At 39.6% G+C, this 72089-nt stretch overlaps 3 protein-coding genes across 13 annotated transcripts in view; 1 reads left to right on the plus strand and 2 right to left on the minus strand.

Annotated features, from left to right (window-relative positions):
* Nucleotides 1-234: 234 nt before the first annotated feature.
* On the minus strand, nucleotides 235-13847 carry agxt2 (alanine--glyoxylate aminotransferase 2). Its single transcript, XM_035392149.1, has 14 exons — nucleotides 13598-13847; nucleotides 10403-10491; nucleotides 10119-10309; nucleotides 8897-9020; nucleotides 8410-8504; nucleotides 8057-8150; nucleotides 6991-7084; nucleotides 5873-5973; nucleotides 4766-4858; nucleotides 4442-4574; nucleotides 3274-3362; nucleotides 2898-3047; nucleotides 2122-2220; nucleotides 235-1004 (listed from the first exon to the last, which is right to left on the minus strand). Exons 1-14 carry the CDS (start codon nucleotides 13695-13697, stop codon nucleotides 903-905), a joined length of 1554 nt encoding a protein of 517 aa, XP_035248040.1. The 5' UTR covers nucleotides 13698-13847; the 3' UTR covers nucleotides 235-902.
* A 1465-nt stretch (nucleotides 13848-15312) lies between these two features.
* Nucleotides 15313-33388, minus strand: prlra (prolactin receptor a). Its single transcript, XM_035392148.1, has 9 exons — nucleotides 33140-33388; nucleotides 22081-22169; nucleotides 21308-21440; nucleotides 20633-20802; nucleotides 18662-18831; nucleotides 18120-18261; nucleotides 17462-17558; nucleotides 17040-17109; nucleotides 15313-16817 (listed from the first exon to the last, which is right to left on the minus strand). Exons 2-9 carry the CDS (start codon nucleotides 22139-22141, stop codon nucleotides 15876-15878), a joined length of 1785 nt encoding a protein of 594 aa, XP_035248039.1. The 5' UTR covers nucleotides 22142-22169; nucleotides 33140-33388; the 3' UTR covers nucleotides 15313-15875.
* Nucleotides 33389-39494: 6106 nt separating this feature from the next.
* The window catches only part of nedd4l (NEDD4 like E3 ubiquitin protein ligase), a 64708-nt gene continuing 32113 nt past the window's right edge, over nucleotides 39495-72089 (plus strand). For 5 of the 11 annotated variants that reach the window (XM_035390295.1, XM_035390296.1, XM_035390298.1 and 2 more), the window contains exon 1: nucleotides 64302-67447. In XM_035390295.1, coding sequence (XP_035246186.1) covers nucleotides 66386-67447 — 1062 coding nt within the window. In that variant the 5' untranslated portion in view covers nucleotides 64302-66385. Of the gene's footprint in view, nucleotides 39998-49834; nucleotides 49909-58197; nucleotides 58280-61429; nucleotides 61469-62964; nucleotides 63019-64301; nucleotides 67448-72089 lie in introns of those variants that run through there. The other 6 variants (XM_035390301.1, XM_035390304.1, XM_035390303.1 and 3 more) reach the window with 3 other exon arrangements.

Here is a 72089-nt window from a genome sequence, read left to right on the forward strand (position 1 = left end):
GATATTTAAAATGGCAATTGAGCTGGATTGAGGTAAGTGAGGTTGTTTATCTTTGTCTTTACTGGACAAGAATCGGCACACTTGCCAGCTATTGAGTATACAAGTTGTATGCAACTTGTACACTCAGTAGTAGGCACGTGTGCTGATTTGGACAGGGCCATTGATACTGTGCTGGTTGCAAGATTTTAGGGTGATGGTCGAAGACATTAAAAATAAATGCCACTGATATCGATATAGCCAGAAACAATATTTAAGTATTGTTTATTTTAGGTTGTCAGTTCTAATACTTTTGTGTTCTGGTCTGATCTAAACCTATATCAAGTAAACATTTGCTTTTAAATAGCTTACTCATTTGACTATATAGCACATTCTTTTACAATATTGGTGCAAAATAGAACATTATATTTTCTTTACATTAGTTACATATTAGGGATACTATTCTATAGTAACCTTAATGTTTCTTCATTATGTCACTTGCATTATGTGAACAGTGCAGTTAAGCATAATTACATTATTGATTACATTTGTTTGTTAACACAATCGGTTATCATAAATGTCAGTGCACACAGAGCTCTGTCCATTATAGTACACCAGTGCGATGAGAACTTTTTCTCTCATAATGTTCAACATTATTTCCCATTTAAGTCATTTTTTAATGAAAAGCACTCTGCCAGTGTGCAGCTGTGGGACCCACAGCTACAGTGATGTGGCTTTTCAGTGCTTCATGTCTCAGATTAAATCATTCAGAATCATAGGTAATGGCAGTAACACCAGAAGTGTTAAATCTGACGCTCCTGGGTATATACACCAGGCTGCTGGAGTATAGTGATTCTTCAGCAAAAGCTGATTGGCAGGTCTGTTACAAGGCAGCGACAGTGACGTCAATCTTGGAATGATCCCCATTATCTCTGCTCCATATAACTTTCCAACGCATGGCGGAACACGGCCAGGAAGAAGTCTGCATCCTCTTTAGTGATGCACATGGGGGGTTTGATCCGGAATGTCTGCAAGATCAAGAGGGACAGGGTCATTTTCCCAAGGGAACAAGCTCCAAACCGTGAACAGCCTGGGAACAGTCTGGGACTCATTAGGCCGTGGATAGCTGTCTTTGGCCATGGCTGGCCAACCCTGTTTCTGAAGATCTACCCTCCGTCCTGAAGGTTCTCATTTCAGGAACAGGGTTGGCCAGCCCTGTCTTAGGCAACCTACCTACAAGCCAGTAGAACGAGTGGAAAAGAGGACTACAAAGACAAGTATAGTAGCCATTTGCTACTTGGGGTATGTTGTACACAATGGAAGACCAAATACCTGACTAGATTATTTGGGAAATTTACAGTATTCACTTTTTAAATAGTATCTACTATTTAAGATGACCGTGTAACTAATAAGAAAAAAATCCTACAACAATCAAGTGGTGATGAGAGATGGCTCCAATTAGAGCATTAACGTGAGTGCACAACACGATGTGGGACTTCAGTAATCCCTGGTGTAGACTAAAAGTTACCTGTCTGCACAAAGTTTCACAATGTACATGGGCCTGAATGTGATTTGATATCTGGCATTGAGAAATCATGACCAAGATTCAATAATCATTTGATCTTAATAAGTAAATGGATGTTTTTTTTATACTTAAACATCTGGTGATCAAAATGTTTTAAAACAAACTAATTTGCATTCAGTGTGACAGACATTCTTTTAAGTCTAGTTATTTTTCTATCTTGTCTCTAGTAATCTGCAATTCCAATCTTGTATAGCAGGATTATTCTTGCTGGTCTTGAGGTTGGAGAAATTGGATCCGCTCATTGACGACACACAATGAACAGGTGATTACACCTCTATTCATTTGTAATGGTACCGGAGTAGCAGAGGTTTGCTAGCTCAACCTCGAGCACAATGAAGCACAGCTTCTGGACAGCAGAATGACAAGTGAGCCCTAACTATAAGCATTTTGGAGGATGCGTTTGCCAATGATTATTACTCTGAATGATAGGTGTATAACAGAACTCATTCTAAACTGGGAGAAACAATACTTTAGGGCATGAAAAAAGACAATTACTTGTATAAGCCGAAACAAATATGTTAGTTATTAGGAGTGTCTTTGGTAACAGGATAGGATTTTACCTGGCCATACACTCCTCCCATTCCAATGAGGACACCCATGTCTTTGGTGCATTCGAATATTTGTCTCATGGCATCAGCAGGTAAGGGTTGACGGCTCGCCTGCAGGAGGACAGAGCGTGAGTGAGTCGGGCATGCTCAAACATGCACGGTTACAGATCCACTCCTGAGATATTCATGAGAACAGCCCCGGGCATTGCACAAGGTATGAGAGGTATGTGCCTGAACAAATATAGCGAGCCACATGTGGAAGACTGGGCATAGAACTATGTACAGGTGAAGGAAAAATTAGTCTGTGCCTCTTTTATACGTTTCTCATTGTATGCTCAGTGGTATGATTCAAGTTATCACTGAGAAACACACCCACTGCTTGATTTTCAGGTCATTCTTAAATAAAGATAAACCTAAAAAAAATCAGAAAAGATTAGAACCTTCTAGATCCACGCAGTAAAACATTATTGGTAAGAGTACACTACAGATATTTGGCACTGTTTCTTTAAAATCCAAAACTACAATGACAGATGTACACTGCTGATAAATGATTTCAGACACCAGATGTCTCTCCATTTCACTGCTTATGATGTTAATGCAGGTGAATGGGCCATGAAAAAAATGATAACAGTTTACTTCATGATTTCCTATTAGGTTTATTCAATATAGTTTTCAACAGTTTTCTCAAGCAAAACTACTGGAAATACCTCCTATATGCATCACAACTGTGCATATATTCCTGTGCATAAATTCCTGCTTATCTTGCTTTTCAACTGTATCAACTGTACCTTGTCCCTGACCATCTCCACGCCGATTTGCAGTCCCTTCCCACGAACGTCACCGATGATCTCATACTTATCCCGCAGTTTGGCCAGCTCTTTCAACAAATATGTCCCAACATCAGCACTGTTTTGCTGTGTACCATCTTCTCTTATTGTCTAAATGAGTGAAACATTGCAAGCACAGCGGTTACCACAATAATTCCTAACAGAAATGGAAAAATTTGAAATAAAATGGGTGACTCCTTGCACAGGACCACATGAGTACATATATAAATTCACAAAATTTGATGTTTAAGTACTTTGATACTTAAACATAATCAGATACTATTACAAATATGTGAAGCAACTTCAAATATAGACTAATAATTATATTTACACGTACATCAAGCACAGAGGATGCTATGGCACAAGCTACAGGATTGCCACCAAAGGTGTTGAAATGGACTCCCTTAGCAAATGATGCAGCAATCTCTGAAATATGAAAGAAAAAGTCAAAACCAGGAATTTAACTCCCCACTACTGAAATTAATTAGCTCAAACCTGTGTGAAAAAGCAAGACCTTCCATTGAGCTACGCATTAGTCTCACGACTTACTGCCTTACGTAAAGTCATACAATTGTGTACACCATTAAAAATATTAAACATTGCTAGACAACCAGAAGATCATTAAAATGTTTGTTATTCCAAATATAAACTTAAGTCTGCTGTATCAAACATATTTTCTCTACAGCATTTTATTCTCTGGTGTCAGATTCCTTCTCAATCAGATTTATATACTTTATATTTCTTATAAGCCTAGGTAAAATGAAAGATAGACTTTCAAGGATCATTTTTACAATCTTCAGTTGTCAAAATAATCATGAATCTATTTTTAAAGCAAGTAAAATGTAAGACTGCACTTTGATGCCCACACTATAGAAATGACAACCTTTAAAATACATTTGCTTTCTTTAAAACACATTTACGCTCACTGCCTGTTGTTCTGCACCTATGTTCTTTTTCTTGTTGATCCTGTGACTGCACGTAAATTATATTGCCATAATGGCTAGTTAAGTTGCTAGGTAAGAGCATCTGTCAAATTAATAACACTATTCTGCTAATAGTTCACTAAGGCTAGTTAATAAATTACTTTCTCCTCTGTAACAGTGGAGTGGTGATCAGAAACCTATTATTTCAGTGAAGGAAAAATGACCTGGCTGGCTGGTACATCTTTCTAGAACATGCTCTACAAAATCCAACTTAAAAGATGCCAGACAGTGAAATCAGAATTAATACAAATTAGCCAGGTTTGTAAATTAAATGGATCGTACTAAAATGCTGGACATTTCTTCATTTAGCTGCATGCCTCCCTCATCATGAAGATAATTAGCAATCTCAAACAATGGCACGTAAACAAGTAAATATAACTTAAAGTATCTGTTGTTTACTTTAATCTGTAAAAAAATATCAGACTGCTTATTGAAAAAAGGCTAGGTGCAGTGCCTACAGTCAACAATCTTACAGTAACTTCAGTAATCTAAACGCTGATCTGTATCAAAGCCCTAGCTTACCTGGAGTGGTAACAAGAGCCCCCATAGGGTACCCATTAGCAATGCCTTTTGCCATAGTAACTATATCTGGCATAACATCATGACCTTGGAATCCCCAGAAATGGCTTCCTGTGCGCCCAAATCCAGTTTGAACCTGAGGCAGTAAATTCAGAAATCAGACATTTTGTATGTGCTACGTCAGTCACTGTGGATACATATAAATGTAATGTGATCTCCCTCTTCATCAAACAAATCACCAGCAATTGTACCAAATAAGGTGCCTGGTGAAGAAATATAAATGAATACATGCATATGACTATTATAGGACATGTAAGGGTTCTTGACCTCATCTGCGATGCAGACCCCGCCTCTCTCCCTTACAAGTTTGTAGGTCTCCTTGAGGTAGTTTTTAGGGTACTGCACAGCTCCTCCTACCCCCTGTTGGAAAGCCACAAAACTCAAGTCAATCTGCATATTGGTTAAACACGTATAGCATTCCATCTGAAGTGCAGCTGCAATTATGAGAGAAATACAATAATAATTGGATACATGCGGTAACCTTAGCACAATGAACTTTTGAACAGTATGACACAATGAAGATCACAATTGGTTAAATCACAATTGTAAACACAAACTGTAAAAAGGTTGTTTTTATTTTGGCAAACCTATTATGCTCCCTCTACTCTGGGTGAAAGGGTTCCTACCATCTTAGTTCCTAGCATGGATACAGTAATGAAGAACTGGTGCATATTACATCAATATTTTATTGAATCTTAATATCCTCCTACATAGATTTGGACAGAAACTGGACTGCAAATTATTTGCAGCTAACAACAAGAATCATGGCTTTGCTCTTGGCAGCCCATACTGTGAATACTTTTTTTACTATCTTGTGTGGTGGAAAGCCACTATACATCTAGCCCAGAAATCCCAGAGCATTCCAGGCACTTCTGATCAAGCGAAGAATGCTTTTCATTGAACATTGTAAAAAAAAAAAAAAAAAAAAAAAAAAGAAGAAGTGCAACACTCACCCCAAACAAAATGGATCATCTTGTGTTTTTGGTTAATAATCACTTAAAGGATCGTGCTAAAACAGACTATTTTCCACAATTTTTCCATCACAACATAGCGCAATTTGTTCCCCAGATCATTCTTACAGAATGAGAATGTTGTGTTCAGGATAAAATAATGGTTAATTGTTAGGTTAACACTTGATCTTGACAGCTTTACGGTGTGACGTGACAGTCTACCATCATCCATCAATCCATCCATCCATCTACCTAACACTGTCCTATATTGCAATGCAATAATTATGGCAATTCTGCAAGACATTTTTTACTATTATCAAATCTCTTATTTTTTGGAATACAATATTTGAATTATTATTAATATTATTGTGTCGAGTAAACAGCCCTAATGTACAGTAAATGGATTTCTGAATGTACTACATACCTGAATAGGCTCTCCGAAGAACGCAGCAATTCGACTTGGAACACATGTTGCAAAAACCTCCTTCAGCTGCCCAATATACATGTCGTTGGCTTGGCAGCAGCCTGTAATTAAGAAAATTATATTGTTTATGTAGATGTCATGACAAATGTGATCTAAAAATATGGCTGTAAATTACAAATTAAAAATCGAAAGAGAAAAAAAACAGTAATAGTTAAGCAAGTAACATTTTCCATTGGTACATGTGATTTATAAAGGTGAATTGGTAAAGGAATTTCACAGAAAGCAGTAAATGTTTTACACAGCAAATGAATTTGCCCTTGCCCTTTAGACAGTGACTACGTTTCCTCTTCTAAAATAAAACTGTCAGATTTACGTAGTTCAATCTGTATATTGTTGCTTTAGTTCATTGTAATAACATTTCAGGTTAAGTACCTTGCACAAGGGCAAAATAACAGTGTCTGACTTGGGAATCAAATCAAATGTTTCAGCCCCAGTGCTGAAAGTCTAGTTCTGTAATCATTATGCTACACTGCCACCCATCAAGCCTCTCACAGGCACGTCATAGACTTTGTTATAAACTATGGGAGCTTGAGGCAAGGGAAACACTGAAATGACTATGTGCACGCTCTTTTAAGATAGAATTGAAAAAGTCGGAACATGCCTGATTTACCAAATTGCTTGACTGACAGAGGACACGTGCCCTCACATACTGTATATGACTGAATTTGGAATTCCAATGACAACGAATAAAACAGCCAAGAGCATGAATGGTGCTGCTGGTATAACAGGGGTTCTTAATGCCTAAATCAACGCTGTCACACCTACAAGTATTTGTATTATCATCTGCACAAAGTAAAAGTACATTTTTAGGTACATTGTTCAGCAGTTGTCAGCGGTAATGTCCTTATAAGTTATAATCATAAAGCGAAATGAATAAAATGCATACAGCAAATGAAAAGAGTCTCATTCGCAAATAAAACAAAAGCAGTTGGCTAAAAAAGGAAATACACAGATGATAAAATTGAAAAGACTGGTGCTATGTTGACTGATTGCAGGCAGTTCTCAATATAAGTCAATCATAAGTAACAATAAGTAAATTTTGGGTCATCTCTGTCTACCTGGGGAGCAGCTGCAGTCTCGGATGGTCTGGATAGGAGAATCTCTGCAGTGACTTCCTCCCCATGGGCCTTGGAAAACATCGGGACACATAGTCTGCAGCAAAGCGCATCAGAACATGATCGGTCTTTCTTGTGTAGCTGTGGACTGAAACGCTACAACTCATAGTCAGAAAATGTACACAAGATGCCCAGCATATGACAGGTAACATACTGAATCACAGGAGTTCAGAGAGTGCTGGATGGTCAATCCTGTTAAGGTGTGTGGATTGTACAACATTGGTCTGGGGTGGAATTCTGGCCAAATCAGGGCCCGTTGTGAATGGCAGCTATGCACTGCAGGTCTGCTTGCTGAGACTGTCCACATCCCATCATGCATCAGAAATCTTTGCTATTCACTCAGACCCCTGTAGCTGGCCTGCACTAGCTGTGCCTGACATGTACTCTTTCTTAGCTATTGCCACACAGCTCAGCTGGAGGATCATGGTGTGACAAGAGGCAGTGGCGAGAAACACTCACTTCAATGACAGTGTGTGCTTGTTTCTGACTTCCTCAATTGGAGGAAATGACTCGGTGGCATGTGTAGTGCTATGACATGTTGATGTGTTTTGAAATGATTAGAATTGTTGCACTTATGCAAATAGCTGTGATTTGACACGAAAGGTTATGAATGACGCATCATGAAGTCCTGCGACTCAGAAGAAGAATGTATATATTATGTGACAGGAAATATCACGTTGTGTATTGCTTCCCTAATATACATACTTACCTACCCAACATTAGCTAACCACAGCAATTAAATGTATTTCATTTATTATGTTTGCTGCTATGACAGCAAGGGTCCGAATGTGCATACTTTCTAAAACATGACCCATTATTCTGTATAAAGTGGTAGTGCAAATTCAGATTACAAGGGTTCCCTGTTTTCAATGAAAAACTAACTTGCACTGTAAATGCACAATTTAACTGTACCCATGTCCCCGTCGTTGATTATGGGGAAATAACGTATATAGAGACGATTATGAATGCGTGATTAGCATATTCTGTATGATTGTGATATGGAACTTACAGTATGGCAACCCAATCCTGAGGCGATGGGGTATTTATAAGCTGCGTTTGAGGTCAGACCCATCGTCTGTGGACTGCCACCATGGTATGAACCTCTGCACAAAGCAGTGAAAAAGGATCACCCATTGTCTGTCACACAAAATTATTTAAAGCAGCAAACGTTTAATTTTGGGGACAATGACATAAAAATAAAAAAGTGAAGACATTCCTATCTCTTAGCTTATTGAACCTCACCAAATCCATCAATTGTAACCAAAGTTGGTTTGTATTGTATTTCAAAGCATCAGTTATACATGTCCTGACATTGGCAGAGCCTGGAGTCAGTAAGGGGGTATGAGACTGTGCTGGCTTTACCTGAGAGTGATGATGTCAAAGTTTCCCGTGTGCAGCCTCGACATGAGCATGGCCAGGTCATTGGCCTCAGAGCCGCTGTTTGTGAAGTAAACAACCTAGGGGCGGATATTTTATCACCGTTTAATTCTTCACAATTTCACAGCATAAACTGACTGGACCTGCAAACATGATTTTTTTAACATGTACTTGTAAATTGTATGAGCCTTTTGGAATTCTGAGGCTCCATTTGTATTTATTTTCTGTTTTACTGAACTAAAACACCAGGGATTCAATTCTCCAGAGAAAGAATATCTAGCTCTCTGTAGCTAAACCTTCTATTATTCTACAACCATTAAAGTAGGGATCTAATTTCTCCAGTACATAAACCATTACATGCCACTATAATGGACAGGCAGATTCCCACATGACGCACATAAGTTGAAATAAAAAACTTGAAAATCAGTTTTTCAAATGCCAATGCTGTTCACCAGACGCATGGTGGGCGTACCTTGAGTGGGTCAGGGAAATGGGAGGCCAGTTTTTCAGCATACTCGTGGAGTGGAGAATATATGTAGATATTGGTTGTGTGCCACAAGCGTTTCAGCTGTCGCACAGCGGCCTCTGTCACCTGCCTGCAGAGACAGGGAAACTCATCTGTATGGTTAACCCTCGTGTCCGGTTTGGGTCAAACTGACCCTTTTTAAACTTTTAGTAAAAGGGTTATGACACTTTTGAAATGTGTATTGCAAAAGCAATGGCAAACCGGAGGGAATTTGGTCCTTAGACAATGCCAGTCACAGGTTTCCACTTCTACTGAATACAAACTGATAGACTAAGCATTACAACTTGGCCTGGATGCCATTCTGCTGACTAGCAAGCTATCCATTAAAGAAAGAAAATCTAAGGAATAATTATGGTGTTCAGTTCAGTTTAGGCTACTTTCAGTTCTGAAAAGTAGCCTAAACATACAGAACATACCGAGCGACCATCTGTTAGCTCGGTCAAGGCCCCCTTCACCTAGTATGGGAGGTCAGGGGAGGTACCTCCAAATTTTTATTAATCACCCATTGCAGTTCTTCAAAAATGAGAAAGAATAGATGTGTACATTATTATGGCATATACCTCTACTGAATTTACACTTTTCCCTGCCAATATTTATGTGCAGAGACTGCTAAGGCCAACAATTAAGAGAGACTTAATCAGTTATGCCTTTACCTGTTAAATGAGCTTAATGTTGTTTATAAGTGGAATTCCCCTTTAAATTCTCGTGAAAACCTTATCTTCAAGAGGTATCCTAGATCTTAATGATCCTCTAAAAAAGACACCATGAAAATGTAGTGTGCCTACATTCTCAATGACTCTGAAAGTAGGTTGATTTTGTTAATTTCTTACTAGTAACTAAGCCATCTTTACCCTCACAACATCACTAATATGTAACTAATAACTTGGCAGGGACTTTGGCCAAGCCAGGTTCAGACAGGAGAGCACTGAAGAATATACACCTGCCTGAAGTCTGCAAAGCTGTGTTATGTATTAATAAATGCATGCATTTCTAGGAACATTGGCCATGTGTTCTGTTCATTGTACATGATCTATAAAGCTAATCTGATTTACAGGCAATCCATTGTGATACACAGTTCAGGATGACTCAACGTCAACTTGTACAAAATAACATTATGGGCAGCGACTATGTGTTTAAAGTATTAGAAGGCAGTTTGACAGAGCCTTACGGGTGACAGTGTCCAACGCTGACTGTTGCAACCCCTGCAAAGAGATCCAGGTAACGGTGCCCATCTACATCCCACAGCCACTGCATATAGCCCTGATGGATGTAGACTGGTTTTTTGTAGTAAGTGACCTTCATGGTCATGGGGTTGCAGTACTTCTTCCGAATTTCCAACATTTTGGCCTTGGACATGTCCTGTAGGAAAATTAGATAGCAGATTTGCAAATACTGTCCCTGTTCATCCATTTACAAACAACCCAAACCGACGACATAGCAACAGCCTCTGACCTTATAGTCCTCTGGGTTAAAGTCACATGGGGGCATCTCCGGGAGATTTGGGGGTGGGTGTTTTACCGACGACTTTTGACATAATGCACCTGTACAAAGAGATCTTAATGAGATCCTGCCTATCATCATAAATGCTGTGTCTGGAGAGGAACCAGTATAAAACTGAACGTTCCATTATTGTCAATGAAGCCCTTTGAAACTGAAATTTTATTCAGAAATGTTCAATGGAGTGATACATTAATATGAAATAGAATAACTGCTAACACCTGACAGTTTGCATAAGAGCTGGTGACAATGTGTCTGATAAAAAACGTTTTTTTACTGTCGCAGAATCACTGTAGACCTTTGACCAACATGATATGTGGATTCTCACAAAGTTGGCATAAGTTCTGTTTATCCAAAGGTTAATAACATTCAGTGGCAGTACATATGCAGGGTCATTGCATTATATATTGAATTTAAATGCTATGAAGACTACTATTAATTAATTATTTAAACAGGATAATAAGCAAGGTCTTACAAGTATTCTCTCCTGTTAAGCTGTATACCTGTAATGTTATTATAGCTTTTGTAAAGTAGGCTATATCAGTATGTAAATAGTGGCAACAAAATAACTGCCAAAACAAAATCTAATTCAGAGAAGGCAGCATGCTGTTTTCCATGTTTTATTTAAATGATATTACAGTAGCATTCAATAAAACACAGACCATAATACCACCAACCTTCTTGTCCCATATTTCATAATTACATTTCCTAATTGTCCAATGTAATAACTAAGCTAAACTTGCTGTAAGCACCTACTAAAATTCTAGACCAGTTATACCAAAACTAAACAACAGATCATGGCATTTTAAATCTTGCACTTCATTACTGATTCAGTATTAAAAGCTGCCTGGCTACAATCATGCCTATTAAACAGGTTGAAGCTGCCAGAATTTTGGCTGCCAGGAGGTTTGGAGCTGTGGAAAAGACACCATGGTTCAATTCCTAATAAGTCCACTTTTCATCTTCTTTTCTCAACATATTTGTGTCTGAGTTTCGAGATATCAGCCAAAAGCAAGAGAACACATTCACATAAAGAGGTCGGCAAGGATGATGTCACTGTGGTTGGACTACGCCAAAACTGACCTTTCCATCTCCATTGGAAACCCCATATTGACTCCTGACTATGCCACCAGGAATCATGGTGTGTCTAGACAGTGAATTGTGGCCCACATTGGTGCTATAGCATGATCCAGCAGGTTTGCACTTTACAGCAGCTGCTGAATCAGACTCTTCCTCAGCAGGGATACTGCCCAGCTCCTGGTTCATCTCCTACTTGGACTAGTGCAGCTCCCTCTGGGCCAGGCTACGCAGCACTCTCTCCACCTCCTTCAGCTCATCCAGAATGCCAGTCCACCTGATATTCAGCCTTCCAAAATTTTCCTATGTCACTCCCCTACTGCATTCCCTCCACTGGCTCCTGGTGGCTGCCTGCATCAAATTGAAAACACTTCTGCTGGTGTACAAGGCTGCTACAGGAGCTGCAGCTCCATACCTTCAGGCCATGGTCCAGCCCTACACCCCAACCCATGCTGTACGTTCAGCCGTCACTGGGTGCCTAGCTTTCCCCTCCCTGTGGTGACCTGGTCATCGCTCATCCCAGCCTTTCCTCTTCTCCCTAATGGCTACCCAATGGTGGAACAGCCTGCCCATTTCAGTCAGTCAGGAGAGTCTTTCCCAACCTTCCGGCGTAACCTGAAGACCAAACTGTTCAGGAAATACCTTCTCTAGCCTGATTCCCAATCCCCTCTTCCAAATCATCCTATTTATTACCAATATATCCTATACATCCCCCACCCCCCACCAAAAAAAACTCCACCTTCCCTTCCACATGTTAGTTTTAGTGACAAGGGATTACCTATCATTACCTGTGTGTTATGGCACAACCATTGCACTTTCATTGGTTGCTACTTGAAATGTTGGTGATTTATGAATACAGGCCTTTCTTTGTGCACTAACTGTAAGTTAGTCTGGATAAGTGCATCTGCTCAATGCCACTAATGTAAATGTAAACTTGAATCAGTTGTGTGGCGTGATTAACTGGATTTGTGTGTTTTCCCCAAATATGGTAGTTCTGCCTAACCATATCATTGCAGACTATAGTTCAGTTAAATTTACATTTAGTATATGATCGTGTCCCTAACGACTTATATACGAGCACATACACGGGTTAAGGCAGTGAGCAGAGTCATCAGGGTCACAACTGATAGTAGTAGTCAATGCATAACCTTACCACAAAGTTAAAAGCTATAGCAGGTGCAAGAGGGACAGAATGTAGTGTTACTCAGAAGCAAATGGGTTAGAGGACATTGATTTAGATTTACCATAGGTGGGGCTCGTAAACCCCCTCCTTGTAAGTTTGGGAATAGGTGTGCCAAGATTCCACTTAAAATAAGTGTATTTTAAGTTCGGTAGATCTTAACATTTCTTCAACACCTATAGCCATTCAGCATTTCTAATAAACCTTTAGTTTTGGAAGCACTTAAACTGACATACTTCCAAACAAGAGGAGGCATCCACATAGGGAATTAATAGGCTCCTAATTAGGTTGCTGAACACGTGTTTAAGTGCTTTAAGTGCGTAAGACTTCCCTTACTAACTAATTAGCAGAATACAGGTTTGACTCGTTATGATTTTCTTCGTTATCTATCAAATGATTAGATTTAGTGGCCAATTGTGCACACTTTCCCCAATTAGGAACCTGTGGATTTGCCTCAGTCTTTATTTTGATTAGTTATAAAGTTTTTTTAACCTCTTTACGCAGTCGTCTACAATATAGCACAATGTGAATATGGGACTTTTATTCTTTATGGCATGCATAGCTATTTCTGACACAAGGTGCCTTAAGTGGGCAAATAATCCCTCTGACATGAGAAGCATCTAATTAAAGTAATAATCTCGAAGATTTTCATTAGCTGACGTAGCTGAAATGTGATAGCCTACATCGCTTGTTAACCAAGTCCTGCTAAATTTAACTAGGCTGTAGCACGATATGGTAACATGCACTGAACTGTGTACAATATAGAAAGCCAGCCCAAGCACGTTGAAAACAATATTGCTTTAGCTATCGCTGTTTCTGCATCGTTTGTACTTTTTTATATTATTTCGAAATCTTTTCGGAGGTATTGAAATGTTGAACTTAACTGAACTTACCACTGGGCTGGTGGAACTTAGCGAAGAATTCGAAAACACTTAAAGCGTCCTTTTTCCGTCCCAAAGGCGGACCGTGAATGCGACGGAGGACCTTGTGCATTTTCTTCAGAAATTACGGGCGTTAATCCGTGGTTGTGGGCCGCAAAATAATTCTCATTACCGTTACGTTTTCACACTTCAAAAGGAACTTTAGAAGGCGGAGAGGATAGCAACCAATTGCTGCTCTCGTCTCATCTGCAGCGACCCCAATCGAAACTGCTGAAAACAATTTCTATAGGACAGTAGACGACGTTGCTGAAGGTTGGCGTAACTATTGCATATGGTTATAATTTCAGAATTAATGAATAAATAAAATGTAATTCAACTAAACACGTCTATAATTCGACCGCATAATTTAACATACTGCACCCATCTTTGTGAGCAACAGATTTATTTCTTTCAGAAATGCTTATTTTCTGGTTTCGCCTGCCTTTTCCCTAATTGATCACTTTTGATGATCTTACTGTTGGAAGAATCACCAACAGCCATTGATTTTCAAGTCTCAAATCCTCCCTTAGCTGTCTGGTGTGCTAGAATGCATTATAGAATGTAATAATGAGAGATTTAAAATAAATAAATATTCAATAAATATTGCCTTCACATAGGCCTACACTGAATTACAAGAGATACGAAGCGTAGGCTAAGTGTAAAATCCTGATGCTCTGACGAAGGTCTACTGGCCGAAAGTTTTACATGCAGTTAATGTGGTTAAACATTATTAAATTATTAAAATAATTATTAAAACAAAAACAACAACAACATACACAGCGCATACCCTTTTCAATGAAGTTCCAATTTGGAATGCATGCAAAAAGTCGTTTTTTGGGAACAGCACAATTGTTGCATGTCACATGGACTGAATTAAAAAAATAAAAACTCGAGCAATAGTGTGGTGTGTATTAGTTTATCACTATACTCACCATCTTCCTCCGATCATTCTGTATGCTTCACATTAAAAAAAATAAATGACGCCTGGCTATATACAATTGATTCAAAAAAATCTCATGCGCACACCATTATTCAGCATCAGGTTAAGGTTGATTATGACTTATAACTCCGTAGAATGTCGAGTTGAAATAATGAAATTGGAAAACACGAACATGCTATGCAAGTTTAATTCTTTAAACTAAACATACTGAGTATGTATTTCAGGATAAACAGCATTTCCTTAAAAAAAGAAGCAACACATTGAAAATGGATGTTGCCTTATTTGTTGGCAATAAGTTCAATTATAGGACAATTTCAACAAACGTATTTCCATTGTTGTGCTTAATCAGGTGTAGTAATTATTTTTTCTACTGTACTATTAGTTGTTTCTTGAGGGTGCATGTGAACATGAATTATACGTTAAAAGAATAAAACAGTGTTATTGGACATTAGACTGCTGTATAAATTTGAAAATGAACCTCTGGTATGTATATACAAAAGACTGCACAGGATTTATATAGGATATCGTAGCATCACTTCACTGTTTATTATTATTATTATTATTATTATTATTTATTTATTTATTTATTTCAAACAATGTGTTCTGTACATATGTACATCTGCAGGCCTGCTTCATATTTATATGTGCCACTTGATATGTTTGCAGGTCCATATAATAGCAACAGAACTTTAGAGAAAATCTAAGATATGACGCTGAGCGAGGAGAAAATCTGAAGGAACAACACAGATTAAAAGCAGCTTTGCGGTTTATCTACCTTTAATGGGAAAAAAATTGACTTAATTTTTAAACATTTGTGAACTATAAATGTCTACATAAACAGAAAAATATCATCTTTATAAAAAGTATTTTACAGTTATATATATATATATACATTCTTATTGCTAGCATATTGTATATTTTCCTCAAATGTATTGATTTATTTGTCTTCAATGAGGAAATAAGTATTGATTCTGTTTTGATTGATTCTGTTCTATTTGTGACTAAGAACACAATACTATTCAATCATTTTCATTTCAGCAATTATAGTAACAAACATTATTTTAACGTTCATTAAAATTATTTCGTATTAGGCATACACAGCATAGACACAGCAAGCAAATATGACACTCGTAAATGTATGTGTGAAAATATGTGAAAAAGACAATTTTACCTCTATATCAGAAATATAATGTGACACAATCTGCTCAACCATTGGGTGATGCAAAAATAAATATGCCTAACATTGTGAACAACATTTTGCCTTTCTTTATAATTCCAATATGATAAATAATTCTGGAAACGAAGTTAAGTTTATGAGGCTTCTCTCTGTGAAGAGGCTTGAGAAAAGGTGGGCAATATGGTGGCTGTGTCAACATAGCCGTTAGATGCGATGTGTGCTCCCTCATAGGGCAAAGGTACAGCCATGTGGATTTGGGGTTTTCCAGCCTGTTGCTGGGCGTAGTTCTCCACCAAGTTTTGTAATTCTTGGTCTTTAGCAGCCATTTCCTTCTGAAGCAGGAGGATGTTGTCTTTGACCACCCCATTCACCCTACTATAGTCCTGTCCTGTGAACTCCAGGTGGTAGAGGTCCTGCCTTGCCTTTGCTATAGGTTTCAGAACCAGCATATTCTCTTGTTCCACCTTCTGAACCTCCACGTACTCCATGGACTTAGAAGGCTGAAAGGTGGTTTCCCTCTTATGGCCACTGTTGGAGATGTTACATTCACTGTTGGTTGGCATGTATGTGTAGCTGGCTGGTTGTTTGCCAAGACAGTCTTGCTTGTGGGTGGATGGGCAGTGGTTGCCAAGGGTATGCCATTGCTTAGATATCTCAGGAATGCTATGATAGGAGGGTTTATTAATGGGCAGCTCTGAAGAGAAGACTGTTGGCCAGGACCGGTTAGTGTCATCAGCTGACTTAGCAGCATCCATATAGTAACCATGGCTATTGCTTCTCACCAGGGGTCCACTACCAGCCTGATTCACTTTGTCCTTCATTATTGTGGTCTGGTCCACCTTGGGCTCACCACATTTCTCCATTAGCAATGTGTGGCTGTCACAGCTGCCTCTCCCAGAATCAGAGTCGGAGGAGTCCTTGGATTTCAAATGCACCTCTTGTAAGTCCTTTCCATCTAGAACCAGCTCCTGCTCCACATCATACACTTCAAAGTGCTCCACCAACAGGTCCTCGAAGTCTGGTATGGAGGTAAAGCCCTGGATAACCAAATGATCGAGCACCTCTGACTTCCCAGCCTGTGAACCAATCAGTTTGACAAAATAGTTAGGGACAATTGTTTGCGGGGGTATGGGGTGGATGGGGGGCAATACAACACTGTCATTACTTGAGTTAATTGTGTTTAACAATACTGGGTATAGTTAGCATATAAACCTACATTACAGTCACCAATCATTTGGCATGGCTTAGAACAAGCACTCCTTTAGTGATCAAAAACCATGTATGAGCTCAAACTGTACCTTGAGCAGTTGTGTATCAAATCCTTTGATTTTAGGTCCAGGAACAGGGGGAAGCAGAAAATGTTTTACACTGAAAAGAGAGAAAATGGCATGTAACAACAGCAACAGTTTTACTTTCTGGATGAATCAAATGTTTTATCTGCTGAGCAACCATCTCTGATAAATCTGAAGGATACAACACAATAATCCAATATAATAATAATGCAGGCTAAGTAGTTTGTAAACATTGCCAGGCTTTATGAAATTACTATATTCTCGGCGTCTATCTATATACTGGGTTGTTAAAACACTATGAGTATATGTCACACAAACATAGTAACAAATGCTTTATCCATTTTAGTTTTTGTCCAGATCCACAATGCATCATGCAAGACTCAACTAATAAATATGCTTTTGATAAACTGTTATAAAAATGGCCAAACCTGTTGCGATTCACAGTGACAGCCCATGTGATGACGACAAAAACAAAAGCTGCGATGACACCAATCAGGATCCACATTGACCTCTCCCTGTTAATGTCTGGGGAGGATAAGCAGACAGTTAAATCCATGAGATATTACTGATCTGAAATGCTATTTCAGAAAGTATTTCAGTACTAGTATTACTGTGACTCACATCAAATCTACCCATCTACCCACCGAGAGGCCAAGTTGAACTTTATAGGAAGGATCCATATCATAACAATGCTTTCTAAGACATTCACATGCAAGAACATGCAAAAGACTTTGACTGTAACTTGTAGAAACATGTGTTAAACAGTGTTATGCATTGCACCCATACCAATTGTCAACATTGAATTATCCACAAAATTGTAACCTGGCTGTGCTTGCATTAACATTTATGCATTTCAATATCAATTCTAAATGCTAAAATATTTTTAGGTGCATTTCCCTGGGGCACTATTCACACCAGATTTCTTATGAAGGTAATAATGCACAGGATGATAAAGCACACTCAGCTGATTAAATTAGCAGTGTTGCATAGGCTAGGGGAAAGGCCATCCACTTCAAATTTTGTTTTTTAAAACACAGAGCTCCCAAGACCCAAATTTCACAGAAGAGTGACTCTGAATGAGCTTACAGTCAGGGACCGTGACATATGATGTAGAACTCCATTCACTCCAAAAGCCATGGTCTGGTTTACAGCGGACTTGAACCATGTAGACTTCTCCTGAGTGTGGGCTGAAGATGTTGAACTGCTTCTGCTGGCCTGCAAAGTGCTCCTTCAGAAAAACCCAGAGAAATGTCAGAGCAGCAGGGGATTCTAGTTTTTCATGGTTGATTGTTTATTTCATTTATGAAGATATTACTGGATATCATTTTTGTCAGACAGACAAGCATTTAAGATTGTTACAGGCAATTCAATATGAAATGATTTCTTGCCGTGGGACTGAATAATAAAAATCAGAAAATACGTGTGTTTAATCAGTCTCATCAAGGTTTTTCTATATAGGAATGGAAGGTGTTAAATAGCTATGAGTTAATGGCCTAGTCCTTGACCAGGGAAGTAGATTATTAAGTCAGTTGTGCAATTAAAATCTCAACAAGAAGAAAAAAAGAACACCACATATTTTCTGAGTTCAATCTGGCCAGGTCCTGCTCTATCCGGTCGCACACACACACCTCCCACTTCTCCTCCTTTTCCAGCTTGACGCGCAGCTCGTAGACAAGGGTGATCCAACCAGAGCGCGTGTCTGCCTTACGCGGGGGCTCCCATCTCACCAGAAGGGACGGGTCATTACCATCAACCTCTTGCACGACCACGGTCACGTTCTCTGGCATGTGGGGCTGGACTGTGGAGGGAGAGAAAAAAAAGAACAGCGAAACTTATAAATGATCAGCGTTCAGTTAGGGCATTATGGTCTTAAGGGCATCGGATTGTTTTGTTCTGCTGACGAAAAATTAATTTAATTTCCTGTTATCATGTATGGGTGTTACACCAGTTAGTGCTCAGGCAAGAAAAGCAGAGGCTTTTGGGTCATAAAATAAGTCTGGCAGAATATCTGGTGGAATACTCTTTCATTAAGCTTAATTACAATTCACAAAAGTGATACACAATCATGTGATTCAAAATAACTTTTTTTCTGGTTGTTCCTTATGTCTTCCTGAGGAAGAAGGTTGAAACATATTGCATGCACCAGTGCACATACACACAAATCACTATGTGTTACATACATTTTTAAAGCACTTTAGAATATTTTTTTTTACTGCTTTTTCCCATAATAAAGAAAATAAATCTGAGATCATAATGTCAAAATGTCACTATTGTTAAATTAAACACCTGCTGGGTTACAAAAAAAAAAGTTTGACAGCTTTAATGTTCCCACCCCCTCACATATCTTCTGGATTACATTCCATTGATGTGACTCGCCCAAACTTGAATGTAAAATCTTTTCAGCTCATTGTTTATTTATTTATTTAAAATAGGCATCTCCAATCTCACCCTAATTTGAAATGTCTAATTTTCAAACTATGTACAAGCATGCTCATGTAGGACCCCTGTTGCTGGTTCTGGAGAATGAAGGCAACTTGTGGTTCTCCAGAACACGCTGTCAGCCAGCTGCTTCTTTTCACATCGCAGCCATAAGGCACATCATACACATGCACAGAGAGCAAGCCATGGGCAATTGGACAGCCAACAGGGGTCTCTCCAGCAATGAACACTGGTCTCCTCTCTGACTGAATCCCTCCGATCCCTCCAACAGATCCTGGGGTTGCCGATCAGAAACTGCGGTGCTCACAGTGCTTTTGCCAAGTGAGCTGCCCAACCCCTTTACGACACATTCTTAAGTGAATTGTGTGTGTGTGTGTGTGCATGTGACATGAGGTCTGCGTATGTAACATTCTTATACAAAGCAGTGTGATACCTAGATACAATACACTCAAGAAATAAAATTTTAGTTCAATGTTAGGTAAAAAAAATCATATTTTAAAATATTAATTTTCAGCCTTTTAACTGAGAATGTTTTTACAGAAAAAATAAAGAACAAGCCTAGTCAAAGATGGATGTTGGATGTTGATCTCAATGTCAAGGTAGTTTTGTTTCATGTATAGTACAGTATTTAAAAATCAGCGTCAGTGCATTGTGTAATACTTGATTCAAGTTGTTTATAGAACTGATCCTGAGTAACATTTTACATTTCATTTCCGACGTGTAGCAGACACTCTTATATAGAATTTATCTTATCAAAGAGATTATACAGCTGCATATATATAGAGGAAACTGAGGTGGAATGCCCTGCTCAAGGATACAAGGGCAGTGTCCTACCTGGGAAGCTAACCTGTAACCTTTTGGTAACAAGCCAGGTTCTCTATCCATTAAACTACACTGCTGTTGTTATGGTAACTGTATAACAAATATTGCACAAATTGTGGATTGTCTAACTGATTAAGTCAAAGGTAGCACACATACCTAATGGCGGCTTTGACGACAAAATTCCATCTAAATGAATGTGTATTATATAGATATAAGGTACAGAAGGTCATGTTTGGTAAGACTGCATGCTCATATTTTACTGAAAAGCTGAATAACATTTACACAGATCGTAGATCCTGACTGTATATGTTTAATGGTGTGGTTGGAGAAGGGCTCACCAATATATACCACATCCACATCAACAGGGTCAGAGACGTTGCGCCCAAGGGCATTGGTGGCCACCACAGTGATGTTGTAGTTCACCCAGATGGAAGTGTCGTTCTTGTTGAAGAAACAGGAGTTCTTTCCCGCCGTGTGGTAATCCGGACACTCGTGCACAGTGTCAGAGCTGTGTAGCAGAGACAACAGAGAACCAGGAACAAGAAGAGTTTATTACACCCTATTATGGGTATGGTTTACAAACAAAAACCTTTAAGCAGATGTTAACACTTCATGACCAATCACAGTGGACTATTCTCCTTTCATGCACATACTGTATGAACCCGGATGATATCCAGTACTCCCATAACTGGAGTCCACATTAAACTGAAGTGGCTGCTGGGTGGCTCTGTTCATCCTCAAACCACAATGAACGTTTTTGAATGAGTTTGGATCAATAAGCCATATTACTGCCGCCCTTTTATATTTATCAAGTTTTACATTTCTAATTAAATGAAGTTGAAAAGTTGCACGATTTTGGATTTTGAGTAAAACACCTATGGGAACAGCTAATAAATGTATATCCCTCTTGATGCGCATTCTATTACCACAGTTCAGCAAATCCTGTCATCCATATTCTGGAAATCAGATTCAGATTAGCAGTTCCTGTGGAGTTCAGGGTAGACGGCACTCACTTCTCCTTGCGGTAATAGAGAGAGTAGCTGGTTGGCAGTCCTCCATCTGGGCCAGGCTCCCACCAGCAGGTGAATGTCTCTTTCTCTGGGGATCTGCAGCCTGTGAGCTTGGGCTTCCCCGGAGGAGACAAACCTGTTACACAAAGACCTCACGTGAGCTGTGGTGTAAAAACACGTCATTTTCTTGGGCTCAAAGATGTCACCGATACTCAGGTCTCAAACATACAGTATAAGATTCAGGAAAAGAACCACTAAAATAAAGTCTCATTGAATTTTCTCATCATTTCTTATCATCAATTTTTACTGCAATTTATTTGCTGTGCATACTGTATTTCTGATGCTTCAATACAGACAATGGTTTTGAATGATTGTTGTGGAATAATCCATTAAGCTTTTTATTCTGGCGTGTAATGGATGATTCACCAAGGGTTAAGGGTTATCTGTAAAATATGGCAGTGTACAGTATTTGTCTGAGTGAGTCACCCAAATATTATAGGTTTGGATCAGGATTTGCTGTTATTGCCTTGAGCAAAGTACTTCAATTCAATCTAGCGTCATTAAATACCCAGCAGCACACATCAATACTGTGTGAAATAAAAGCTGAACCAAGGGTATGTGCTCATCAAATCATATATACACAAATAAAATGTGGTGACACGATGGTACTTCCTTAAAAAGTCCTGCTGTAGTGGGTGGCATTCCCTAGAATTGGGAATGCAGTTGAAAACATGTTTACCGAAGCTTTACCACACTTATAAAGTAATGCCACTTACGGGTACTCTCCACGACATCAGTGAAGATCAGGGACAGTATGAGCATGACTCCCCACATCATGTCAAAGTCTATCTCAATACTGAGCCACCTAAGGAAAACAAGGAGATATGAAATCAGTGGGAGTCTGATGATTGAGTCCTTTATAAGGTAAACAGAAGAACAGCTTTGGCAGCCCTTAGTGTTTATAATAAAAACATTCAGGGAGAAACAACCCAGATGAGTGAAAAACTTCAGGCCATAATTACATTGTTACCAAACTGGTAAAACATCTTAGTAAGCTGAAAGTGATTAACCCCTGCCAAACAGCACAACCAACATTCTACAGATAAAACGAAAGAGATTTCCTCTTAGCTTCCTCATCCTAGCAAGTAGCACTTATTGGACACAAACATTATTGCTACAATTTGGTACTTGTAAAGCAATCAATGAATATATAAAATTGATGATAAAAGCATTTTTGGGGTGCAACCATAATGGATATTGACATAGTGTATATCTCTAATACATGAAGATATTAACTGAGCTAGAGGATTACAGTTGCAATTTACACTAAATATAATACACATAAATATTGTCTTTTTGTGGCTAATTACAAAGACCTTCTCTCATATATAATCATTTGATTTCTTTTTCAGGCATGTGATGTATGGTATTGAGGCCGCACAGTATGGAAGTCATTTTGATTATTTGATTACAGGAAATTATACTGGAAATGATAGTCAATATACATGTTGAATGCAGGTGTAAGGGAAACTGAGGCCTAATGAACTGAATTAGGCTGAGCTAAACTTAATTAAATGTGTTCTGTACTGGCTGGATGTTATTAACATTTTCTTTCTTCCTGTTATTTCATATTTTTCAATCAGAACAGAAGAAACAGCAATAAAGTACTGCAGGTTCTCTCCAAGTAATTTGCCTCTGACAAGAATTGTAATCAGTTGGAAAACATAGCCAAGGTGGGAGGCCTAAAAAAAGTGTGTATAAACTAAATTATATATGAAGCTAATTTTGTTTCTAAAATGATATCATTCTCAATTTAGCCATACGAATAACAGTGCATGCTGTAGAAACAGTCGTGACTTTTCCTTATGAAAAGCAGACTGGTCTTTGACACGCTGCATCCCTGTTATTTATAGTAAACTGTGTTTCACCTCTTTAATGTGACATTGAGAATATATGGCTACTGACAGAGGTCAAATCTGCAGCCATCATCCCCTGGTGGGAATCTGTAATGTAAAAATAAAACTGACAGACAACAGTGGCAATCGTGACAAGGCCAAGACCCTGAAGCAGTAAATTATGCTCAGCTTTTAATGTCACCCTTCTGGGCCAGGAGGAACCCATTTTTTTCTCAGAATCGATCATGTGCTGCATTTTGGCATGTGCTGCATTAAACAAATTTCTTTTAAATTGCTTTAAGCACACCAGTAATTCAGTCAGAAGACATTTCTTCCTTCTCCGGGTAAATGTTAACACATTTTAATGTAAAAAAAGAATGTACACTATTACAAAAAAATTTTTTTTCTACACACAGCGGTCACTATGGTGCAGTTTTAGCTTGTTCTCTGAAGGCTTTGAGCTCAGCCTAATTGCTGTGATCATTTTTGTGGAAGGGAGCTTTTCTTTGACTGTGTTCTTTCTCATGAGTACCTGATACACATGAGCACACTTGGGCCTCTGAACATACTCACATATTACATGTCAATGTAATATAATTACCGTCTTTTATTATTATTATGATTATTATTATTCTTATGATTATTAATAATATTATTTTCTCTTTTCCGCCAACATTATTGTGAAACTTTACTTTCATTTATGTGTATCTTTCACTCTATATACAGTGCTTTATAGTGGTATACAGCAGCAACAATGGTGACAGTGTCTGGAAAAAAGTTAAAAGTTATTAAACAAGAATTGTGATGACTCCATTCCTTTAATTCACTCCAGTTGCCTTTCCCTCCCCATGTGTTCTGAAAATTGCTGTAGATAGTTGTAGTATTTTATGAGAAAGACATTGATAATCGATGTTAGGCTTGAGTAGTGCATGCCCCAGATGTAAGAACAAGGTCCTCCTGCTAAATAATAATACAAATTAATTATTGTCAAAGAAGATTATGATTCATAGCAAAGACTGACATGGCAGAGATGTCCACCAAAAAATGACTGTGCACCTACCCGTCAAGAATGAAAATAACCTCCATTCCAGCTGATGTTTACTGTATATCTGATTACATAAGGGATTATGTCATCATAAAAGACTGACTGCATTTTGACTATGTGGATGTCAGTACCGAACTGTAAAATTTACTGTACAGTACTATATTTTTTGGTTACAGAATGTTACTGTACTGTAAGTTCTACTGTACCTTCATTTTTCACTCCTGATGTCACACCACAGAACTTGCACTTGACTCAAGATGCAGAGACTGAATAGCTGCCACATATTTTTAATTAAATAATAAGATTATTATTTTTTTAAAGAGTAAAACTTTAGAACTTCTGCACAGGTACGTTTTTTAATCACTGTTTTGTAAATAGAGACATTTTCTGGCTCAGTAGTTGAGACGATATTTAATTTACACATCATTTGTGCACCATGCACCACATTAACGTTAGCTAGATTCACGTGTGACAGGCTGAAGAAGAATCTAACGTTAGCATATGGAATGCTGAGCTCTAACATTAATTAGTTAGATGTCAATGGTTAGAATGTACTGATTGTCCAGTGTAAGTTAGCTATCAAGTTTTTGGTAATATGTTTGCTAGACTACTGATTTTGACGAGAGTGTTGTTCAGTCCTGCTGCAGCTAGAACATAACCTTAAAGTTCAAAGGCCACAATCTAAAATGGTTAAATTAGTTTGATGCTCATGCCACACAGGCACGTAGAGAGTAGCTAGGCTTCAAATAACTCTATTATTGTGAGTTGTATCCGACAAATGCGTAACTTCACTTTGTGCATAATTCAGATTAAATAATAAAGGGAATTACCAATACATGGATTGGTAATTCCCTTTAGTATATATCACAGCTAGCAAGTGGTAAGCTAGGTAGCAACGGAGCTAAAAACAGCAGCCAGTGTTAGCTAGCCAAAAAAAAAAGCAAAAATTACCATAACAAATATAGAGCTACTTTTGTGTTGGAGCCCTAAATGGTATTCACAACACAACAGTGCAGCACGGCTGTGCTTTTCACAGTCAATGCACAGTAGTGGATGAGTTCACCAATGGAGATGGTTCAATAAAATTACTGCATCGTGGAGCAAAGCTAATGACCGACTACGACCCTCCTTCACAGGACGCGGGAAGGTGTTTTGAGCAGGGGGGTGCTGCCAAAGAAATCCTAAATTGTGATGCCAATACTAGTTTCTTTTTTCTTAAAAACTAGACAGTTTGATATTTCAGTTTGTACACATGATCACATAGCTATGCAAAACTCGGATTTCTATGATATAAGGTTTGCAAAAATAGGCTCCTTCACAATTCAAAATAAACAAAAGTCCATGCACAGACCTCTGCACCTTGCATGCAGAATGAAAACAGGCTGTGGGTGAATCACGACACTGAACGATACAAAAACGTGCCATCTTTACATACAAATTCACAACACGAATACCTTTCACAGGCTCAATGATTCACTATTTGTAATTTACTGGTGCAACTGCATAGCTAGCTTCACACAAAAGAACAATAAAGATAGTTTACAAAGCAAACCAATTTAGAAGACCTAAATTATTCTGCCACAAAAACTTGTTGGTGAACAGGCTAAACACGCCACCCAACTACCAACTACACCTGTCGCCTCTCAAGTGATTAGGCCTACCACACACTGTCAGTATTACTGTGACTGTCATTGTTTATATCTGCCACTCAATAAAGAATTTTTTTTTTGCTAAGTTGCTGCTTTGTACAGTAACTTACAGGCAGCAACTTGGCTGCTAGTAAGTTACTATAAATTTACAGGGAGATTTCATGTTTAAATCATCAAAAGCCAACTGAGAGCAACATACATGGAAATGCAGATAATATATCAAGAACAAAACTGGAACCAACTTCAAATTTCTGTCCCTGAAGATTAAATCACCACTGACTAATCATCCAGCAGTGTTTTTGCAGTAATAGCAAAGTAATAGACATCACAAAATAACAAAAACTGTTAGATAAAAAATATGGAATGTTTTTTATGGTCACTGCCCTTCAGAATGTCTTCAAAAACCAGTCCAAATGGCAAAGTGTCATTCTCACTGGGTGACTTCATGTGCACTTTTGCCATTAAACTGTGTTCTCAAGACCTATTATACGGAGATACCGTGATGATTTAAAGATTTAGATTTGAATGACAAAATAAGCTGCGCTTGCCAGACTATAATTGGCTTCCATTCAGGAAAGTTCATTTGATGACACCCTTTTGCAGCCTGAGCTACCGCATTTCTGACTGGGTGGAGACAACAGCACATGCAAAACCAACAACATGACCACTGATTGGCCATTGTATTTGTTTTGCACCAATAATTGGTTGTGTTATTAGTTTTGCACGTTCTAAAAGGTTTTTCATGCGCTAAAGGTCCTAGCAAATCAGGCCCTATGTATTCTACTGCACTCTGTTGGTCTGCCATAACAGACAAAAATTCTCATTGCTACAAACAGTAGCAGTACAGTATGAACAGTGGTTGCTTACATCACAAGGTTTTGATTCAAGAACGTTATTGTGATCTGATAATTGGCATTAAGGCACGAGCAAAGGATTTTCCGTGGACTGCATATAGCCATCTTACATAACGTCACTGGGATAAGCTGATAAGCTGGGAAAGTGCTCGGCCAACTACAGCAGCTTCATTACAGCCTTAGATCAAAAACTGAAGACAACATTTCTTGTCTGTTTATCCTGAAAATTGGACTCAGATAATTTCAGTTATTTGAAGAACCACCATAAATTGACTAAAGGATTAGGTCAACACCAGTATTACTGAAATATTGACAAATCACATGGAGACATGTATATCTTCCAGTTATGAATGAATATAGACAATGCACATTTAGTTTATGATGCAGACGTTGCGCTTTTACATAGAGTGATGACACCAAAATGTCTAAACTGCAATTTTTTTCTATTCTTGAAATCTAAAAACTTGAATAATTTCAGTGAAAATCGGCATTTTAGAGTATCATTTTAGATTATGATTATGACTGAACCAGCATTAATGTAATTTGAACAGTTACACCTGCTTACACCATAACTTATATATTATGATGATTGTATACAAAGTTAATAATAAAACTCATTGCACATTGCAAGAGACTTTGAGATACATCTGGAAACAATGATACATTACAGCAGGTGTGAGAAAGAATATAGCATTGCACAAGGAAGTGACACAAGGCCATAAGGTGATCTTTGACTCCAGCCACCCTCAGACTATATCAGGACGTCACCTGATTGGCCCTATGGTGAGGGTTTAAAGGTAATGCATTACTAAAGCTTTGTGATGCAGCTCCTGCTGAATATCAGGTGGCTGATGTGGGTGCTGGGTGAAATTGTGCCTGTGAACCTGAGGTAAACAGCCTTACAAACAACTCCAGAAATAAACTGTGATAAAGGTGATAGGGGCCTTTAGACCCAGAGTGAATTTAAGTTAATAAATACACTGTCCTGTATATACACTGTCTTTCATCACATGCATATGCTCTCTAAAATGTAATGAACATTGTGAATATTTCTCTTATAAATGCAGGATACTGAGTCAATATTTTCTTCGGTCAAATCCATAAATATTGTGGAACTTCTAACCTTTCACTAAAATAACCTGAATTGATTGTAAAACTAGTGGTGCAAATGCAAACTAGAAGTTTTTGCTTTCACTTGAACACTCAATCATAAAATAGTGCGAATGCGAGTAGAACACTTCATGGAAAATTTTCAGCTCAGTTGCCACAATAGAACCTTGACCCTCAAATGAATACAAATACAAGACGAACCAGTTGGACTTGCTTTCCTAGTTTTGCACCTAAAGGTCTCTTGTACAGTAAGCTGGTTACTGAAGACTTCTGATTTGTTAATATCTTTCAGGACAGACACGGCTAAACTACCACACAGCCCCAGTGGATAATCTCTCTGAACATGTGCAAGAAGAACAGAATTGACACTCAAATTACTAGGCTTTAGGCTAGGCTGAAATTACTTCAAAGTTATCTTTTCATATCATAAGAGTAAACAAGGGCAATGCTATCACTACAAATTACTCAGCAAAATGTTCAGTGTAAAATCTATCCTTATAGAGTACATATGGACCCTTTTGGGCTCATATGTACTCTGTTAGAGTTGATTTAACGCTGGACATTTTACTGTGTACCTACAGTCAAACACTTTGAACTCTGCAATTCTGTTCTCTAACTCGTATCATAAATTTGTCTGTGACCTGCTTCCATTTCCTTCCTTGTAGGAAAGTTCATAGTACCTACTTACACCAAAATGAACACTACTGGTACCCCATCCATTCCATGCTGGATTATCTATGGATTCCTGAGATCACTGTGACCAGGTTTATACATGTAGAAAGATGAGTCCAATAATCTCCCGTTTGCTTCCTATTGTATCCTATTACATTGACCAAACAGGTCTCAATTCTTCTGATGTCAACAGTTATCAGCTTGGTGTATAAGAAGCCTAACACTTTCAAATTGGAAACGGTCCTTTGGAGGTATCCTTGAAGAAACAATTAAATTCTATATGTTTTCTTGTTCAGCAAAAAATGAATGGGATTATTACACCAAATAATGCTGAAAATTTACAGATTCTCTCCACTGGCTTCCAATAACCACAAAAATGAAGCTCTTGTTTTTGGGCTGTCTTTGTAATATCTAGTTCACTGGACAAACTGACTTTATATTTTTTGATATTCTTCAGTGAAAGTGTTATTATAATACTGCACAAATGTAAAACAGGAGTACTGCTGTGCCATGCATTCCCCACATGGTTCCTCATTTAGGGGGAATCAATCAAGGAATCACTTTTTTTTGTTGTTGTTGTAAATATTATATTTCTAGTCCTACTTGCACAATTTCATCTGACAGATGACAAAGTTGGGAGGGATGTCAGACCCCCTATTCTCTGTGATAATTCACAATGACAAAATATCAGTGCTTCTAGTCATGTAACATGAATCTTCATATGAAGAAAGTGCAAATAATGGTCAAGGTGCATACCTTATAAACAGAATGCTGTAACAAAAACAAAGAAACAAGTTGGACCTTATTTCAGCTCAAAGCTAACATTATGTATGGTATATAAAAAGATAAAAAAATTAAGATATTCTAGTGAAATGACTCAACTAAGCTTTGAACTTATAGTAACACCTGCCAAGCAGAGACAAATAAGGGGTCATTCTTTATACGTTCTGAGGAGTACATGGTTGCTCAACCCTGGAGGTGAGCATAATTTTATACATTTCAATTTTTTCAAATTTAAAATTACTGAAATAAGTGATCACAAGGAATCCAATTTCAAGTGATTAAACTTGAAATGTACAGTGTTTTCTATCTATGTTATATTATATTATGTTGAGGGGATTTCAGCATCCTGAATAGTTGCAAGACATGTCTGTACTCAGTCTGCTTGGCTAATGACTGACAGACAAAGCTGTATAATATCTGGCTACGGAAAAACATCTCTAGGCTGTGGTTGTACATGAGATTTATAAAGTGACAAATAAAGTGAAACATTAACTTCAGTGTCTCATAGCCGCTCTCACAAGGTACAATGACAGAGGGCACAGGCGATCCCTTTGAACATCCACACAGACGGCGGATTTAGGGATATTCTAAATTCAGACATAATAGGCATCAAGGCTCTATGCAGGGTTGTAGGACACACACCGTGGGATTAACATATTCTCTTAATGAGACAGCCATCATACCGCAATGCAGTGACACACTGTGAAGACAATGTATTTTACATAATCCTGCCAAAACCAAGTACAGGCTTAGATCAGGTGTCTCCACAAGACAGCAAGCAAAACTCACCGCAACAACAGCCCTAAACGTTTCAGAAGTTTCAGAAAACACACGGTGGAAAATGGAAAGATGCATCTGCCCAACAGTTTGACCACATGTTCAGATAACTCCTAAATACTGAATCCAATTAGTACACTGATGATTTACTATGATTCGGAAACATAATTAAATAGTAGCAGGTAATAGGTCATGGAATTATTGTATGTGAGTGGTGGATATATTTTAAATGGTTTATGTTCATTTTATACACTTATGGTGAGGGTTTTTATAAGCTTCACCTGCATTCGTAAAAAACTGGCAAGCTCATTCAATTTAAAAACATAAGTTTATTTGCCGCCTTAAAATGATGAGTATTAATTTCCACATAATGGCAAGCTCCCCCATGATGCTAATTCACACCATGTAACAATCTGTGTGAAATCTGTTGCTGAACACAATATACTACTGTAGCACTAAAACTGTTAGTAAGTGTAATTCAAATTTTATTTTGAAATTTTAATCTCTCTTGCTATGCCATGTAGAACTCTGGGAAAGTGGGTGGAGCTAACTAGGGAATACCAAAATTTTGTTAAATGGACATGGACTCAATTTTATCAGTTCTCAAATAGTCAAGACTGATTTTGAGTTTAAATTTTGAAAATTTTAAAAGTTGAGTTTAATATTCAATAATGACCATGATACATTAAGTTGAAGAGATTAAACAAGTCGACATAGCTAAAGAGCAGTTGATTTTTAGTGTGCACACTTTTTATGACCTCACTTTGTTATAATTGCACTACCTGGTTCAACTGTTTACTTTGTGTAAATGAATGTTATTAAAACAAATGCATTGGATTCAACTTCTGTGAAAGAGAAGTTGAAATATGTTTTGCGTTCAAATACTGAATAATGGAAAAACGTTCCTATAGCAAAATGTTTCGATAATAAAAAATAAATAATTTATTTGTATAACACCTTGTCATACATGGATTGCAACACACTAGCAGCGCAATCAAATGATTAGGCTTCTTTTCACATCAAAATGTCGCGTATTTATTTATTTATTTGTGCAATTAGAGAAAAGTCTAAACAGCAAAACAACAAGAACAACAAAAAACTTATTTACACACAAATAAATGAAAAAAAAAAAAAAACATTTGGATGTAAAGCAACACTCAAGAGAACTTCCAGTGCATGCATAGCAGTGCTCTTTTTCGGGATGTGGGCAAGCTTGCCAAAGAAAAGTTACATGCTGGCTATTACATTGATGTGATATGGCACCATATTAATCCAAATGCACCCCCATGCGAATCAAGCTTAGTGATGACGAAGGTTTAGCAGCACGTGCTGTGAAGCAGGCAGGTGGGCAGAAGGCAGGATGGAGAAGACACATCCATCAGATAATGATAGAGAGGGTTGAGGCACACAATTTGTCCCAGGCTTAGAGATCTGTTGCTACGCCCCTATGAAGAGCTATTTTGACAACACAAAAATACACAACCTTGCTAGACCTGTGGAGAAGGTTGCGTTCACAAAGAACAAACAAGCTAACATATCTGAGTGATGTAGCAACCCAACACACTAAATAATAAATAAATAAATAAATAAATAAATAAATAAATAAATAAATAAATAAATCCTGAACATCCAAGACAAATTGAACTATAAAGTTTCACTCATAATATAATTTATACAATTAAATGGCTGAATAGCTCATAGCCTCAATAACCATGAGTATGAAGAAGGAAACTGGTAATTGGGGAAGGAGTGGAATTGTTTTGCTTTTATTTTTCTCATTTTTTCTTCTGATTTTGCTATTGCTGTTGTTATTATTAATTACCATTGTTAATATTGTTATTGTAATTTTTACTATTGCTACTGTTATTGTTATTATTGTTGTTGCCGTTGTTATTATTATTATTATTATTATTATTATTTTCTTCCTCTTGAAATATATCACTGTCTGTTTTGTTATTATCACAATTATGTCTATTATTTTTATGTCACTTGTGGGAAGAGTGAGTTGGGAGAGTAGGTTTTGTAGTCTGAAGTGGGGAGGGGAACTTGCAACCTGGAGGCCACATGGAAATTCAAGCCTCAAGGATTGTATCATAATAAAGTAGACCTCCTACATGGGGGGTTGTGGTGGGCAAAAAAAGCATACCTGAGTAATGGAAGATGGAGGTGAGGATGACTGATGTAAATCAAACCATAATCTTGTTTACTCTGAAAATTGCTACCACCAGGTATAAGATTTAAATGTGAGACGGACGGATGAGGTTAAGTTCACGTCAGAGGTGCAGGAGCTAACATTTAACCACATGAAAAGAACTTTTAAAAATAAAAACTGGAATAAAATTGACATGACTGTTGACCAGATTTGAAAGTAATTTCATGATATTCTCACTCATGCCTGAAACAAAGTATGTCATACAACAAATTTAGGCTACTAGAAAACGCTGGAAGCCTAGGCGTCAGGCGCAACTAGAACCACATGAACCGCTCCCTGCTTTTACATACCGTTTAGCCTATGGGAAACACGTTGCACATAGCTACGGTGTAACGTGTATTGGAAGCTATAAGGCAAATATCCAAATTTACATTCCACGTACAGTGGCGCTAAGACGTACAATTAACTTGTTGAATGTTTGCAACATTTATCTTGTTAAATTACTTTGGCCAGCATTTCATTTCGGAGGTTGCATTTCTGGTATGACAAAAAGGATGAATAATAATTGATAAGACAGGTTTTGCTTTTAAAATACCACATGTGAAATATTTACCTACATTTAATTTTTAACTGTAAAATAGGACATTTCTTATGCCTTCTTATTGGCCCATACTTTGATACCTTTTATTCTAACCGTGTTTTCCAGTTTCTAACAGCCGCTGTTACCAATAATCTGCAAGAATACTGTCAAAGTACAGCCACGACTTCTTGTAAAACGAGATGAAAACTGAAACTAATTTATAATTATATATCACCACGAAGGTAGATTTTAATGTGTTTATTAAGAAGAACCCTGCTCCTAAGAAGTCGATTAGATTAAAGGGGAAAATATACTCACCTCTCGTATGCTGTGACGTAACGATAATCCGCTCCGATAATTCAAACGATTTTGTCGTCCATCTCTTGCGCTACATTATAAAGTAGCATATCAACATGCGCTCTTGAATACTGAGATAATTTTCCAGAATTGACTGAGGATACGTTCTGCATACACTATCAAAAGTGAGTTTCACACTGAGCGGTTTCCTCCGGTGGAGCACGTTCTGCAAGGGAGGAGTAGACGACTGCTGACAACACTTCGGCCTTCCTCTCTAACACTCCGCCCATTTAAGCTTTCAGGATTAATCCTCTTATGCTTTTCTGTGTTATGGCTCGTGTAAAGCTAGATTTTATCGGTGATCATAACAGGAATCACACGTTCCTTCACAGCGCTCTGTCAGATCTTAAAGAAAGCATACAAGATGCCTTTTTTTCTCCATCATCCTGATTATTGATGCCAAATATTTTCAAGATGGTTACATGAACACTAGAAAGAAGTCACCTCCCGTAGCCTCCACAATCACAAGATCTGAACATCAATGAACTTTTATGAGGGGTGCAAAGTATGATTTCCACCTTCTTCCTCAAAGAAGACTTTCCTTGAAGAATGGTTCAATATCCCACAACACACAGTTCAGAAGTTACCATACTCCTTATTAGCTACTTCCTTATTCGCATATATTGTTTTGTGTTACCATTATTTTGTCCCACACTTGTATATTTTACTTACTGCTGAGGCTTGCAACATAATGATATCTCATGTTTACCACCAACATTGCCCAAATGGTGACTTACAGTGAAAATACATTGATTTTTTAAGATGTAGTAACAATAAAAACATTTTCAATATCCATTCCAATTCTTAGAGAGACTAGAATTCTCATATCTAGGAAACAATTTCTCCACAGGATAAAGGACTTTGCAAGGGTGCCGTGGTGCAAGGAAAGCTGTCACATTGTTTTAAAACGTTGACATGTTTTGACTGTACAGACCTATATATCTCAAATAAAATATAACATGCACATTTTAATGTTGATTGTGTTGATAGATTACCCTTATGTTGCCGTAACATTGCTTTCATATCCATATTTCTATTACAATGGTCTATTAACAATGTCTGACATAATGTGACAATAGTTTTCAGAATAAGGATTTTTTCCTTATGACCTTAAAATGCTTAATGACAAGACAACAAAGTCTGTTATTCCTGCTAAATAAAATATTTATATATTTTGATGGTGTATTATAAAATACAGTAGAATTTCAAATATGGGCATTATTCTGTATAAATGTATTGAAATATTTGAAATATTTAGGCAATGAAAGCTTCCCAGAAATGCATATGTACAGATAATAAACATTTTATTCGTTTAATTAAAATTAAAATTTATTCATTTTGCCCCATTTTCCCAATCAATTTTCATCAAATTAATCAGTACCATAACATGTACTTCTACAAAACAGCATTTCTGATATTTAGCTGATATTTACACATGAGAATCACTCTGTTTTAGGAATTTTAAAATCAAAATAAGCAAATATGAACTCTAAATCCCAGGTTTTAAAATCTGTTTGCAGTACAGACCTACAATACATGCCTGCCGTCATTTGATCATGGTCATGGCTTTGTTTTACCTTGCTGTGTTTGTAGTACAAACATATGGGCAAATAAATCATGTTCTAAATCAAACATTGCAAGATGTTTTGTAGTAATAATCACAATAAATGTAGAGCATGTCAATAACTGTATTATATATTGTGCTGTAACTGTGACTCTACTTCCCCTAGGGAGATAAAATTCACAGGTATCCTGGCAACAGTGGAACTCCTCCTTCAGTCATAGTAGACATTTGTAATAGTGGAAAAACACAGAACAAGGGCGCAGCCCTGAAGCAAATCAGGCAAAACCAAATCAAGCTAGGTAATAGGGAAGCCTCAACTCAAATTCTATAAATTTATTACAGATTGAAAACATGATGGACACCACACAATTAGTTAGATATTGCAAAAAGAACAACAACAACAAAGCCCTCAAGTCAAGCCATTGTTTATTTGTAGTTCATTTCACGAACATCTCAACACACTGTACATTTAAAACAAAATGAAAAAAAAAAAAAAAAACCAAGACATGACAAGCAAAGAAAACCATTTTGAAGTTTCTGGAAATTGAAGTGCTGATGTGCTGATCTAGAGTTGTGAGACAAATTTGTGAACATTATAAAACACACCAGGTGGTCACCTCTTTGACTTTGATATGAATGATGTGAAAATCAAAGTAAACATAGCCCATAGAGGGCAACAGTTATGTGTGCATTTCTCTTTAGGTGATGGTACGAAAAAGATTTTCTCTCCCAGGAAATTAATTAGCTCTCCATTTTTTTACTGAACACTGCCGGTGAGCTTCTAACACTTACAAGAGCAGCGTGTAAGAACACCAGAACATACAACAGTGCTATATTACAATAGGATAACCTGACACTCAGGTCAACCATGGCTGTCTGAATCACAAAATCAGCAGATCTTATACTTTACAGTGCTATTATGTGCTGTAAAGCAAGAAATAAATAAGAAATAAATCAAATTCGATGGCAAATTTAACTTCTTTTGGAACTAAAAAAAGGCCTAAAATTCAGTCATTTCAGTTAGGCATGAAGCTGTCATCTGTTGTATATTAGGTAACTTCAATTGAGCAGTACTAACGCACAACTAGTAATCAAGGCAAAGAATCATTGAAAGATAAGAATTGAGTGGTGCAAATGGTCTGCGTTTATTTTACAGAAATGGCTAGGCTATATAACATACCTAGGCGCAGTCTTGAAAAAGCAGCATTAGTACAGGCAGATAAATATTATTACTCTGAATCAAGTGGTTGTAACAGCTGAATGGATGGATCCCTTAATCTAAGTAATATTTCAGCTAGCCTGTTTGGTTTCCAAATGAGAAAAGATTCTTCACGTTCATTTTGTTATTAAACCCAGATGCCTCCCTACAGCAGGATAGCAAATAGACCTTTGCAGCATGAGTGCCCCACATAGTCCACTACCGTAAAGAGAGCTGAGCCTCACATTGGTCTTTCAAACCCTGGAGGAGCGTACCATGCTTATTATCCCTCACAACTTTGTTTTCTCCGTCTGATCTGTTAAGCCCTGATAGATGGGAGTAATCAGAATGTTCTAGCATCAGCTGCTTTTCTCCCCACTCCAGCTGTTTCACTCACTGACCACGGAGTGCACAACAGCTGTCCCTTGTGTAGGCTGCTCCAACTCTGAAGATGTTTGTCTTCTGCACAGTTGCACTATGTTCCCTTCTAGTATACCAGTGAGGTCACATGCAGATACCGGCCACACCAGCATCTGCTATGTGATATATAACCAAATTATACTGGATTTTTAACATGGCTGGATGACCTTGATCATAACAAAATCATCTCTAAGATAGTCTGACCCCACCATCCAGCACTTTCAAAACTAACCTGAGCCACCTACTCGACCATTCAATGGGTATTGTACAAAGATGTCTGTGTTTTAAAACAGTGGATAATGCATATTGCTTATGCGCCACAGTACTGTTAACGTAAAGGTTCATAATATAATTTCATAGAATAATCGAGAATAGAGTAGTTTATGTCACCCCTACTGGCTCCTAGATGCATGCTGAATCTTTCATCTGATTCAGAAAGATATCACATGTAGAAATATCTCACTGTTGTCATCTCAAAAAATCAGAGCAAATTTCCTGTCAGATTGGATCATGGCCCTGAAGGTCAATGAAAGCACCATCCCTGCCTATTACTTAGAGGCAATAATGTTATATAATATGGCCATCTGGGCCCCTGATTGATTTAAAACATTCAAACTGTATAGAACATTATTATTATTATTATTATTATCATCATCAAATTACAGGAAAATTAATGTAAATGTATTACAAACAAGGACTGTTATGCCATAGTGTGTGTTTGAAAACCTCAAAGACACAAAAAAACTCTATTTGCTCAATTTATCAAAGATTTCTCATAGTAAGAAGGAGATTTCTTATAAAATGGAGTAAAGACAGACAATGAAAAAAAAGTTCTTATTTTGGAAGCTACCTTTATTGATTTATTCCTTAGTGTTAAATAGTCCCATGGATTTATTCTAGTGATGACTGCTTGTCTAAAATGTAAATCAGAGATCATTGTTTATTATGGAATTGGGTAATATAAGCGTATGCTAGTCCATTTGAATGATATACATAAGGAAACTCCACTATCACTGTTTTGGCAATGGAAGACAACTGTATCATCTGGTGTTCTTTATATCCACAGTCCTTAATATTTGCACAATAGAGTATTTTTATTTTTTTTAAATAGTAAAACTGAAATAATAACATTCACAATCAAAGAGTGGTTTTACTTCACCATACTTAAAAAATAGAGGGAAAGATTGAGTAACAGCAGGGTTTTGAGATAGATTCATGGGCCTCTACTGTTGCTCAATAGATACTGTAAATGGATACACCATGCTCTCAGTAATAAATTTAATGATAATGTAAGATGCTACCACCCTCTAGTGGAAGGTACTGTCAGGATGGGCGAGGGAATGGACCCAAACACAGAGAAAAATATTCAAAACACGGGGCAGAAACACAATCAGAGGCACGCACTAACGAACAACCAACAACAAAGATCCAGCCGCTGAGTCAGGGAGAAGGGAATTTAAATAGACAAGACACTGACGAGACACAGCAGGGCACAATGCACAATCAGGCCACAGAGAGGGAAGGGAAAACGAGACAACCAGAAAACAATAATTGGACAATTGAAAACAATAATACAATTAAACAGGGGGAGCAGGACACAAAACAGAAGTGCCGCCATCTGGCGGCCCAAAAAGGAAAGACAGAGACAAAACACAGAACCATGACAGGTACTAGTTTATTTTAAGTATGGAGTAATACATGACCAGTTTGTTTTAAGTATAGAGTAATACATGACCGGTGTAGTAATAAAACCAGCAACACTTTACCTGAAGGGGCTAACATAATGTAAGAATTCATTACATAAAGCATAAACATAAAGCATTCATAACACCTACAAGACGGTTGAAAACATATCTGCATCCAAACATACCTGGTACTTTTTCTTGGCATATTATCTCTTGAGACATGACATCATATTCCTCAGCAATATCAAAAATAGATGTTGAATACATGCTCTATGAAAATGAATGAAACTGGGTGTTTCTAGAGACCTTATACTTAATTTATATCTATTTATAATGAGAGAAACCTTTACCTTATCCATATGGATAGAAATGAAATTAATGTAGTAAATACTTACGGGAACCAAAACAAAACAAACTCCTATGGGTTTCCTTAAACATTTCATGTTGAAAAAAAGAAAAACAGCAGGTTAAACCACTAGGAAAATTGGTAAACCTTCTCCACAGTAATATATATATATAACTATATATAGTTCTATATATGCATATAATTTATGCTTTTAAAATGTTTTCGGTACATGTTCTTGTTGCACATATGCTAGAGCATCCAATGTAGGCTACTGTAGAAGAATTAACTTTGTAATCCCAGGACATATCTAAACAATATAACATAAAAAAGTGAAACATAGACAAATAAATTAACCAAATGAATGAATAAAAGAATGAATGGTTAATTATGTTATAACAAAATGGTATCAATCAGTACACAAACAAACATTTTAAAAATGTAATGGATGGAATGTGAGCATTAAACATAAAACAGAGGTAGATATGGCAAAAAGAACTGCTACAATTCATGGCCACAGTACATTTTCGTTTAGCCATTTAAAATTATTTATATTGGTACTGATGCTACATTATTGTCACAGAAATCCTATACACTTGATTTTCATTTTAAGTAGTTATGCAACGCACTAATAAAAATTGAGCTTCCCCTGTTGTCAGACAAAGCATACAGTAAATACTAAATAAACTAACCAGAGGCCCCCTTCGTTGGTATATCAAATAACAATGCAGGCACCAAGTGCTGACTATGAAAAACTATTAGTGAGATAGATTTTCAATGTGGATGCACGATCAGGTTGCACTTTTTATACATAGAATACAATCCAAATTGAATTGAATTATGAAGGAGGACTTGGTTTGTTTATTTTATAAGTCAGTCAACTTTATATATTTAAGAGGTTTGTGTGTTAATCTGAAACCCATTCCATGTCAATATCAAAATGATTTCCTTCAGTGTTACGCTCCTATCAGAAATCTACATTTTCTTAAGGGCTGATTGTCAATTACAAAGTGTCATTGTGTTCATGAAAAACAAGAGTATCTTTGTTATGAGTTACTGAAGAGGACGCTGCAACATCGCAGAACATTTCAACGGTCTGAGCCAGGGCAATATTCTGAGGACCGTAGGTTTTCGACAGCTTGGGAGTTGTTACAGTGCTTACGCCTTCGCGCAGATGTTATTGGCTACTTTGTGCTCTTGGAATTTTCCAAAACCTTGTGGTTGGTTTAATTAGTTTTCACTCAGGACTGGGAGTGTTTGGGTGAGAGGAAGTGAATGTGATACAGCGCTTCTTGGATGAGAGCTTCGGATCAGCACGAACTGTGAAGCTAATTGGAAGGGCTAGCGTTACTAGCTAAACACGAAATAGTGTTAGTGTCGATGTTACGGCTGGATAGATAGCTAAAGCTACCACTCCGAGGTGGATTACTGGAACTATATTAACCTGTCAGAAAAAGGATTTTTTTTGGCTGTGAAACGCAACGCTCATTGAGGAGGAGGAGGGGGCACTTCGCTATTGTTCTAGCTAGCTAGCTAAGCGGCTAGTACATTTTCATTTGGCTATATGGCTACGAATTTCGAGCCCATCTATGGACTTTCTGAAGATGAAGTAAGTGCATAATGTCAGGTCATTCCATGATGCGTGGACACAGACTATAAATTAAAGTTATTTAGATGTCTGTTACCTGACATGTTTTACTCAACTGTCACACTGGAGGCCAATAGGCAATACTAGTAAACTAACGTTAGCTACCCAGCATGTTTTGTTGTCTTAGCTTTGGCATGGCATAGTCTGTTCTCCCACGGAAGGTAGAAAACGGTAGATATAGCTATGTCCTAAACTAATCATGTGTTTGTAAATATGGCTGTAATTCAGTGTAATATTATCTAATTTCTTAACTTCTATTTAAAATGACCTCACTGAGTATTTTTAAAGAAAACTTGTTTATCGTTTACACTAGCCCTGAGGGAATTCGGGAGTAGCCTTCATCTGGCGGAATGTATGCCGTTATGGTTGGATGGAGTGGCAGGCTGTAGATATAGCTGAATAGCTCGTTGGCGATTAACTCAGAAATATCTGACTATTCAGCCAGCTCACTGATCAAAATAATTAGAATTGTGACTACAGCTAGTTATTAAACTGTATCCGTAGTTGCAAACGGCTTTATGAGTTCAGTATAGGACTTGGAACTGGAAAGCAACAGTGATTGTGTTGAAATATTGTAGATTGTGTTTTATATACCATCAAGTTATAGTGAACTAGCAATCGTTTTTTTTAAAATTTATTGACAGTCAATTTCTGCTCGTATTTCTCACTGTTTATTTTTTCCGCTTCGTCGTCCTGTGTCTAAACGTCCCACTTGACGAATATGCGCCGTTAGTTGACCGGTCGATCCTAGGGTTTATAACCGTTGTTTTTATTGTGCTAGTTATGCTGAAATACTCCTTGGTTGACATACGACTTTTTACTGACCAGTGGAATATGTGTTCTGATCATGGTTCGCCCATTATGCTGCGCTGTACCATCTAATGAAAGGCTCCGCTTTCCCGACTGTTTAATCGAAAATATATTGCATTGAGTCTGCTGCAGCGGTGGGTGGGGATGTGGCAACGAACGAAGGATTGCCCGGGTGGAAACTGCAAACAACATAGACTTTTTGTGTCTTGCGTCTGTTTCAGCATGGTTAATGAAAAAAATAGTTATCGAATGCCTGACAATTGTTATGTCAATGATACAGCCAAATATTTTTGTTTTTTTATTTGTATTGTGAAATTCTGCGTTGTTGACAAACTAAATGCGGTCATGTTCTGCAATTAACAGACCAGCCTGCGACCCTTCTAAGCAGTTCACTGTAATCTTTGTTTTACGGTACTTATTGCAAGGAAGGAAGTAGAAATGATTTTGCATCTGGGAATTCGTAAGAGGAATATGGTTTACTGAAGCTTGGGTAGACCTTTCAGAGAGAAACCGCTCTTCATCTCTCCATCTTCTGAGGATAATTTAATTTAACTTAATTGGCATTTCTCTTGGATCACAAAGTGCTCAGTTGACCAACAAAACATTAGATCAAAATGGCAACACTAATAGATCTTAAGTAAGGACATTGAATCCATGAATTGGCCAGGATGACAATACCAATTTGGGTGAATTTAGTATTGTTAATGACATTAGAGGTTTTGTCTTGTACTGTGAATGGATACATTACATAAAATGGCTTGCTAGCTTTCTAGAGATTACATTACAATGCATTGCATTCTTCTAGCAGATGCTCTTATCTAGAGTGACTAACAATAAAAGAGAACATAATTGCATCCACCTGAGTTATTTGAGCAACAGTGCCGGCCTTGGCTAGCAACAGTCCTTGACCACTGTGTGCCAGTTAACTTAAAAATAGTATGTATTCTAGATCTAGAAGTAAACAGGATTTCGAAGTTAATCTCTTATCCAATTACATTAGTGGCCTTTTAACTCTATTAAGAACAGAACAATTTTTAAAATTCAGTATGGAATAATTTTGTTAGTCCTATACAGGCTGCTGTATTAGAACAACAAGTTAGCCTGTGGGTCACTCTTAGTGTTACAGTTATTGCAGATTGCTTATTGGGGAAGAGGATCATTTAAGGCAGTGCATTGCAGAGTTTTTGGCACGTATTTCAGCAGGCTTCCCCCCTATGTACAAATATGATAATCCACATGTGCTTAAATGTAGAATCTGGGAAGGTGCAAACTGTTCCATTCTCTCATATTCCATATTACAAACGTCTTTTGTACCAACAAGGATGTAGGAAGGGTGAGGCACTCTTGAACTTTATATTTAAATTATTGTGAGGCCAGTTGAATTTGTATAGAAGAATCATTCACAGGTGTTTGCTGGTTTAGTTCTGCCAAAACTGTCTGACTGAGGCAACAGGAAACATGGCCTTTAATCCTGACCTGATGAGGAATCCTTTGGAAACATCTAGAAATGTCATTTTATTTCTGCTGTCACAGACTGAGGAGGACAGGTTATAAAAGCGTGTGTGTGCTGTTACCGCCAAGTGACATAGCTGGTATTAAGGGTCATGATCAATGCTGTGTGGGAGTGTGCATTAAAAGAAGAACAGAACTGATTGTGAATCTGCGCACATAGTTCTGCTAGAGTTTGCTCACAGCGTTGACACGGCCCTTTTCTCACTCCTGGTATGATGACACAACCATGTCATTTTTTTGTGTGGTAGGCTCTTATATCCCTAATGATAGGTTGTAGGTTGAATGTGCATGCTGCCCTTTTTCCAAGATGTTTCCTTGCCGAAACTTTTGTTCAGCCAGTTCTTGAATGTTTTTTCTCAATCTAAATCCATTAACGAAGAACACAGCTGAGAAGCCATTCATGTCATGAAAAAGAGGGGGCGGGGTCTCTGGTGGTAACCTAGTTAAATTGTTGATTCTTGGTACTGATGCCCTCTATAGTCTTGAATCCTGAACCCTCATTAGTGGCTGTTCTGCTTGACTTTTTGGTTGTGGGTGCAGTCTACCTGTGTGCAGCAGATACTGGAAAGACAGTGCAGTGTAGCTCGCGGACTGCTGAGTGCTAGCAGTGGCTGCTAGACACATGTGCCTGTATGCACTCTGTAGAATTGGAGGCTTGGAGGATTTAGCAGTATTGGAACAGGCTTACAAGTGTGTTCCGGAATTCCAAAATGTGGAATGAAAAAGGGCGTCAAGAGTTAAAAAGGTTTTTTTCCCCCTCTTTCTCTGAACCCGGCTTTTGTTTTGCGACAAATCTAAGCTGCATTTTGTTGGTGTCCAAAGTGTGAAATTTCTGACATTGTCACAAAGCTTTTGGGGGGAAAGGTTGAAGCTTGTTCAGCATTTGCTATGCTTATTACAGTGTATGATTAACAAGCAGGTCATAGCCATGTAGGCAGTGCATGTTGCACTCAGCTGAACTGGTGTGGGCACCTGCGTTCCTGAAAGACTGTAGCCTTCATTTCCAAAGAAAATCTATAGCACAATACAGAGCTGGGCTGGTATCTGATAATACTGTAATACTGGTATGCTGACATATTTAAATATTATTATTATTATTTCAAAACAATCCAGACTGTTAGTGTGCCATTTCTGGAGTGCATATCAGGTGCTTATTTTAAAAGCATCTTTTTACACAAAAATGTCTCGGACATGATGTGATATGCACAGTCCAAGTGATGCTATGGGATCAAATTACTTGTGGCATGCTACAATTAGCTTCATTGTATTATTAGAATTAGGCTATGTAGCACATTTTGCTAAGAAATATCTCAGACTGCTTTGCATTATTCCCTGAACTGCCCCCCCCCTCAAGCCCCCCCAAAGGAGGCAGTGGTGCAGAAAAACTCCCTGTCGGGCACCTGGGACTAAGCCTTGGGAGAAGCCAGGTTCAGCGGGGCGAACCCGTCCACCCTGGCTCGCCTCAGGGCGGGAGTTCAGACGGACAAATGCGGTCAAGTGAGTTTTCAGTCTGTCCAATCAGGCCAGGACTGGCTGTATGAAGCATCTGGATGCGGCCTTCCTGGGGTGGGTGGGGCAGAACGGTGGGCAGGTGGGCAGGCAGCAGGCTCAGAAGGCATCCCATTGGTAGAAGAGAGAATGAAAAACCAGAGTAGGGAGTTAGGGAAAAGCTGGGCTAAATGTAGCAGACAAAGACACAGTAGAGATGGCAACAAATGACCTCACCAAGAGCTTTCTATGGCAACAGACTACTAGGACAGAGACAGAGAATCTCTGCACAGGCATGTGACGGGCAAGAAACCTGCCCAGCCAGTCTGTGAAAACGGGGCCACTGCTGTTAATAGGTGACAGCAGGTAAAGTTTATCGCCTCGTTCGCATTGTGCCGTATTCACCTGATAATACACAACCTGCCTAAAATGAGGGTCTTCTTCCCTACTCCCCCCTCACTCCTCTCGAAATATTATAAATAGAATTCTTAATTTCTTAATATAGCCCAAATATTTATGTACTTTCTTCATGTATTGTACTGTAACTGCAAATCACCAGGGAAAGAAATAAAATGATCACCGTAAGTTCATTCAGCAAACTGATCCATGTTCTCACTGATGTCTCTAAGAGACACACTAATATAAATTTTGCAACCCAATATAAAAAGCAGAAAGATGCGTTGTTCTATTTGTTCTTTGAATTGTGGACTGTCCTACCCACAACATCCCCAGGTGACCCATCCACCATCAAAGCTACTAAGCATGCTACATTAAAGACACGCAGCACATAGGCTAAATGGACTGCATTTATAAATGGTAAATGGACTGCATTTATATAGCGCTTTTATCCAAAGCGCTTTACAATTGATGCCTCTCATTCGCCAGAGCAGTTAGGGGTTAGGTGTCTTGCTCAAGGACACTTCGACATGCCCAGGGTGGGGTTTGAACCGGCAACCCTCCGACTGCCAGACAATCGGTCTTACCTCCTGAGCTATGTCGCCCGCACATCCATATATTTTTTTGAGAAACTGTCATTAATAATGATTTTAGTTTGCATTCAAGACGATTTGGCATCAGTCTTGACCCTATTAACAGGGTTTTGATTTAAACTGTATTTGTGAAAAATTGATAGAAATCATATTTAAAATGATTATGTTTATTCAACTCGTCTTTAAAAATAAATTCTACTTCATACCTGTCTCTCTTGGAGCGGTTATGTGCTTGATGCTGAAAATAGACATGCTTGCATGCTTCCAAAAAAATCTGACTTTTCACATATGTGGGCAGTGTGTGTCAAGTGTGCATTCATTGCTTAATTTGAGTACTAGGTTCAAAGAATGTATAAAAGAACATGTAAAAGCTTGGAAATGAAGTAGCCTACCTTGGAAATTACAGTAGGCTACCTTTACAGGGTATTAACGTTATTCATAGAATGTGGAAGGAATAAAGAAATAAAAGGAAACATTTCAGTAGAGCTTACAAGCATGTTTAGTGTATTATGAAAATAATATCTTTATGTGTGCAGCAAATTTTAGGCTAATTAATGTGTAAGGAGAAATCGGTAGGCAAAATATTACAGTTAGGCCTAATGCATTCTGTATTGCTAGATAAGTAGCTAGCTGTATTTGCTTTTTTGAGTAGCAAGGTAAGTAGACATTGGTCTTTGCATCTCTGGTTAAAAAAAATCTAGCTAATACATTTGATCTGTATGGCAGCCAGTTACAGTAGTTAGGCTAATTGTAATAGAAATGGGCAAAAATGCAATATTAGGCTATGTCACAGTCCGAAGACAATTGGCTGTCATCCAATATGCTTGTGTGGCAGTATTTTACTTGGGAAAAACTGGTGTTTTGCAAATTATTCTGCAACGTGCGTGGTTCTGTGCCTGTCTTTCCGCATGCTGTGTTTTATATCCAGTCCTCACAGTGGCGTGGTAGTTGATATTTGTACTGTACTGTACTGTATTTGTACACCTTTGTACTGTACCTGCTGTGTTCGCCTTGAGTTTCACCAAAGTAACACTTAGTGCAGGGCTGCCCAACCCTGTTCCTGGAGATTTACCGTCCTGTTGGCTTTCATTTCAACCCTAATTTGGCATGCCTGATTATACTAATTAGCTGCTCAAGGAGAGCTTCAGCTGTTGAATGAGATGTGCTTTGTTAGGGCTGGAGTGAATACCTCCAGGACGGTAAATCTCCAGGAACAGTGCTCTGTTCTCTTCATTGTTGTGAATGGGTTCATAAATTAACTCTGCACAGTCAAACGTTCAGTGTTAATTAATCTCTAACAGAGTACGTATGAGTCCAGTAGGGAACATATGCACTCTGTAAGGGTTGATTTAGCACTGAACATTTTTCTTTGTGTATTGTATCAGAAAAAACTGGAAATGTGTTGGATCTTGTCCAAGCCCTGGTCATAACTTAATGATGATTGGTCCTTCTGAGCTTGTAGTCTAAATGTAAAGATCAGACCGTTGATGCATTATTCAGATGGAAGGTGGTAAGGTGTTCTACTTCAGAAGGGACTGAAGTCTAGTTTATGTTTGAAACAAAACGAGACACCTATACCTGCAAATATGTCTTTTATAGTGATGTTCTAATGTTAATGGTTTCCTTATTTTTTCCTTGTTATATTCAGAAACTGGCCTCATTGTCATTAACAAAATGTAAATGATTGTTCACTAGTAAGAAAATGCAGCACAGTAAGTTATTGAGTGCTTTACTGATTGAAGCCAAAGAAGCAGTATTCAGGCCATTGGGATGGATGTAAATGTAAGGATATACCCTTGTGGAGTTCCAGAACAGCCTCTTGAGTCTGTGTCCAAACCCCGTAACCACAGAAACTGGTAGCAGTGCTGAGCCTTGGGAGTGATTAGGGAAAAAGGACTCGATTGTGCATTCTTTGCATAGCAGCTGGAGGGTTTGAGACTTGTAAGAGGAACAGGGAGACAGGCTCAGTCTGTCCTAAGTACCGCTCAGTTGACTCTACTTCTTTTAATTAGTGAGCAGTGCAAGCTGTAGTCAGCTGTTATGCATACTGTGTAAATATTACCTTCCATGCAAAGCCATTGATTTGTTTTCACAGTGTCCTTTGTCAGGGCTCTTTACACATGTATTGGCAAATATTACACCCTGTATGACAGTACCATGAGTGCTACCGTCTGCTGATAATTGCAATTGAACTTGCATCTTAGTGAAAAAAACTAAACATAGCCTATTTACAATTCAATTCAATTTTATTTGTATAGCACTTTTTACAGTATATGGAAACTGTATACAGTCCCAGTTGTCCCTGAAAATCACATACTCTGTACTCCAACTGCACTGTCAATATTAGAAGTAGCTATTTTATGGTGTCCAATGAACATTAGGGTACATGAAATTGTTACATGACTCTGACTGGCTAATGGAGTAGTGTACATGTGTGCAAATAGTTGAATCTTTGAAGTCAGGGGTTTCCAACCTTTTCTGATCCATGACCGCAACCCAGGATCAATGGGATCCAGGGGACCGCCTTCATACATTATAAAGGGTTATATTTAAAAAATGGTTTTATATTTTGTATTAAGTATTTTCCTAAATGTATATAACGTAGTCATTGCATATCAAGTCTGGCCAGGGACCTCCTACATTATGGCCCCCCAGGTCTCTGCAGACCCCCTGTTGAAGACCCAGGTTCTACAGTAAGTCATCCCTACTGACTGGTCAGTCAAATGCTGTATGAAATGAGAAGTAGCCAATGCATATGTGCCTTGTTAAAGCTCATTATCATCACTTATAAGCAAAAATGAGACCATGTGGCTGCTGGGTGGCTAATAGTGTGTGTATGGGCCCATAGTGTGTGGATGGGCCAAAAGTGCGTGGGTAGGCCCCACTGTGTGGTGGTGTTGAATCTAGACAGCATAGCCTATTTAAAGACATCACGAAACTTGGGGAGGTAAATCACATGATTAGCTACACAGATATGGAGCTGGAAATTATCAGCTAGCATTGCCGATTTTACAAAAACTCAAACACATTTTTGTAAAAAAGAAAGTGACAGCCCTGTCATCTATGTATAAAAATAATACTTTTCATCATGCTGCTACCTGTATCTTACACAGACAGAGGCAAAGTGCTTTGCATCTGCAGACAGACAGATGCGTGCTCACACACACACACACACAATAAAAGAATGTAGGCCTACTGGAACAGAACTGGAATTGGGGATTGGCATTGATGTGACCACTCTAAACTCATATGAGCTATGTGGTCTATTATATTCCAGTCTCGAGTTTCTCTTCTGAAATCCCCCATAACTGAGGTTTTGTAACAAAAAACTCACAGTGCTGTGACATTCAGCACTGAATTTAACCACACTGGAAGTGCTAAGAGGAGTTGTGCTATATCTTGTGCTAGCTATCTTAATTTTTTTTAAAAATCCTCTGCAAGGTTGATATAGCCTGGCAAACCGTTGGCAATGAAACATGGCTTACCAGACCCCTATTAGACAGAAAGGATGAATATTGCTGTATAGTGCTGGCCTGGACAGAGAGCAGAGACTTGCGTGGTTGGAAGGAAAGGTCGATTAGCAGATTAAACTTTAAACAACTCTGCCGCACAGAGAGCCAGAAAGGTAGTGCAATCTCTATATTTATTTGCCATTGACGCACTTCAACCCTAGTGCAGTCAGATAGGGTCCAAACCCAAGTTATGCAATCTTTAAAGTAACTTCACCAGGCTGAATGGGAAATATAACCAATTAGACTTGATCATTCAGCTGTTCAAGGCAGTGACTTTGCTACTATGATCAATGGCACGCAGTCTGTGCGTTTGCCCATATGTGCTGAAATTTAGGTCAGATGCTCATTATGACACCCTGTTAAAAGACACATAGGCTTGCCCTTCAACAACAAAAAAAAATCAATATTTTACTTTCTACACATTATTCATAGTATCTAGGTTAAACTTTGATTTCATTTTATGTCCCTGAAAAAGATTTGAAACTCAACTCGAGGGAATTAAATGCCAGGCCCTTTTTATCCTAATTGATAAAGCTGGTTGTTTGGTATGTCGAACCAGATATTACTCAGGTTTATGATATTCTGAAAATAGGCTAATGGTTTAGTTATTTAACAGGAAATTATTAACCCTATTTATTATGTTTTAACAATAAAATTTTATTTAATCCTCAGTATAGTATGATCTGCTTTCTCGGCAATCAGATCTTATCTACATGCATATAATCTGAACATAAATTCAGGTGGTCTAATTTGGTCTTCTGTACATTGCCCAATAAGCTTCAATATTTCAGGAAACTTCTGTAGAATACAGGAGGTTAGTTTTACCTGTGTATTATTTATAGATTATAGCTACTGTATTCTCGTTCGTCAGTCTTGCTGCTGGCTAGCGCTCATGTCCCTGTGAATTATTCAGGCCATGGCACGTATGCCTACATGTATGAGACCAAGCTTATTCTGAAAGTCGCCTTTTTGTTATCAGTGCTATCAGGTAATGAGCTGGGGCAGCATTCTGACACGACTCAAATAGTAACGACCAGCCAACTGAGAAAATTTGCTGTAATCTGGCTTCAAGCAGAAAATATTTAAGTGACGTGGTATTACTACGGAGTCCAGGATGTCTATGGTATACGCAATATGAATTGGCAATTTCTTAATGGGTAGTGAGTAACAGGCATAGTCACAGGTCCTGGAAATGTGCTTCCTTAAGCACTATGGGAAAAAAAATAAAGAGCCTGTTGCTGTGGTGTGCTTCTTATCTCCTTTGCCAAGCCCTATGAGATTGTGAAAACTCAGCATACATGTTGTGCAATAAACGTGGGAGCTTTATCTCCAAATGGACCTCATCTCTCCTTTATTGGATGCACTTGGCCGAGGAATGGAAGTGGTGCTGATTCATTCATTTTTTTATGCTTATACAGTTTGCCGGGTGTAAGAATCTGTAGAGCCTTTGCAGGGTATTAATTGAGGGACGCTCTTTTGTGTTGCAGGATGAATCCCGAATTCTCCGCGTCAAGGTTATTGCTGGCATCGATCTGGCAAAGAAAGACATCATTGGAGCCAGGTAAGGAAAGGGTGTGCGAGCCTCACGCTGCCCTCCACAGATTCTCTCTCTCTCTCTCTCTCTCTCTCTCTCTCTCCAGTGCCTCATTGTGTTTTCATCATTGCTTTACATTGCGCAGATTTTCTAAGCAGACGTGTGATGTAAGTTGATGCGTGATGTTTATTCACACTGTGGCTCTACGCTGCAGGAACGGCCGTTCTGGCAATAAAGACATACGGGGCTGTTCTCAGAAAAAAGTGTTTCCAAGCTTTGGTCAAGTTTTTCACACTTGTATTTGAGGCTGAAATCAATGTTTGTATACAGGCAAATTACCCAGTGGGGGGAGAATTTCACTGGATGTGCTGAAGCACACACCGAGACAGATTTATGATTGGGGAACGGCTGAATGCAATAATCAGTCTCATTTTCAGTTAAATTTCAAACTGCAATCAAAACCCGTGAACAAAGAATGGTAACACAAGTTATCAGATTGCAGTCACACAAAGTATACAGAGTGTTCTATGAATAACATCTGTGAATAACTGCTTTCAGTACTGTTGTTTGAATGTAGCTCTAATGATTTTAATAACTAATTTGAGTAACGGACAAGGACATCACAGTTCCCTCGAGAAACACTAAGGGCACCCATTCACTTTTTACAGAAATAAGTTACTTACCCTCATTTCCACATATTACTTGGAAGGATTCTGAGCTTGGCCTGTTGCTCAGATCTTCACTTTCTTACCTGTAATGAGTTAACACTGTTCCGACTCAGTCGACTTTGCCTGTGAATTTGAATTTGTGAACAAAGTTAAAGACAAATGTTTATTGGATTTGGGTCTGTTTTCCAGGTTTAAGTATCCTTATGTAAGTCAGTAAAACCTAGGGCCAAACGGGATCTGCTGATTGGTTCCTCCTTTTCTGTGGGCACTTCAGTGAATGGATTGGTGCCGCAGGCACATAGTTTCAAATCCGAGCAGTGCCAACCGCATGCAGCCAGCAGTCCTGCCTGGCAGAGCATAACTGGCCCTGCCTTTTCCCAGGGTGGGAGGGCTTTCAGCTCGCAGGGAATGCATGTTTTAACAGGCGCTAGTGGTCCCACTGTGTCTGCCTGCACAAGCTGCGCATGAAGGGTCCTCCTCTGGCTGAACGTCGCATGTGAACGCGTGAGCTTAGCTGGCAAGCTGCAGAACGGAAGGGGGCGGAGGCTGACATCACGCGCGTTTCGGAGGAGAGGGGGCTGGGAGCTCAGCGGCGTGTTCAGACAGGTGTGACCCTGAGCACGGTCTCTCAATTGAGCCCAAATGGCTGCCCCTGCAGAGGCCTTACACCCCTGAGGATGGACGAATGGGAGGAAGAAGCCATGCGATGCCAGCGGTGGGGGGGGGGTGGGCTGCTCCGTTCCACAGCTGGGACTTCCTGCCTTGGGCCGAGGGAGGGTCTGACGGAGCTTTATCACTGCAGAAGTCTACCAGCTCCACCACATACAGTACTCCTCTCCCACACTAGCCCTGCATCGCTTACTTTTCTCATTCAGCATAGCAGATGCCCTTATCCAGAGCAGCTAACACAGCTTGCATTCTTTTTACATGCAGTCCATTTATACTTTTGTATATAGCTAGACATTTACGTAAGCAACTGAGGTTAAGTACCATGTCCATTGGTGCAGTGCCCCACCTGGACATCCAACATAGACCTTACAATTACAAGCTCAGTTCCCTAAACATTATACTAGTGATGTTGAGTCTTTTTCATTCATTGGTAAGTTGTGGAAATCCCATGCTACTACAGAAAAGTACTTGCAGTTTGCTATCCTGTCAGCCTTCATTGCCAAGAGTGGGCAGAGTCTGCTGCCACACACACGCTCACACACACACGCTCACACACACACATATCCTCACCCAGGTGCCACTAGCGTACTTTTGTACTTTTATTTTACAGTTCAATGTGCAATGTGTTCCTAGCTGCGAAAGTATTTGGTTTGATTCATTTTAAGTATTTTTTGCATCATGATCCTTCTCAACCCCACTCTTGATCCACAGTTGGGTCCTAATCCACAGTTCAGGAGCCACTATTGGCAGTTTTGAACTAGCCAAACTTTGACCCAGAATTTTATTACTGATTACAGCCCTCTTCATCTCTGGACAAACTGTTGTATTCTTTTATTAAAAGTTCCGGGGCCTGTGCCAAGTGTTCCAGGCAATACATAATGATACTAACTTTTCAGCAATGTCTGTTTTCAATGAAAGCAGCTTAACAATTAACAGTCTCCTTAACCCGTTTGTATCATAGAGGTTGAGCTTTAACTGTACGTAGACTTGTTCTATCAAACAGTGGTGAAATAGTTTAACCTCTCTGAGGTTTAATAAATGTTCTGTAAAGATGAATAAGGAGATTTGCTGAATTCTTGAATAATTTCACCTTTTGAGTGTTTCCTTAAATCCATTTCTGTTTACAATGAGCTATTTTGTCCATTGAGAAGCTTAATGCAATAAATTACCTCCCACCAGTAAAAATGTATTCTGCTCCTTGTGAAGTAAAATAATTATATAGGTACATTTACCTAATGGTAGGCAAAGAGAGGTCCGTTCCATTCTTGACTGACGAAACAAAGTAGGCTACTGTATGTTATGAATGTTCTCAAGCCAATAGTGTTTAACTTTGAATCCTACAAAAACTTAATTTCAGTGTAGCTGTACTTTAACCTTCAAGGGTGACTGTTTGGAATAGAGCTACTCGTTTCCAGCTGGAATATCTGTGTCCAATAACCGCCCTAACAAATATGGCAGACTCCGCAAAGTGGTAGGCTATTCTGTTTGTCCTTGGTGGATTTTGGGGACAGTGAGTGCAAGAGAGTCAGTTTCATCTTACTGTGCAGTTTCCTTATTGTCGAGAGTGAGATTTGCTCAAAGTTGCCGGAAAGGTAGCGCCGAAGCGCGTTCCTTCCCACCAGCAGTTTTCTCTAATGACCTCCTGACGTTGGGAGATCTTCGCTGACTGATTGCCTGTGCGATGGTGGGAACGGCGAGCTAAAAATAGACAGGCCGCCACCCGCGATGCAGTAAAGAGCCCTGAGAAGAGGTGAGCCGGGGCCTTCCCCTTCTTCCCTTCACACAGAGTGCATCTCTGGGAGGGACAATCCCCAGAAGCCCTCTATGGGTGTGCTTGTGTGTCTGAGTCTGAAAGCACGGCACGGAAGTAGGCCAGTAACAAAAGCATCCCAGTAGCACACTATGTGTTTGAAAATTCTGTGTGTAGTGATGTGAACTTTGATGATCTTGTTTAGTATTTTCCTATTTGTGTTCCTGCAGTGAGGGGTTGGAGAGACTTGTTCTGTGTTACTTCACAGCCTTGTGGCATATCTAATGTGTGGTATACTTTTATTTGTTGAAAAGAGCAATAGTTCCCAAGTTATAGCATTTTTGTCTCTGTATCAACCCCAGAATATTCTCTATGGACTGGGCTCCTTATATTTATTTGCCTTTTCATATTTTATAATTATCCTATATGGGAAGTACAAAATAATGTTTCTTGTTTCTCCTTCACCCTTTACGTGTTAACACTTCAGATTTTACAAGCCGGAGAAACCATTTCATTGCCATGACAACAAGCGGTTAGGCCTAATTGCATAATCTAGTGTTTTCTGTAGCTGCAGTATAAACACGGAATGGAATGTCTGCTGGAAATTAGTGTTGTTTTCCACGTAACAATAAAGAAAGTTGCCTGCAGATGTGCTTGATGTATTAATATATTAGAGGGTGAGTGAGTGTGAATGAGCCAAGACTGTCAGGGGCTCCTTACCTTTCTCTTTGGATTCATTAATCTGCATTTTTCCAGATAATCTTTCAGTCAGAATTGCAGCTGAGCAGCCTGTGTAAATTCCTGTGTGCATGAGTGCCCCCCCATCAGGGGCAGTGAACCCGTAATTCTGCCAAAGCGAGCTCTGAAAGACTGTCTCATCTCTGTTTGAGACTGAAAGGCCCACGTTTCCCAGGCGATGTCAGCCTACCTGGCTCAAGCTGTTTCGGGCACTGCGTGCATTATGCTAACCTGCCAAGATGGCTGTGAGTACATCCTGGAAGCCTGCTGGTAGTACAGCCTGCCCATGTCCAGCAGGGTGTTGTGTTGTGTTGTGCTTGCTTTGTGTGTATCCCCTGTACTGCTGTGAGTGTGCCATTAGTAAAATTTGTTTCTGTGCAGTAAGTTCACCATCAGTGCTGTGGCTGTGAGCGCCGTCAGAATCCATCTGTGACGTCCACACCTCCTTTTGCGGAGTGGAGCACTTCACTATGGCCGTCTCCGAGTGCTGCAGCTACCAACAGTTACCACTTTGCAACCACGTGCGGTCATTATTAACCATAGGCCGGATGCCCGGTCCTGTTGGCATTGAGCTTTGCGCAAAACGGTTGGCTGCCTATTTTTTCTCTTAAAATGTCACTCATTGCGATGAAATGAACTGGAAGAGGTACAGAACCTTCTTGTTGCTTTTGTGCATTGATGTGAAAGCCAGTCTGTGAGCCAGCCAATTTAGCCTACTTACAAGGCTAAAGTTGATTACAGTAAAGTTTCCATCAGTCAAAAGTTTTTTTTTTTTTAACATGATGAGCAGGTCAAAGGAAGATGATCAACCTGGTGACTCAGCACCTGTAATTTTCCCAATAAAGAACAATGTTCTACTTTTGCTGGGTGACTTTGGTTTGCTGCATCACAGTTCCATAATTTAAATTTAGAATTTTGTTCGGTTTTTGGTTACACACATAGGAAGAAATGAAGTGTAGAGCATGCATGGCTGACACTGGCAGGTCAAAGACTTGGGAGGGCAAAATAGAGGACACGCAAATAAACTAGAGGTCAAGAAGAAAATGAACAGAGAAATAGAACAACTTCTTCCGAACATAGACCGGTGAAAGTATTTAAGGTTGTACACCATTGTTATAAGTATGTGATCCTGAACTGCCAGGATTGAACTTTTTCTGCCCCTTGTCCCTTACACGTGTAGTAAGCCTAACTGAACTGTAAATATGGGAATACTCTGTTGTTTTCTGTAAATACTGATGTATTAAATGTTCAAGATGTGATTGTTGTTACTACACACACTGGTGTCATCTGTATTTTTAAATATGTCCCTGAAGTCTAATGCATTCTGGAAGTTTCTTTTGCTAATAAAGTATGCCACATACTTAAAAAAAAGTGTTAAAATGTCAATTTAATTACATTTCAGTATTTTCTGAGTGTATTTCCAGACACATCTGTTTATTAAAAATGATATCTATCAAAAAAACTTGATTTATATAAGTGCTTTTTTGAAAGGCTTGCAGAATTTGTTTAAACTTGCTGGGGGTTCCTTACCTTTCATGTCCTCGTTTGTGTGTTATCTGTTTGGAATCAGATCAGTCACAGTCCCTCTAGCCAAGCGAGTGATCCTCTTATGAGGCCTTTTACATTTTGTTTGAAAGTCTTTTGTTTTGCGGACTGGAATGAAAACCTTTTTTTCAGAAGCAGATGGTGCAGAATGGGCCTAAGTGGAACCCTATATGTGGTTATAATTCCTTCATTTTCAGTTTAGCACAAACCAGAATATTAAATCATCTTAAATTAATACAGCTTGATTTGGCAAATTGTGCAAGGCACTCGGCACTAGCATGAGGCTGCAATATTGGGCAAACACTTATTAAAATATGTGGCCATGGGAGAGTAATGTAATTTCCCTGCTGTTGCCTGTATGACCTGTTATGTTGCTTCCACTTGTCAGATGTAGCAGTCTCTCTGGAATTGGGCAAATGCCAATATTAGGACCGGACTGTGAGCCCCCCCTCCAGTTTCAGTTCATGAAAGAATTCATTATTGCACGGAAGCACAGCTAGGCTTCAGAAGAGCAAGATTAATTCATGAGTACAAACTCTTATTAGGGGTCCAAGCATAAAGTGCTGGAACCTTATTACAGTTGTAGGTGTTATTATATCGTCTGACATTTCACTCATTTCGGGAAAGTATGTTTGACTAACTTACTGGAATAGTGATGTTTGCACCTGTTGGCCACTTGGTGGCGCTATAGCGTGCAATTGAACATATGTAACTTTGAAAGGGCCTGCCCCGTTTTGTCTAGAGACATGAGACCAAAGTCAATCGATGTCATTCCTAACAACACTATATGGCTTTGAATGAAAGGCGTGCCAGGTCAATTTTCCACCATTTTGAATAAATGATGAAATGCTTAAACAACATTTCCTTCTATAGCCTAAAGTTTGACCAGTTTGCATGACAACTTAGCATGCCACATCTACTCAGGATTATCTTGAAAAGTTCTTATAAATTAAGTTGCAACACTTATGTGGAAGCCAGTGAATTTGCATATGGGTGTGGCTTTTTGCAAAACAGCTAATAAATCCCAAAAAGTTTGACATAAAAAGATGAAACTTTCATAAAGGTGTCACTTCTGGAAAAAGGTTCTGTGTAGGCATGTTTCTCAAAACAATGTATGTATGATACATTTGAAAGTTTGTTTAATGTGTAGCCTACTTAAAGCTGTACTGTAAGTCACCCATAAGTTAGACCTCTGAGCCTTGAGTTGGCTCACACTGGGAATATACAGTAATGAAATCTGCTTCCTAAGAGGGTGAGAACATTATTTCAGATGGCTAAGACGCCCATTGTAACTGTACGCCTCCATATTGATGTCATAGTTTGTCTTGACAATGGCTGTACATTCTAAGCACCTACACAAATTATATGGGCGCAACAGTTGAAAGACTGTCAAGGTTTAATGTGGGGAAAAATGCCAGAGCTGGAGCAGAAAAGAGCTGTTTCTTGTTGTTCCTGAATTCATGGCTATCTGATTGGTCCCTGTTCAGTCCACACACACTGTTAAAGGCTCTTATCTGAGAGGCACATCTCCCTAGCAACAATAGAGCTCCAGGCTGCTGTTGCTGGGCGTATCTGAGGTGATCCCCACCTGTAGTTTAGCGAGAGATGCCTGGCTTTAAGAATGATCCTGGTAACCTAATGTAATCAGCATTCAATCAGCATTTAAAAGCAAGGTGAGAAACCTCAGTGACCAACTATTCACAGTTCACTCTGCAAAAAGGGGAAATGCATGATGTCATTGTGGGCCAATCTGGCATGTCTCATAGGTCCAGCTGTACCAGTGATGACAGTTGAGAGATCACACAGGTTACTAATGTCAATGGAAACACTTTCACTTCTGCTGTTAAAAGAAGGAGTCATCGCACATCCATGTCATTGTGCAGGTGGCCACGATCCTGAATGGTCAGAAAGTGTTGTCAGTACGACGGAATTTAACAGGAATAATTGCCGCTACGCTGGTGCCAATGGCAGTATTTTCAGTTAGAATATTTAAATGTCACCCGTAATGGTCCTTGCACCATGAAGAGGTGTGAATATTAATTATACATTTCTCACTCAGCATGTCTATTTCTGTCGGGGTATCTGTGTGTGTGTGTGTGTGCGTGCGTGTGCGTGTTCGTGTACACTGTGTGATCGTATGTGGTGTAAAAAGCCTTCCTCTACAGTTCCAATATAGTAGGACATTGTGTTTGTTTAGTCATGAAAATTAAATCCTGGTATAAACATCCAATTAGAGGCAGCAGGAATCTTGGAGACGCTAATTAGTCATTAAGGCTGGAGCGCAGCCATCTTCAGCCTCTCCTTCCCTCGGGGTGATTAAGATGGGGGCACCAGCAATTCCTCCAGGAAGAGAGAGTCTCAGTGCAGCTGCAGAAACCCCATTAACACAAAGACAAATCCTTAGGAGCATTTTTCATGCTTAAAAATAAAAAGTCTATATTTAAAGAGCGAGCGGGTTTACTCTTGACTCTTCTATTTTTAGCCCTCATTTCCCTCAATAAGCAGTGCAGCACTCTGTCAGTATCTGGGACAATGCACTACAGTAAGCAGTTTTCTTGTGATATCCATTCCTTAGCTTGAATTTCACGTCTGATCTGGACGGGTTTTTTTATGGTGACAGACACTGTTTTTTTGTGCACTGTCAGCCACTTGATGTTATGGTAACTGAAGTCAGCAATCGCACTTGGGGGTCTGATCTGCCTATACTGTGGAGTGTCTCTTTCTGATGAGTGCTGCCTTGCTGTGTGTTGTTCCTTTATTCTTGACCAGATTAGATCTCCCTGCCATTCACATACCATTAAAAGCTGCTGTAGGTCAGGTAGAGCTGTCATCAGCTGTTATTAAAGCCAGTGGGTGGGGTAACGCTGCAGATCATTGGTTAGGTCTGTGTCATTAACTTGCTTTTCTTTTTTCAATTCAGTGTTGTCATTTTGTTTTTGTCCACAGTGATCCCTATGTCAAACTCTCCCTCTACGTTGCAGACGAAAACCGAGAACTGGGCTTAGCCCAGACGAAAACCATTAAAAAGGTAAGATCTTCTGAAGTGGGCGATACCTCAGCTAAGAACAATTCTTTACATGGCCAAATGGATCTATTAAAATCAGTCTGTTTACCAGTGCTGTCGACTCAACAACAGTTCTTAACAGCTTACATTGAGTTCTTCACAGTCAATGTCAGTGATTTGCTTACCCCTAAATATCAGCAAAATGGCTGAACTACTTCTCAAAGTGGAGACACATTCACAAGAGGGAGCCATCTCACAGGAAAGGGATAATGTTTTGTAGTCTGGATAATATTTAGTATCACTGACAGTATGTAGCCTAGTATTTCTGAGGCAGTTTATGCCTACTGGAGAACTGTTTTATCCAAACAAAAAAGTGAATCTACTCACATATACAAAGCATGTAGCCAGATCTAGTGTATGACTATAAAAACGCAGCCTAAAATCTTTCTCTGTACCAAACTACTGTTACCAAAATTGTGCCAATTTAATACCTGTTTTCTTACATTCCTTCATGTAGGTGGTAGTCATTGTAGTTATATATGTGGAAAGCAGAGAAATCCAAATATATAAAGTGTGTTAGAAGTCATTGCATGGACTCAATAGTATGCCCAACAAGAACAAAATGGCTAGAGGTATCCTGTTCTGTTTACTGTAATTGTTAAAGGATAATTTGACCCATATTTAATATATTGGTTTATTGTTTTCAATCCTTATTGTGGTGTGAATGGTATTTGTATATGGTATATACATGTATTTAGAGCAGATATAGATTTATTCTAGATAATATTAATTATTTCCACTGCAACTTCCTGTATATCGTGTTTGAATAATTGATGTTAAGAAAATGATGTTAAGAAATAATTGCTACTAATATAATACTCATATAATATATAAGTTTTCAGTATTTTAGACAGTTTGTGAAGCCATTAGTGTTTAAGGCACAGCTTAACCATTTAATGGTCTGCTCACCTGAACAATCATTTGTCCATGGGTTTCTTCTTTGTGTGATAATCAAATGATTAACTAATGGGCTACACATTGGCTACATAAGGGAGAAAAAAAAGTTTAAGGATTACACTCAGAAGAGCTGTATGGAATTTTAAAAAAATACAACAACCATGGATACAGAGTAATCAGACATAGGCTAACTTGGAACCACTTGGGTTTCAGTATTGGGATGCAGTGTCATTGGGATGTTCATTGTCTCATTTGTGCTGATGGATTGGTTTCCGTGGTTTCCTTACAGTCTGTTAATGATGTGGTGCAGGGTAGCATAGCTAAATGGTGGGTAATGCTGCTGAATCTGTGCTTGGCTCCAGCCATTGCAAGCCAAGGTATTTGGTGTATGGTCTGGACGTCTGCCTTTGTTTACAGTATAATAAATTATGGTTGGTTGTACAGGTTATTCACATTTACTAAGCAATGTTCTCTCGCTGAAAAATCAGGTTCATTTTACTGAGAAAACCTGAAAATGACATTAATGGAAATTCTCCCTCTGGTGATGAGGAACTGCAAAGTTTCCTATGGTTTAGGCGTGAAAGAGCTGAAAGAAAGCTCGGACTGACACTTGGCTTTTGTGCTGCGTACATTGGCATTAGTGAACAAGGAAAATTCCTCAGAAACCGCTGAACAGCACTGTATTCATCTGTCATCTGTATTCAGGTTAGGGGCCCGTGCTCCGGTTGTCTGCGTCTGCACTGCTCGTTGGTTGGAGGAGCGTTTCAGTTCAGCTGAGCTGATGGGCCAATTGGCCGTCAGTCTTACAGTTGGGTTTCCCAGCTTGACACCTCTGAAAGGGTCCCCAGTGTTTCCATACAGTGCTTTCGTCATGACAACCTCATCCATTGCTGCTTGTGCTCAGTTCCCATGTCTGTCTGGATACTGTTCCAGACTCCAAGAAATCCTCTGCCACTAACTGCAGAAAATTGACTATATACTGAATTATTATGAATTTGAAAACGTTTGTTCTGTTCAGGCACAAATAGGTGCGTTTAACAGACAGACTCAGAAGTACATAAAACAGATGAAAAGAGAAACCACTATTACAGCACTGTACAGTGTCACAGTAGACCGTCTCTTTAGTAACCTCTAGGCCTATGCCTTGTGGCGAGCAGCTTGTTCACCACAAACCATTTTCTGTATACAGTGTTTTCAGTGCCTCTTAATGATGTAGATCTTTGGCTTGAGGTTTTATTAGACTACTCGCAACGCTTACACAGAGCAGACTTCTTTTTGCATCTTTTCAAAAGTTGCCATAGCAATAGGTCTAGCCTACTAAATAGTCTACCTGTTGTGCTCTTTCTCTCCACTTCACCTGTTTTCAGTCTCTCTTCTCCCTCTTTCCATATAGCAGGACGGCAGGAAGTAGCTGTTTCTGTGACGAAATGGTAGTGAAGACAGGTGGCAGCACTGAGCAGACTAGATAACTGTGCACTCAGCAGTTTCGGACAGCTCATACTGTCACATGCCATACTGAAATGTTATAGTTGTGTAAAATGACGGGTTTTCTATTGGCCTTATAACTGTAAATGAGGTGTCCTTTGTGGGAGTACTGAGCGGGCTTCTGTGAATTAAACAACATGTATGTATTAGATAGTCAGGCGATCTCCAATGGGCAGATGAAGACAAATTAACAAGCTTAATGTGTGCACTTCTGTGCCAGTTCATAAAGCAACTGTAGCGTTGCAGGCATATAGCTGTCAAACAGAATATCGTCCTCACAGCTTCAGTTCAATCAACAGGAAGACTGAAACTAGCCTCCTTCTCTCCTTAAGAGGCTAGCTTGTTGAAGTAGTTTCTCCCATACATTGTGGTGAGATTCTGCTTTAACAACCTGTGCTAATTTAATTGAGCATTGCTCATGTTTCTCAGACTGATATTGGAAGTCTGTGTGTGCGTGTTCATATTTGTCTACCCTATACATAACTGAGGCACAGTAGGTAAGAAGATATGTCAATCAATATTCTCTGATGGGGCTCAGTAAGTAAGTGAATGCGTAAGTGTTCTGCCAAAGGCAGTGGGTGTATTCACATCTATTCCTTTTCCCTTTGTGAATGGTTATAATAGTGGTCAATATTAATAACACCACATTCAGTTAAAGAGGAAACAAATATACTGTATCTTTCATCCTATGTCATTGCATCAATAATGCAGTTTTTTTATTCCCTTTTTCAGACTCTGAATCCAAAATGGAATGAAGAATTCTATTTCAGAGTGAGTACATGTATATTTGTTATATTTTCAATATTAGGTGTAGGTGAAGTGTGGCTCAGTACCAATCTGTGAGAAAGCAAGTTAAATTAACAAAGATATTTGAGCTCACATTGGGTCATGCATTTGAATGCGATGGCAAACTTTAAATGGTTTGAGAACACAGGTTAATATAGTTAATATTTCAACACATTTGTCATCTTTTTTCTCACTTGCGCGTCTCACTATGACCCAAGGTTTCCGTGTTAAATGAACCTGTTTCCTGTGCACTTTTCACATTAAAACTGTGTGATTGTGAAAAGCTGCTTTGTAATGTCTCACATACGAAAGTGTACAAATGAACTGATACTTATCTGTTTAAATGTTGCATTCCGTGCTTCTAAATACTGGATGAAACTATTAAGAGAGGAAAAAATACTAAATACAGTATGCTTTTTGTAACCAAGGAAGCCTTTTGTGGAAAATGTCTGTGTATTCTGATTTTTCCCACTTGGCTCTCTCATTTCAATAATAATCTGAACATAACAGGGAGACAGGCTTGCTGGCCTAGGTAAATAGTGAATATAACTTTGAGTAAGTCCAGATTATTGCTGAAGTATATCCTTCTTGCCATCTGGTTATTGAACATTGGTGGAAATTTAACTTGGTATGCAAATGAAGTGATTAACTTCAGTTTGAAAATAATTGAAATCAGATGACCTTAAGAAGTGTTTGTAATATGTTTATAAGTCATATCTGCATGCTTGCAACACTTATCTTTATACATGTAAACATATGCATAAGTGTCATTACATATATAATGCATTTCACGTTAGCTGAACTGTAAGTTAGCAACATGATGATTGCTAAAATAGCAAGACCGTACTGCCATTGTGTTTATTGAGCTCAGTGAAAGAGGGTGTGATCATCGGTTAATTAACTCTCATTATGGATTATATGACTTGTACACAGTTTTAGGCATTGTAATTATTTTGTAAATTGTGCTTCCTTGTATGTTTACAGTAAGAACTGGTGAACATTTCCCAACAAAATGTAATGGTGGAATTGACTAAGCCCCTCCATCCTTCCCAGCACTGTTAAACACTGCAGCAGTGAAATGTTAAAGGGCGTGTCTCTTCCCCGCCAGTGTAATCACTTGCAAACATCTCGCTAGTTTTATTAGCCTTTTCGCCCATATGCCATTTAATCCTGCTATTTATGGAGGATAACAAGATTCTTGTACAGCTACTGTGTTGCAGTGTGACCTCATTGAGGTTAATGTTCAACAGAATATTTAGGACAGAATATTTTGTCATAACATTTTGGAATCTTAGAAAAGATATGGAATCTACATTCTATATTATAATCTGAAATAAATGAAGAAAATTGTTTTTGTTCAAGGAATTTGTTACATATTGAGACCTCTGATAATGCATGTACTAAATGTATTATTTCCATTCATTGTACTCATTTTTGTAAATGTATAGTGAACTTTGATATCTACTGTCCTTCAATTTCAGGTTTATCCACAGAACCACAGACTGCTCTTTGAGGTGTTTGATGAAAACAGACTGGTAAGTGGTATGTGCGCGTTAAATTGTTGGTTGTCGAGTAAAAAAAAAAAAAGGGCAATTTAATTTATCACAGAAATACACCCAGTTCTCCTCAGATGCCATAATTTATTTTCTTCAAATTGAATCATGTGTGATATTTTTTATGAATGAAGAACCATGTAGTAAAATACAGTCCCAAGTGGTTTAAAATTGTCTCTGTCACACATGTTTTTTTACTTTGGTAAACATATCTGAGAAATCTTATTGGTCGAAGTTTGCTTATGGTGGTTTATGGCACACTGATGATAATGAATGCATACCAAATGTTTCTAAACAATGCTATTGTCCTTGTAAACTTCCCAGAGTTTCCTCAACAAAAACATTTATTTTATTGTTGCACTAAAGAATAATATCTGAAGCTCACATAAAATCCTTCACGCTACATTATAAGTATTACAAGAAATCTTAAAGCTCAAAGCCATTACAGTGATATTTCTTTTTAATCATATTCACTTTGCATGATTGTTGTCTGTATTGAAAAATGGAGATCCACTCTTTCTCTCAGTAATTTGTATTTAGTATCTGGATACTAATTTCTAGTAGTTTTGATTCTCAGTCTTCTTAAAGTAAAATTCATGGCTTTGCAAAATGCAAGCTTTTGTTTAGACTGCTGTTAAAATGTTCAGCATAACATCACAATATAATATGCATTGGATGCTGATATATAATTGTTAATGTAGCCTAATAGCATTATTGTGTGAAATCTACGGATTGAATAAGAGACGTGTTTGTACATGGAAACAATTGACCTACTGTTGGTTGGCACACACTTAGAATAGCCAATTGTTCTCTATTCTGTTTGTGCTTGGGTGTAATATAAGTTATGAGCACTGGATTTGTTGATGTCATGCCTCATAAATTCCAGCTGAACCCCCTTTCATATAATGAACAATTTTTCATTTTAAGAAACAACAGAAGCCTCTTAACTTTCTGACTGTGTAACTGTGTCATAATGATGTTTAGTGTACTTTTGAGTACTTGAGCTACTTATAGCAGCAGCAGCACTGCTTCTCTTTACCGTTTAGACCACACAAGCCCACGGTACAAAGTCAGGGGGTGCATCTTTATTTAAAAGGCTGTGGTGGGAACATTTCAATGAACAAATAAAGTTTTTCATTGGGGGGTGGGCAGCAGACCAAAGCTAATGAGATTCTTGTTTTTTTTTTGAGAACCCCCTCATGGAGATGTAAATTATAGCTATTAAAAAATATGCTTATGTTTAACAGAACAAAAGTTCTGTTAAAGGTTATCTTACTGGCCCCCAGACAACAATTCTGAACATTTCCCCATATGCTACTGTACCACAAATTTTAGAGGTTTGAGAATCCAATTTCAAATCATTGAAGACATCTGCACAGATGATTTAAGAAACAAAGTGGAGATTAGAAATGCTGAAGATGATACAGTACCTTGACCTCTCAGAGCAGGATGTATGAGAAAATGTATTATGATTTGCATACTCATGAGTAATTCAGATTTTTTTCCCTGTTGCCTCACTGGAAAAACTTTTAAATGAGCATATTATCTAGTATGCAATTTTGTTTATAGTACCAATGCAATTTTGGCTCCATACAAGAACATTTAAGACCTGGGTTAACCATCTGGCGCTGCAATTTTGCACTACTTTCTGATATGTATAATTCTGTGATTTGTTCATTTTCGTCATACTCATCAGAATTTTACCAAGAAGTACTGTGTATAGACATTAAATTAAATGAAATGACACTCTAAAGCAGCTAATGTATGACAAATCGGCATTTTGAGAAGGGTGACAGACGCGTTTGCATCAGCCGGTCCTGCCCCTAATGCAGCGCTGTGCGCAGGTGCACATTTCATCCGTGCAAAATGTCTCAAATTCGGAACATCACATTCGGTCACAGTGCTGACGCAACGCTCCCTTTCTGCCCCGGCCCGCCGGTCCTTAGCGTTAGCGCGCCCCGAAAACAAAAACCCTCTCGGAGCTCCGTCCCCAGGATCAGGCGCATTCCTTCAATATGACCTTTTTGTGTTGCGCCATAAGACGTTGGGCTGTCATCGCCCCACTCTGTTCTATTTCTCAGAGCCGGTCTGACACACTGGGGGAGAGAGGGCTCAGCTGCTGGAGCCGCCAGTACAAAGCGCCCACTATGGCGGGAGCTCTCAAAGGCCACATTATTGCAGGCTCGGTAATTCACTCTGCATCGGCCTCAGAGTTAGTCTCTGAGCGTGTGCAGTATATGCACTTAGAAATGCTGGAGTTTATGAAAGTAGTTTGCATTCATTTTCTGTTCGCTGTTCTTCTGTCTTACTGTGTTCAGCAGCTTCTCTGGGCAAGAATATCTCATTTTCATTGAATTTGTATGTTCAGCTTTACTTCACTTTGCATTTCTTGAAGGTAGGCATTGTAGCCAGCTTGTAATTCGGGATTTAAATGTACCTGAGCTTTCCCTGCTAGGTGTGTGTTCACAGGTCGGGCTCTTGATAAGAATTAAAAACATTTTTTTTTTTTTCCAGTGACACTTATTTTTTCCAATGATAATTCTGATAAATGTGAGCAACAAGTTCGGTGCATGTGAGTAATGAGGAAGGTGTATTCTTCAGTATGTTGGCGAGCTGCACAGTGACAAGCGTTGGTAAAGTTCCCCTCTCGCCACCCTCGGTGTAAAGGGGGGTGGCATTTTAAGCACCCTCCCCCGCCGCGTGTGGAAGTGTGGCGGTGGGAACGGCGTGGCGCGTAGGATGTGCGTGGAGATTTACGGCCGCCTGACTCAGCGCGGCCAGCCTCCTCCCTCCTGTGGGGCCTCGTCCTCCTGATGGATAAGGAGCAGCTGAGAGGCTGCCGTTTCAGGCTGGCTCCGTTTAAAACGGGGAGAGGTTCTGTCCCTCTCCCTCTCCCTCCCTCGCTCTCTCGCTCTCTCTCGCATGTCACATGACCACCGCCACCCTACCCTCACCTCGGTGTGCAGGAGTGCCGGGTGCCCTTATCCAATCATGCCTGGAATGCTGCTTGTCACTTGGGCTATTTCTGCTGTCTGTCGCTATCGGTCTGCAGTGCTAACAGTTTGGCAGATGGGATCCCTGTTCTGTTTCCCCCTGTTTCCCCCGCTCTCTCTCCCGCTCGCTCCCGCTCTCGCTCTGGAGTTTGCAGCTTGCACTTTTCAGCTCCCTGGCAGTGCCTCACTTGTTATTGTGGTGTGAGTTCCTCTTTTCCTTCGCTCCGTTCGCCGAGGGAGGGACGGGGGAAAGAGAGAGGGAGTGGGAAAGGAGGGACGGAGGGAGAAGGATCGAAACAGGATCAGTCCGACGGAGTTAGAGCGAGCGAGCGAGAGAGAGAGAGAGGGACTGGAAAATGGCTCACCGGCTCCGGCTCTACTTTGGCTCCGGCCGCAGCAACACGGCCCCCGAGATCGAGGAGCTGGAGGGGGCGGCGGAAGACGACGTGGCCATGACATTCCACATGCAGCCGCGCCAGCGCGGCCTGCCCCCCTTCTGCGAGCCGCGGGGCGCGCTGCCCCGGGACGCCTCCCTCAAGCGCAGCTCCTCCATGTTCATCCCCCAGCTCCTCAACCAGGTGGAGCCGCGGCCCACCAAGAGCTCCTCCATGCAGATCTCCCTGCAGCGCGCCGCCGGACCCGGGGACGAGGGGGCGCCCCCGGGCTACCCCCCGGAACACCCTCTGGGGCCCGCTCCGCCCTACACCGAGCCCAGCAGGCAGTACCCCGCGCCCCCCGACTTCCGCAGGGGCAGGGCGGAGCCGTCGGGGAACGCTGGAGCGGAACCCGCTCTGAGCAGCTACAGGGTTCTCTGCGCCAGTCCCCAGGAAGAGCAGAGCGAACGCAGCCGCCCGGGCGCAGCTAACGGCGGCCCTCCCGGGATCAACATCGGGGGCTTCTGCATCCAGAGGAGCCCGTCCGATGGCTCGGAGCTCCCGCAGTTCAGCATCCGGCCGTACGGCTCCAACGGGCAGAGCGGCCCGCGCCGCTGGTCCGTCCAGCAGAACGGGGGTCCCGGCGCACAGCGGCTGGTCCTGCAGCTTCAGCCCGACCAGGCCAGGTACCCCGACGGCCCCTCGAGGGAGGGCGCCGACATGGGCTTCACGGGCACCAAGGGGGAGCGCGTGCTGCGCTACCCGCGCATCCGGCTGGAGAGGAGCGCCTCCCAGCCCCTGCAGCCTCTCGGGACGCCCCCGCACCCCGGCCCCGCCGCCAACCCCCAGGGGGCCGAGGGCGAGACCTCCGACGTGGAGGACCAGGGCAGGAGTGTGGAAGACGCTGCTCAAGGCTGCACTTTCAAAATCAGGAAGGAGCAGAACACAAGGCAACCTCAGTTTAAGATCTATTTCACCCAAGGAGGAGATCCCAGTGTGACCCAACAGGATGTGGAGTGCAGGCCAACCGTCATTAGCCCTCAGGTAAAGAGTGAAATACCAGCACAGAGCCAGAGCCAGGGAAATACAGATACCAGCAACAGTGTCTGCCTTTAACTGCGTCTGCCTTTACAAAGCTTATTAGCACGTTAGCAGTGCGATGCTGAGTGAAAGTGCTGTAAACAGTTTCTTTTCGCTACTATTACTAGCCGGTTAATGATTGAGCAGGTTAATAATGAAGCGTCGGATAAAAATGCCGTGGGGGTTTGGAAGCGTAGGCAGGTGGTGGGGGCGAGGAGGGACAGCCACATTCTGGGAAGTGAGCACACCAGGAATCTGAGACACCGTGTCTTTATTTTTTTATTTCAACACCGCAGGCATTTGAACTTTTGCATACATAGATGGATTTTCATTCAGCAGAAATTTGTTGAAGGAAAATCATCAGTTCGCCCTGTAAAATGATCTATAATTCCGGTAGGGAAGACTGATTGAATATTGGGCCGTTGGTTGCGTTTTCAGAGGTTGTTTGCCGTTGGTTCTGAAGACCGCACGTTTCCTTTGGCACTGGTCAGTGTCAGTGACTCATAGCAGGAGAGCAGATGGGGATTAAGATCTAAGTTTTCACTGCCTTCAAAATCATAAAATAAATTTAACAAGCTATCAGATATCAGTATTTTGAAAGGCCATAGCAAATAGTTGTGATACAGGAGGCTGTTGTTTGGATCCGGCAAAAAACCTAATATGGGGATCTTTTTTTGTTACCTGAACAGACGGTCAGTTAAAATTTAAGCCGATATTGGGTCCCTTCACTACAAAATTATGTGCACATTCACTCAAATGTTTGTGTTCAAGAGTGTGACTATGAACTCAGATTGATGTACAGTTTGCATTAATTTGTAGTTTGCATGTCATGGTGTGTGAACTATAGTATTTGAAGTTATGGAGACCACCCATGCATTAAAAAGAATATATGGATATATATAGTGGACATAGCTAAAGAAAGACGAGACATGGTTTGTTATTTTATAAAACTAACAGACATCTTGCAAAGACAGAGAATAGCATATGGTTTTTCCAAAGATGGATAAGTTTACATTTAAGAAGATTCCACAGCACTAATGATCTGTAACTATTAATAGGAGGTGAATATCTGAACGAATAAAACAGTTGAGTAGTTACCAGTGAAAACCTGACATGAATAAAATAGCAGACGAATTTCACATCATATTGACACTTAAAATTTAATTTTGATTACATTTAATTAAATTGTAAATGCTCTTTTTGCTCTGATGTAAAATCTTTTAGTTGACCAGGAAATCTGGGTCATCTGTAGTATTCATTCAAGTGAAAAACAGGTAATACAGTAAATACATTTTAAAATGTTCATTTTTTCTCGGCAGACTTTTAAAATGATGGAAACACCTCACCTTCCAAACCTCCACCTTTTTTGAAAGAGCTGCCAGCTAGAAATGTGACAGGTTTATTTGTTGAAGATGTTATCCTTGGTTTCTCTGCACAAAAACGTTGCACAACATTTATAATTGCCATGAGTACTTTCTAACACTGGAAGTGACACTGTTTATTGTGATATTGTTTATTGATGAGATGCCACTTTGTCCCCATTTGGAGATTGTAGTCTGTTTTTCACATTGAGCTGGAGAATCAAGAAAAACCTCACAATTGACCTCATTCACAAAACTTTTCTTAAATTATTCTCACTTTTGTTCTTAAAAATGTTCTTTAAAAAAACAATGTAAGATTCATGACACATGTGCAGACCTTTGTTTTTGTGCATATCCCAGGTGTATGAGATGATGAATGTTGACTGTAGCAAATTTGTGCAAATCCTGTTCATGTGATTTGCATAAGGAAACAGCCATGATAAGAAAAAAAGATTAATGCCAGAATGTTCTTGGAAACATTGTTATACGCAGTTTACGATCTAATGTACACGTTTCGTAAATGAGGCCCATCGAACGTGAAATCTGTATCATAGGAAATGTAGATTGGTGTGTTCATGTGTGTAAAATTGGCCTTGTTCATACAGAAATATACTGCCAAGCGATTAATATCAACACGCTTATCAAACAGGTCATTTGGTTAAAGTACCAATGGACACTATGGGACTATGAGACTTTAAAAGAAGTGGTGACTTGTGCTTTAAGGCCTCTTCAAAATACTGTCCAGTAATTTTGTCATTGGAACGTAGCTAACGTTTCAGCGCTCATATTTATCACATTACATGAGAAGTGCTTACTCCTCTGCTTGAACTTACGTTGTCATTTTGAGCTGTGCATGTGACTTGCTGCTCTAATAACTGCAGTTGATTCAATGCCTGAGTGAAGACATTAAGAATTTCTTCAAAAATAATTAATGGTGGAGGAACTGGACACCAAAAACTTTTATTTTGTGTCGCATGTCGTCTCTATTTTATTCATCATTCTTTGTGCTTGGGGAGGAGGCAAGAATGACAGATTTTGTTTGAAAGGCTCTTCAAGTGTTGTTTTGTGTACACTGTTCAACAGGAAGTGTGGCAGCTAATATTTGAAATTGGTCACCAGTCTCAGGTAAAATAGAACAAATGGATCCGGAGGGATTTAGCTGGTGGAAGTCTGCCTCTGCAGGTTGAGGCTGTGAGGGAAAGGCTGTGTGTTTACTGTGGCTTACTGGCAGGGTCTGAGTGATCTGTGTGCACTACCATATGCGTAACATGATCTTTCACCAGGGTCCCAGGAGACCCAAATGTCAGGCCCGGAGACCCAAAAGTTCTGAAAGACTCTCATTAAAAGCGCTGGAGGTGTCTTCTGCGCTCGCTTCAGAGTTGTGTGGGACTGCAGCGCTGCAGAGGGGAGCTCGTGAGCACAGGCGGTTATATTGGGAGATCTCCTCAAAGTCCTTTAGAACAGGCCTCTTCCTGGCGCCTTCTAGCAATAGCCTTCCTTAAAAAAGGCGGCTGTGTGTGTGGCGGGGCGGAGGGAGAGCAGCTATGCGCTGGTTGTGGCCTAGTTCAGAGTAAGTGCAGTTGCCATTCATAAAGAGCCAGTGGCTATATTTGCCGGGGGCTCCGGCTTATTTTTGTGCCTGTGCATGTGCGGGGATTGTTGTGGGAGCTTTTTCAGGCTGCTCACTGGTCCTGAGGTCACATGGTATTGTAACCCTACCCTGCCCGCTCATGCCGCCCAATCAGGCTCTTACTGTATACGTTGCTGCCTGTCGCTCAGCTGAGAAAACAGGCCTTCCCCAGCGGAGCCTTCCCTCTGATCCCCCCGTCTGCCTCCTATCTCTCCGGTCTCTCGTTCTTCCCCCCTTCTTTTTCTCCTCCCTATCTCTGCGTCCATCTCTCCCCGCCTCCCCGCGCTAACCGTTAGCGGTGGGCAGCGGCTGCTGGCTCCGCCGTGACCGTGTGATGACTCGGCAAGTATTTCCTTTAACAAGCAGCCGTCTCATTAAAGGCTCATTATGAGGCTGGAACAGGAGACACTTCCAGGAAAAAACTTTCCGTTCCCCGCGAAAGCGTCTCCCCCTCGGCCCGCGGCGCGCCAGGGCCTCCGCGTGTGCCCGAGCCGCGACTGGCCGCCCGCCTGGCGCTCAGGTGTACACACGGCGATAAGACCCCAGTTCCCTTTTTGTGCCAGGGCAAGAGTGACCTTTGCAATTTCACCGCTTTTCACTCCTGCACCTTCAAAACATGACCCTTACGTAAAGAGCCTGTTAAAAAACTTCACCCTTATGTAAGCAGACATTTAACCTTCGGTAAGAAGAAATAGCGTTATTGAGACTACGAAGAAAAAAAAAATTTGTAAACGACTCAGTCTGTCACTGGAACTGTGTTCTTTCAAGGTGTTCTTTCCTGCGGTCAATAAATAGTAATACCGCGAGAGCGAAGTCGCAGACTTCTCAAGTCAAACTGGATTACAGAGCCAGTGACTCATTTGTAACCTTCCAACAATGAATGCCGCTGCGGTTAACGGGAGGTTACTATTCACTCCGCTCTGATGGTATTTGCGTGGTCGGGTGTGATTACAGAATGTCTAGATGAAGTCCAGCACTGTCTAGCGCAAGTGTAAAGGTAGCCTCATTCATCCTTTTGGCCCTTTTTAACCTCCAGTAATGTAGCCTAAGATTTGTTTTTAACTGAAGAGGCTGTTTTCCCCCCCCTCTTTTTGCTGGTTGTTTTCCTCTCCACTGTGTGCAGTTTGTCAGTGTGGGCGGGGCTGGAACAGAGTGGCAGGGATGCTCATGAATATTTATGCTGACAGAATGAAGAGGGTCTTGTTCCTCTGCCTTGCAGTTGAAATAGCATTGGGGGTCAGGCGAGAGTTTTGTTTACGCGTGTGTTTTTATCCGTGTTCGTGGTAGTGTTTTTGTAGAGCGGATATTTCTGTCTTGCAGAAACTGCCTCAGAGTTGTAGGACTAGTCAGGAAAGTGAAGTGTAGGCTATTCCTTCCTGAATTTGATATTATTGTTGAATTTAGTTTTTTTTTTCTGTGTGTAGCCTGTTGCTACCTGTATTTGCCAACTGAGTTTTATGCATTTGAATACTCCAGGTAATTTACATGAGTAGTTTTTTCATCAGTTGGCAGTGATGGAAAACCAGGTCGTTGTATCGGTGTATTAACACCGTTAATTAATTAATTGCTTGCTTGTCACTATCAGTGCTAGCTGCTCCAATGGGCACAGACTAGA

The sequence above is a fragment of the Anguilla anguilla genome, chromosome 14 (genome assembly GCF_013347855.1).
Source record: "Anguilla anguilla isolate fAngAng1 chromosome 14, fAngAng1.pri, whole genome shotgun sequence".
NCBI classification, from domain to species: domain Eukaryota; kingdom Metazoa; phylum Chordata; class Actinopteri; order Anguilliformes; family Anguillidae; genus Anguilla; species Anguilla anguilla.

Bases quoted from the DNA above. Each gene is read 5' to 3' on its own strand.
- prlra (XM_035392148.1), bottom strand. From the start codon at position 22,141: ATGATGTGGGGAGTCATGCTCATACTGTCCCTGATCTTCACTGATGTC. The intron at 18,832-20,632 runs GTGAGCCCTTCT...CTCCCTCCACAG, and splicing joins TGTGGATGTGGTATATATTG to TCCAGCCCCACATGCCAGAG. The intron at 17,110-17,461 runs GTTTGGCCATTT...CTCTCTTTTCAG, and splicing joins GTCACTGTGAATCGCAACAG to TGTAAAACATTTTCTGCTTC.
- agxt2 (XM_035392149.1), bottom strand. From the start codon at position 13,697: ATGCACAAGGTCCTCCGTCGCATTCACGGTCCGCCTTTGGGACGGAAA. The intron at 8,505-8,896 runs GTACGCCCACCA...ATCCGCCCCTAG, and splicing joins ATTTCCCTGACCCACTCAAG to GTTGTTTACTTCACAAACAG. The intron at 8,151-8,409 runs GTAAAGCCAGCA...TGCTTTGTGCAG, and splicing joins TTTGACATCATCACTCTCAG to AGGTTCATACCATGGTGGCA.